The following is a 72,089-nucleotide window of genomic DNA, read 5'->3' on the forward strand; positions in this document are numbered from 1 at the left end:
TCATTAGAGTTTTTACAAACAGTACATCACTGAACTTATCAATATCAGAATTTTTTTTTACTTTCTGTGAAGTAAAATTATAATAGTCATAGTCACAGTAGTACATTTGAGTATATATCTTGCTTTTTATGTTTATACTTTACAGACATCAGTGGTGGAAAAAGTACCCAATCGTCGTACTTGAGTAAAAGTAAAGATACCCTAATAGAAAATGACTCAAGTAAAAGTGAAAGTCACCCAGTAAAATACTATTGAGTAAAAGTCTAAAATTATTTAGTTTTAAATATACTTATGTATCAAAAGTAAAAGTAAAAGGTTTACCAAACATTTAAGTGATCATCAATTGAGAGCAGTCGGATTAAGTCATTTTAAAATGCCTTTTAACAAAATGTTAAATAATCACATCAACAATAATCTGAGCATTGTCTTCTGAGAGGCAATTACTTTATATGAACATGTATTGCAATGTGAAACACTGATTAAGTTTGGTGAAAAGGTGACAAAGATTTTGTGTGTTGTACTTAGTCAATTGAAAATGTGCTTAGGGTTTTGAAACAACTGCCTATTGGATCATCTGTTTTGAGTTTTGCACTAAGAGTTTTTAAAATGTACCACATACTTGTGAAAATCTGGTCTACCCAGAGAACACCTGCGGAATTACAGAACATATTCCCTGCTGAGAACACAGGAAAAAATGTGCTGGAAAGTGTGTGTGTGTGCGTGCTTGTGTTTTCCAGCATTTATGTCAGGGCCGGCTCCAGGCATAAGCGACATAATCAGTAATTTAGGGCCCCCTCCGCCGCTAGGAGACCCTCGACCCAATTTTTTATTCTATTTTGATGTTGACTAACTCAGTCGGGATCTTACTGTTGATAGTTAGAATAGAGCACACAAGGTGACATTTTGAAATGTGGTTGTGCATCAGCAGTTTTTCTCTTGTTATGTCAGTCACTGACAGTCACTCAATTAGCCATGTCAGCTAACAATATTCAGATTGGTAAATTAGTCTAGCCAGCTTTCTAAACTTCATGGACAAATACCGACCGGGCACGTGCCCAGGATCCCTGACCTCCAAGTGACCCCCAGAGATTTTGTTAGTCACTCTCAATGAGATATCATTAACATGGCATAAGTCATGGCAAACTGTAGAATTGCAGGAAATTAGCTATAAAAAAAAAGACTAGAGTCGATGTCGGCGCCGCCACAGAAATCTAAGTAGTATAATAATAAAAACATAAATATCAGTCTGTTTAAGCTAGAGATATCTGGGGGTTTCTGTTGCCTCAATCCACAGCATCCCCTTCCGCATCTGCAGTGAAAGGTGACAGACCTAGAGCGGTCTTCTCACAAAATGATCTGTAGCGTCCGAACGGTTTGGCCTACAAACTATTATGACTCCTTTATGGAAAGACAAGACTCACAAACACGATTGTGTTATCTATTTTCTCCTGTGACCCGCAACGATGCCCTTAATTAATCTTCCCCAGAAACATCCACAGGGATATGGTTCCCACAGAGCGTGGAGTACACACAAGGACTATAGGAAGTGTCTCCAACAGGGCAGGTGTGTGTGTGTGTGTGTGTGTGTGTGTGTGTGTGTGTGTGTGTGTGTGTGTGTGTGTGTGTGTGTGTGTGTGTGTGTGTGTGTGTAAGAGGTGAGAGAGAACAGAACCTGAGTAGTAATCCTATAGAGACTACAGTGACCACAGAGACTCCCATATCTCCTCCACAGCACAGCAGCCATCAACGGCTCCTCTCTGCCTCTGCCCTACGGTTGGTATTGAGTGATGATGATTGGGTCCAGACAAGGTCAGACTGAGGTGTGCTCAGGTCATTGAGAGAGATAGAGACATTGTTCTGCCGCGCATTGGAAATGGTACCTGTGTTCTCCTATGAGAAGAGCTGAAAGCGGCTAAACTCTTTGAGAGGTAAGGATAGGAAGGATAGGCCATGTTTTGTATTGAACAGTAATTCCAGAAACAACACTGAGAATAGATGTCCTAAACACTGACTCCTGGTTACGTAATGCATTAATGAAATTATATATTATATATATATTCTGATGTTCTATTGATGGTCTTCATTGGCGCTCTCAATTACTAACTCAGAGTAAGCTCTTTTTACCTCTGTCCAACAGGCCGGCCTTCCCTATGGAAGAGGTCACATCGGCAGCACACATTACATATACAGACCCTTGCCATGCAGTTATCCAATGACATTCAGAGGTGAACATATCAAACCAGTTGCCATGATAAGTTTTTTGTTGTTTTGCACTATCCTAAAACAATAGCATGGTATGTTTTTTCTGTACTAGCTACTGTAAATTGGACACTGCAGTTAGCTTAACAATAGTCTAAGCTTTCTGCCCATATAAGACATGTCTATGAAGGTCAGTCAATCCAGAAAATGTCAAGAACTTTGAAACTTTCTTCAAGTGCAAAAACCATCAAGCACTATGATGAAACGGGCTCTCATGAGGACAGCCACAGGAAAGGAAAACCCTGAGTTAACTCTGCTTCAGAGGATAAGTTTATTAAAATTACCAGCCTCAGAAATTGCAGCACTAATAAATGCTTCAGAGTTCAAGTAACATACACATCTCAACATCAACTGTTCAGAAGAGACTGTGAATCAGGTCATGGTCAAATTGCTGCAAAGATACCACTACTAAAGGACACCAATAAGAAGAAGAGACTTGCTTGGGCCAAGAAACAAGAGCAATAGACATTAGACTGGTGGAAATCTGTCCTTTGGTCTGATGAGCTCAAATTTGAGATTTTTGGTTCAACCGCTGTCTCTTTATGAGGCGCAGAGTAGATGAACGGATGATCTCTGCATGTGTGGTTCCCACAGTGAAGCATGGATGAGGAGGTGTGATGGTGTTGGGGTGCTTTGCTGGTGACACGGTCTGTAATTTATTTAGAATTCAACTTAACACTTAACCAGCATGTCTACCACAGCATTCTGCAGCAACACGCCATCCCATCTGGTTTGCGCTTAGTGGGACTATCATTTGTTTTTCATCAGGACAATGACCCAAAACACACCTCCAGGCTGTGAAATGGCTATTTGAACAAGATGAGTGATGGAGTGCTGCATCAGATGACCAGGCCTCCACAATCAACCGACCTCAACCCAATTGAGATGGATTGGGATGAGTTGGACTTCCCACATCAGCAGATGTGGGAACTCCTTCAAGACTATTGGAAAATCATTCCACATGAAGCTGTTTGAGAGAATGCCAAGAGTGTGCAAAGCTGTCATCAAGGCAAATGGTGGCGACGTTGAAGAAGCTGTTTGACACTTTTTTGGTTACTACATGATACCATATGTGTTATTTCATAGTGTTGATGTCTACACTATTATTATACAATGTTGAAAATATTAAAATGAAAGAAAAACCCTTGAATGAGTATGTGTCCAAACTTTTGACTAGTAGTGTAGTATATCTATCTATCTATCTATCTATATATATATATATATATATATATATATATGTCCTTATAAAGGAGGAAATGTTGTGTACATGCTGAGCAAAATCAAAGCTGTAATGCATCCTGATGTCTTTGCTTGCTGGTTCAGGAGGGCCCCCCAAAGACAACTGCAGGTCTTGACAGATGATCTTGCAGTCAGCAACCATCTTCTGGTAGACAGACCACTCACTCTGAACAAGCACGTGATGCTGCTCTTGCTTCTTCAGCTTTGCTGATTTAACAGCTTCTGGCAGATTGGCAGATCTGATAGTTGTTCCTCTGGTACTGCCAGCACAGGTCTGTCTGGGGTTTAGTGCTTGAGATGTGGGGCAGCAATTTTCTCCACAGATTGCTGAAGGAAGACAGCCTGACTACACGTAACTCTGGAAAATACAGAAATAATGTGAGATCAATAAAAGTACTTCCAATCATGTTGAAGGTAAATTAAATCATAAAAAATGCTTTACACACCAAGTGTTGTCATTGATTCTTTGTAGAGACGCCACACCGCTGCTTTTGTCACATGAGATGGCAGAAGTTTTCCACCAAAGTGTTTGTGTCCTGGGTGGCATCCTGGTAATACTATTGCATTATCCTCTGCGTAGTTGTTGATGAAGTTCACAACTCACTGCAAGTCCTCATGCTTCAGGTGTAACCCTCTCAGTCACGGATGCCATGGTTGCCCTTAGTTTGAAGATGTAATCCGGAAACAGGTGTTTTACACAACAGCCTTATGTGTTCTCTTTTCAACTCCCTCTACATTTGAAATCAAACGCCAGAACTGTGTTCATCTCCTTATCATACTCTGCTTCTACCAGACATTCCATTGATTTCAAAACTCGGTCAACTTCTTCCGTGACAACAATACTGTTGGTTGCCATTTCTTCCCCATCAATGTCATCAGAACACTCGACAATGCCTTCTTCAATGAAAATGTTTTTACCTAAATCAGGGATTTCCTCACCGTCTGTCGATATTGAACCATAACCATTCAGGGCATTAATGTTATTGAGAGCATTAGCAACACATTTGCAGTTTGCAATGGCTAACGTTATATCTTTTTTTTAAATGCAGTAGAAAGGATTATCTACACATAATGAGCAGCTCATTTTATAGACCAAAGATGCTATACAGCAGATCAATCCGAAACTCATCTCTCAGCATGTCCAGCCCATTCATTGTCTCAGCCAATCATGACTAGTGGGAAGGTTCCTGACTTTTTCTGTGGTTAAACCAATTATGCTCGTAATTGAACAACTTTATTCTTATTTACAGATGGCATACAAGTTTGTTATTAAGGTAAACATTTTCCAGAAGGCATTTCTGGCAAAAAACACATTTTGATAAAAAATTCTAACAAACGTTCAAATGCTTCTCCTGTACTGAGTAAAGGGTCTGAATACTTATTTAAATGTAATATTTAACTTTTTTATTTTCAATAAATTTGCAAATATTTCTAAAACCCTGTTTTTGCTTTGTCAGTATTGGGTATTGTGTGTAGATTGATGGGGGATTAAAAAAAAAATCAATTTTAGAATAAGGCTGTAACGTAACAAAATGTGGAAAAAGTGAGAAGGGGTCTGAATACTTTCCGAATGCACTGTAGTTCTTGTTTTTAATTTACATGGTTTTACACCGGCAGGTGATTATAATTATATAATTAACATTATAATTAAGCAATAAGGCATGAGGGTTGTGATATATGGCCAATACACCACGGCTAAGGGCTGTTTTTATGCATGGCACAATGTGGAGTGCCTGGATACAGCCCTTAGCCGTGGTATATTGTCCATATACCACAAATCCTCAAGGTTCCTTATTGCTATCATAAACTGGTTACCAACGTAATTAGGACAGTAAAAATAAACGTTTTGTCATACATGTGGTATACAGTCTGAAATACCACAGCTTTCAGCCAATCAGCTTCAGGGCTCGAACCACCACTCGCGTGTATGCATGTGCAATAAAAAGCACATCTTTGTGATTGAGCCTCCCAAAGCACATCAAACAACCCCAAACAGGTAGCCCAAGTAGCCCAAAATACCCCCAAACAACCACAAACAGTAAGCCAAACCCAAACAACCCCAAAGAGTTACCCCAAAGTACCCCAAATAACCAACCTCAAACAATCCCATAAAGTACCCCAAACAAATCCAAACAACCCAAAAACAGGTACCCCAAAGTATCCCAAACAACCTAAAATACTCTAAACAACCCCAAACAGGTACCCCAAACAAAGTAACCCAAAGTACCTCAAACAACTCCAAACCAGTACCAAACACCAAACCTCAAACCTTTCCCCCCAAAGTTTTACAAACAATCCCAAACAACCCTAAAGTACCCCAAATGACCCCAAACGGGTACCCCAAAATACACCAAATAAGCTCAGTATGGCGGTGTTATTGCTTTACCACTTTTAAGCTATGCTTTTGAAAATAAATAAGGCATGCATTTTCTGGGTGTCACGGTTGTCGTCGGTAATGGAGGACCAAAACGCAGCAGGTATGTGTATGCTCATCTTGATGTTTATTTACTTTCAAAATGAATATCAAAATAACAAAACCACGAGAACGAACGAACGAACGAACAAAATGAACGAATAACAACAACAAACAGTCTGGCAAAGCATAAGGCTCAACACAGAACAATCTCCCACAAAATACAAGACAAACACACCCAACTAATATAGGACTTCCAATCAAAGGCAACACCAAACAGCTGCCTTCAATTGGAAGTCCAACCCCAATTAACTCAACATAGAAACACACACACTAGACTAACCATAGAATACATGAAAACCAAACAGTGCCCAAAAACCCCGGAATACTTAAATCAAATGCCCCTTCAACAAACACACCACCCCGAACCACATAAAACGAATACCCTCTGCCACATCCTGACCAAACTACAATACCAATTAACCTTATACTGGCCAGGACGTGACAGTACCCCCCCCCCTTAAAGGTGCTAACCCCGGAAGCACCTTACAAAAACAAAAAACAAAAAACAAACCACAACCCCAAACAACAAAACAAAATTTCCCCTCTACTAAAAGGGAGGGAAGGGAGGGTGGCTGCCGTCAACGACGGCACTGTGCTACACCCCCCCTCCCCAACCCACCTATATCAGGAGGTGGCTCCGGTTCTGGCCGTTCCAGGCAGTCGGGCCACTCTGGCAGCTCGGGGCAGTCTGGCCAGTCTGGCCGCTCGGGGCAGTCGGGGCAGTCTGGCCAGTCTGGCGGCTCGGGACAGTCTGGCCAGTCTGGCGGCTCGGGACAGTCTGGCCAGTCTGGCGGCTCGGGACAGTCTGGCCAGTCTGGCGGCTCGGGACAGTCTGGGCAGGCTGGCGGCTCGGGACAGTCTGGGCAGGCTGGCGGCTCGGGACAGTCTGGGCAGAATGGCGGCTCGGGACAGTCTGGTGGCTCGGGACAGTCTGGCCACTCCGGCAGTTCAGGGCAGTCTGGCCACTCCGGCAGTTCAGCGCAGTCTGGCCACTCCGGCAGTTCAGCGCAGTCTGGCCACTCTGGCAGTTCAGCGCAGTCTGGCCACTCCGGCAGTTCAGCGCAGTCTGGCCACTCCGGCGACTGTTGACTGGCGGGCAGCTCTGGTGACTGTTGACTGGCGGGCAGCTCCGACGACTGTTGACTGGCGGGCAGCTCCGACGACTGTTGACTGGCGGGCAGCTCTGACGACTGTTGACTGGCGGGCAGCTCTGACGACTGTTGACTGGCGGGCAGCTCTGGTGACTGTTGACTGGCGGGCAGCTCTGGTGACTGTTGACTGGCGGGCAGCTCTGGTGACTGTTGACTGGCGGGCAGCTCTGACTGTTGACTGGCGGGCAGCTCTGGTGACTGTTGACTGGCGGGCAGCTCTGGTGACTGTTGACTGGCGGGCAGCTCTGACGACTGACTGGCGGGCAGCTCTGACGACTGTTGACTGGCGGGCAGCTCCGGTGACTGTTGACTGGCGGGCAGCTCTGGTGACTGTTGACTGGCGGGCAGCTCTGGTGACTGTTGACTGGCGGGCAGCTCTGGTGACTGTTGACTGGCGAGGCTGGGTTTACGCACTTGAAGCCTGGTGCGTGGTGCTGGTACTGTGCTTACCAGATTGTGAACACACACCTCCAGGCTAGTGCGGGGAACGGGAACAGGACGAGTCGGACTGGGTTGACGCACTTCCGGATTCGCACGAGAGACAGGAGCTGGAAACCCAGGGCTATGGAGGCGCACAGGCGGTCTTGATCTTACCTCCTGCACAACCCGCCTTGGCTGGATGGAACTAGTAGCCCTGTACGAGCGGGGTGCTCGTACAGGGCAGACTGGGCTGTGCAGGGGCCTGATGGTAGCCGTGCGTAGAGCGGGAGTTGGGTAGCCTGGTCCTCGGAGGCGTACCGGCGACCAGATGCGCTGCGCAGGCATCCTCCTACCAGGCTGGATGCCCGCTCTAGCACGGCACCTGCGAGGGGCTGGAATAACGCGCACCGGACTGTGCGTGCGTATGGGTGAGAGTGCGCTCCTCAGCGAAACATGGCGCTCTCCACCCCATACGCTCCTCCATATAACCACGGGTAGCTGGCTTCCGACTCTTCCTAGGCCTAGCCAAACCAGCCGTGTGCCCCCCACAAAAAAATGTATTGGGGGTGCCTCTCGTGCTTCTCCCTCAGCGCGTCCATGGCCTCGTACCTCCGCCTCTCTGCCTTGGCTGCCTCAATTTCCCACTGCGGGCGGCGATAATCCCCAGCCTGGTGCCAAGGTCCGGCCCCATCCAGAACTTCCTCCGAGGTCCATTTCTCCCGCCAGTCCAACTCGAAGTCCCTCTGCTCCTTCCTCTGCTGCTTGGTCCATAGTTGGTGGGAGATTCTGTCACGGTTGTCGTCGGTAATGGAGGACCAAAACGCAGCAGGTATGTGTATGCTCATCTTGATGTTTATTTACTTTCAAAATGAATATCAAAATAACAAAACCACGAGAACGAATGAACGAACGAAATGAACGAAATGAACGAATAACAACAACAACAAACAGTCTGGCAAAGCATAAGGCTCAACACAGAACAATCTCCCACAAAATACAAGACAAACACACCCAACTAATATAGGACTTCCAATCAAAGGCAACACCAAACAGCTGCCTTCAATTGGAAGTCCAACCCCAATTAACTCAACATAGAAACACACACACTAGACTAACCATAGAATACATGAAAACCAAACAGTGCCCAAAAACCCCGGAATACTTAAATCAAATGCCCCTTCAACAAACACACCACCCCGAACCACATAAAACGAATACCCTCTGCCACGTCCTGACCAAACTACAATACCAATTAACCTTATACTGGCCAGGACGTGACACTGGGTCTGTGTTTTATCTTTTTGTGGATTTGCATCTGAGCTGTAAAAAAGCCTTATCAACATTTGAGTCAAAGGGAATCTGTCAAAGATATATATAAATTAACAAATTGCATTTAAGCACATATTCTGCAAATTAGGGAATTCACACCTACACTACCGTTCAGAAGTTTGGGGTCACTTATAAATGTACTTGTTTTTTGAAAGAAAAAAAAATTGTCCATTAAAATAACATCAAATCGAACAGAAATACAGTGTAGACATTGTTAATGTTAAAAATGACTATTGTAGCTGGAAAATGATTATTTTTAATGGAATATCTATATAGACGTACAGAGGCACATTATCAGCAACCATCACTCCTGTGTTCCAATGGCACGTTGTGTTAGCTATTCCAAGTTTATCATTTTAAAAGGCTAATTGATTATTAGAAAACCCTTTTGCAATTATGTTAGCACAGCTGAAAACTGTTGTTCTGATTAAAGAAGCAATAAAACTGGCCTTCTTTAGACTAGTTGAGTATCTGGAGCATCAGCATTTGTGGGTTCGTCTCGTGAGCGCTGAGCAGCAGCCAAAACGAGCAGTTGCTTGCACGCTTGCAGACTGTCTGTTGTTTTTTTTTCATCTCCGTCATTTCCGGTCACAACTTGCAGTCTTGTTTACATGCTGCTGTGCGTTTTGTTGCTAACCTTACTTTGCTACCTGACAACTTTAACATTTTTAACAATTACTGTTTATATTTTTTGTTTTTCTCTCACTCAACTTTTTTTTTCATTCAACTTTTTCACTCCGGACGCTTTATCTGGACGTGGTTCGTCAGGACCTCCACCAGCCGAAGCTAAGTAGTAACATTACAGGAGAACATACAGGAAAACGATCTCCTTACGGTGAGGATAGCTGTGCTGCAAGCCCAGCTTCAGACGCAATCGTTAGGCAAGGGTAATTTCAGTGTAGGAAAGGATGAAACAGTGTCTGTGCAACCAGTAAGTACAGATAGTAGTATAAATCCCTTCACACAGTCCCCGCAGCCGGACAACTTTCTCATGGCTTCTGGAGGGAAATGCTGTAGGAATGCTCAACCGGTGTTGCTTATTCAGCCGACCGAAACTTTCAACCGGTTCTCCCCATTAAGCAGCGAGTCGGAGTCAGAGGCCGAGCCTTCTCTGGTATCTACTCCTCCCATTACGGGGTCTGAGACGCCGAAGTCTCCCACCATTAGCTCTGACAAATTGAAAATCCTAGTCATTGGCAACTCCATTACCCGATTATTAAAAATAATCATCCAGCGATCATACACTGTTTACCAAGGGGCAGGGCTACCGACATTAAGGGTAATCTGAAGATGGTGCTGGCTAAAGCTAAAACTGCCGAGTGTAGAGAATATAGGGATATTGTTATCCACGCCGGCACCAACAATGTTAGAATGAAACAGTCAGAGGTCACCAAGTGCAACATAGCTTCAGCGTGTAAATAAGCTAGAAAGATGTGTCGCATCGAGTAATTGTCTCTGGCCCCCTGCCAGTTAGGGGGAGTGATGAGCTCTACAGCAGAGTCTCACAACTCAATCGCTGGTTGAAAACTGTTTTCTGCCCCTCCCAAAGGATAGAATTTGTAGATAATTGGCCCTCTTTCTGGGACTCACCCACAAACAGGACCAAGCCTGGCCTGTTGAGTGACAGACTCCATCCTAGCTGGAGGGGTGCTCTCATCTTATCTACGAACATAGACAGGGTTCTAACTCCCCTAGCTCCACAATGAAATAGGGTGCAGGCCAGGCAGCAGGCTGTTAGCCAGCCTGCCAGCTTAGTGGAGTCTGCCACTAGCACAGTCAGTGTAGTCAGCTCAGCTATCCCCATTGAGACCGTGTCTGTGCCTCGACCTAGGTTGGGAAAAACTTAACATGGCGGTGTTCGCCTTAGCAATCTCACTGGAATAAAGACTTTCTGCCATTATTGAAAGAGATTGTGATGCCTCACATCTCAAAATAGGGCTACTTATTGTTAGATCCCTCACTTCCAAGGCAGTTATAGTCAATGAACTAATCACTGATCATAATATTGATGTGATTGGCCTGACTGAAACATGGCTTAAGCCTGATGAATTTACTGTGTTAAATGAGGCCTCACCTCCTGGTTACACTAGTGACCATATCCCCCGCGCATCCCGCAAAGGCGGAGGTGTTGCTAACATTTACAATAGCAAATTTCAATTTACAAAAACAATAAACGTTTTCGTCTTTTGAGCTTCTAGTCATGAAATCTATGAAGCCTACTCAATCACTTTTTATAGCTAATGATTACAGGCCTCTTGGGCCATATACAGCGTTCCTCACTGAGTTCCCTGAATTCCTATCGGACCTTGTAGTCATAGCAGATAATATTCTAATTTTTGGTGACTTTAATATTCACATGGAAAAGTCCACAGACCCACTCCAAAAGACTTTCGAAGCCATCATCGACTCAGGAGGTTTTGTCCAACATGTCTCCAGGCCCTACTCACTGCCACAGTCATACTCTGGACCTAGTTTTGTCCCATGGAATAAATGTTGTGGATCTTAATGTTTTTTCTCATCCTCCTGGACTATCGGACCACCATTTTATTACGTTTGCAATCGCAACAAATAATCTGCTCAGACCCCAACCAAGGAGCATCAGAAGTAGTGCTATAAATTACCCAAAGATTCCTTGATGCCCTTCCAGACTCCCTCTGCCTACCCAAGGACATCAGGGAACAAAAATCAGTTAACCACCTAACTGAGGAACTCAATTTAACCTTGCGCAATACCCTAGATGCAGTCGCACCCCTAAAAACATTTGTCATAAGAAACTAGCTCCCTGGTATACAGAAAATACCCGAGCTCTGAAGCAAGCTTCCAGAAAATTGGAACGGAAATGGCGCCACACCAAACTAGAAGTCTTCCAACTAGCTTGGAAAGACAGAACCGTGCAGTATCGAAGAGCCCTCACTGCTGCTCGATCATCCTATTTTTCAAACTTAATCGAGGAAAATAAGAACAATCCTAAATTTATTTTTGATACTGTCGCAAAGCTAACTAAAAAGCAGTATTCCCCAAGAGAGGATGGCTTTCACTTCAGCAGAGATAAATTCATGAACTTCTTCAAGGAAAATATCATGATCATTAGAAAGCAAATTACAGACTCCTCTTTAAATCTGCGTATTCTTCCAAAGCTCAGTTGTCCTGGGTCTGCACAACTCTGCCAGGACCTAGGATCAAGGGAGACACTCAAGTGTTTTAGTACTATATCTCTTGACACAATGATGAAAATAATCATGGCCTCTAAACCTTCAAGCTGCATACTGGACCCTATTCCAACTAAACTACTGAAAGAACTGCTTCCTGTGCTTGGTCCTCCTATGTTGACCATAATAAACGGCTCTCTATCCACCGGATGTGTAGCAAACTCACTAAAAGTGGCAGTAATAAAGCCTCTCTTGAAAAAGCCAAACCTTGACCTAGAAAATATAAACCATCGGCCTATATTGAATCTCCAATTCCTCTAAAAAAAAAATGAAAAAGCTGTTGCGCAGCCTTCCTTAAGACTGCCTTCCTTAAGACAAATAATGTATACGAAATGCTTAAGTCTGGTTTAAGACCCCATCATAGCACTGAGACTGCATTTGTGGAAGTGGTAATTTACTTTTTAATGGCGTCAGACCGAGGCTTTGCATCTGTCCTCGTGCTCCTAGACCTTAGTGCTGCTTTTGATACCATCGATCACCACATTCTTTTGGGGAGATTGGAAACCCAAATTGGTCTACACGGACAAGTTCTGGCCTGGTTTAGATCTTATCTGTCGGAAAGATATCAGTTTGTCTCTGTGGATGGTTTGTCCTCTGACAAATCAACTGTAAATTTCGGTGTTCCTCAAGGTTCCGTTTTAGGACCACTATTGTTTTCACAATATATTTTACCTCTTGGGGATGTCATTCGAAAACATAATGTTAACTTTCACTGCTATGCAGATGACACACAGCTGTACATTTCGATGAAACATGGTGAAGCCCCAAAATTGCCCTCGCTGGAAGCCTGTGTTTCAGCCATAAGGAAGTGGATGGCTGCAAGTTTTCTAGTTTTAAACTCGGACAAAACAGAGATGCTTGTTCTAGGTCCCAAGAAACAAAGAGATCTTCTGTTGAATCTGACAATTAATCTTGATGGTTGTACAGTCGACTCAAATAAAACTGTGAAGGACCTCGGCGTTACTCTGGACCCTGATCTCTCTTTTGACAAACATATCAAGACTGTTTCAAGGTCAGCTTTTTTCCATCTACGTAACATTGCAAAAATCAGAAGTTTTCTGTTAAAAAATTATGCAGAAAAATAATCCATGCTTTTGTCACTTCTAGGTTAGATTACTGCAATGCTCTACTTTCCGGCTACCCGGATAAAGCACTAAATAAACTTCAGTTACTGCTAAATACGGCTGCTAGAATCCTGACTAGAACCAAACAATTTGATCATATTACTCCAGTGCTAGCCTCCCTACACTGGCTTCCCGTTAAGGCAAGGGCTCATTTCAAGGTTTTACTGCTAACCTACAAAGCATTACATGGGCTTGCTCCTACCTATCTTTCCGATTTGGTCCTGCCGTACATACCTACACGTACGCTACGGTCACAAGACGCAGGCCTCCTAATTGTCCCTAGAATTTCTGAGCAAACAGCTGGAGGCAGGGCTTCCTCCTATAGAGCTCCCTTTTATGGAATGGTCTGCCTATCCATGTGAGAGACGCAGACTCTGTCTTAATTTTTAAGTCTTTATTGAAGACTCATCTCTTCAGTGGGTCCTATGATTGAGTGTAGTCTGGCCCAGGAGTGTGAAAGTGAACAAAAAGGCACTGGAGCAACGAACCGCCCTTGCTGTCTCTGCCTGGCCGGTTCCCCTCTCTCCACTGGGATTCTATGCCTCTAACCCTATTTACAGGGGCTGAGTCACTGGCTTACTGGTGCTCTTCCATGCCGTCCCTAGGAGGGGTGCGTCAATTGAGTGGGTTGAGTCAATGACGTGGTCTTCCTGTCTGGGTTGGTGCCCCCCTTGTGTTGTGCCGTGGCGGAGATCTTTGTGGGCTATACTCGGCCTTGTCTCAGGATGGTAAGTTGGTGGTTGAAGATATCCCTCTAGTGGTGTGGGGGCTGTGCTTTGGCAAAGTGGGTGGGGTTATATCCTGCCTGTTTGGCCCTGTCCGGGGGTATCATCGGATGGGGCCACAGTGTCTCCTGACCCCACCTGTCTCAGCCTCCAGTATTTATGCTGCAGTAGTTTATGTGTCGGGGGGCTAGGGTCAGTCTGTTATATCTGGAGTATTTTTCCTGTCTTATCCGGTGTCCTGTGTGAATTTCAGTATACTCTCTCTAATTGTCTCTTTCTCTCTTTCTTTCTCTCTCTCTCTCAGAGGACCTGAGCCCTAGGAACATTCCTCAAGACTACCTGGCATGATGACTCCTTGCTGTCTCCAGTCCACCTGGCCGTGCTGCTGCTCCAGTTTCAACTGTTCTGCCTGCGGCTATGGAACCCTGACCTATTCACCGGACGTGCTACCTGTCCCAGACCTGCTGTTTTCAACTCTCTAGAGACAGCAGGAGCAGTAGAGATACTCTCAATGATCGGCTATGAAAAGCCAACTGACATTTACTCCTGAGGTGCTGACCTGTTGCACCCTCGACAACTACTGTGATTATTATTATTTGACCATGCTGGTCATTTGTGAACATTTGAACATCTTGGCCATGTTCTGTTATAATCTCCTCCCGGCACAGCCAGAAGAGGACTGGCCAACCCTCATAACCTGGTTCCTCTCTAGGTTTCTTCCTAGGTTTTGGCCTTTCTAGGGAGTTTTTCCGAGTCACCATGCTCCTACCCCTGCATTGCTTACTGTTTGGGGTTTTAGGCTGGGTTTCTGTACAGCACTTTGAGATATCAGCTGATGTAAGAAGGGCTATATAAATAAATGTGATTGATTACAGGCTCAAAATGGCCAGAAACAAAGACCTTTCTTCTAAAACTCATCAGTCTATTCTTGTTCTGAGAAATGAAGGCTAATCCATGCGAGAAACTGCCAAGAAACTGAAGATCTCGTACAACTCCCTTCACAGAACAGGGTAAATTGGCTCTAACCAGAATAGAAAGAGGAGTGGGAGGCCCCGATGCACAACTGAGCAAGAGGACAAGTACATTAGAGTGTCAAGTTTGAGAAACAGACGCCTCACAAGTCCTTAACTGGCAGCTTCATTAAATAACACCCGCAAAACACCAGTCTCAACGTCAACAGTGAAGAGGCGACACCGGGATGCTGGCCGTCTAGGCAGAGTTCCTCTGTCCAGTGTCTGTGTTCTTTTGCCAATCTTAATCTTTTATTTTTATTGGCAAGTCTGAGATATGGCTTTTTCTTTGCAACTCTGCCAAGAAGGCCAGTATCCCGGAGTCGCCTCTTCACTGTTGACGTTGAGACTGGTGTTTTGCGGGTACAATTTAAAGAACCTGCCAGTTGACGCCTTGTGAGGCGTATGTTTCTCAAACCAGACACTCTAATGTACTTGTCCTCTTGCTCAGTTGTGCACCTGGGTCTGATCTGTGCCTCGAGACACAATTCAATCACGGAGGTATAGGAACAATTCCTTCGACCTCATGGCTTGGCTTTTGCTCTGACGTGAACTGTCAACTGTGGGACCTTATATAGACAGGTGTGTTCATTTCCAAATCATGTCCAGTCAATTGAATTTACCACAGTTGGACTCCAATCAAGTTGTATCAACATCTCAAGGATGATCAATGGAAACAAGACGCACCTGAGCTCATCTTCGAGTCGCATAGAAAAGGGTTTTTATACTTATGCAAATAAGCTATTTCCATGATTTATTTTTAATGCATTTGCGAACATTTCTGAAAAACAGTTTTTGCTTTGTCATTATAGGGTATTGTGTGTAGATTCATGTGGGGGAAAAATAACTGAATCAATTTTAGAATAAGGCTGAACATAACAAAATGTTGAAATAGGGAAGGGGTCTGAAAACTTTCTGAATGCACTGTATGTACAGTTTGTGTCTCCGTATATACAGTTGAAGTCGGAAGTTTACATACACCTTAGACAAATACATTTCAACACAGTTTTTCACAATTCTTGACATTTGATCTGAGTAAAAATTCACTGTTTTAGGTCAGTTAGGATCACCAGTTTATTTTAAGAATGTGAAATGTCAGAATAATAGTAGAGAGAATTATTTATTTCAGCTTTTATTTCTTTCATCACATTCCCAGTGGGTCAGAAGTTTACATAGACTCAATTAGTATTTGGTAGCATTGCCTTTAAATTGTTTAACTTGGGTCAAACGTTTTGGGTAGCCTTCCACAAGCTTCCCACAAAGAGTTGAGTGAATTTTGGCCCATTCCTCCTGACAGAGCTCGTGTAATTGAGTCAGTTTTGTAGGCCTTGCTCGCACATACTTTTTCCCACAAGTTGCCCACACGTTTTCTATTGGATTGAGGTCAGGGCTTTGTGATGGCCACTCCAATACCTTGACTTTGTTGTCCTTATGCCATTTTGCCACAACTTTGGAAGTATGCTTGGGGTCGTTGTCCATTTAGAAGACCCATTTGCGACCAAGCTTTAACTTCCTGACTAATGTCTTGAGATGCTTCAATATATCCACATAATTTTCCATCCTCATGATGCCATCTATTTTGTGAAGTGCACCAGTCCCTCCTGCAGCAAAGCACCCCCACAACATGATGATGCCACCCCCGTGCTTCACGGTTGGGATGGTGTTCTTCAGCTTGCAAGCATGCCCCATTTTCCTCCAAACATAACGATTGTCATTATGGGCAAACAGTTTTATTTTTGTTTCATCAGACCAGAGGACATTTCTCCAAAAAGTACAATCTTTGTCCCCATGTGCAGTTGTAAACCGTAGTCTGGCTTTTTTATGGCGGTTTTGGAGCAGTGGCTTCTTCCCTGCTGAGTCGATATTGGACTCGTTTTACTGTGGATATAGATTATTTTGTACCTGTTTCCTCTAGCATCTTCACAAAGTCCTTTGCTGTTGTTCTGGGATTGATTTGCACTTTTCGCACCAAAGTATGTTCATCTCTAGGAGACAGAACGTGTCTCCTTCCTGAGCGGTATGACGGCTGTGTGGTCCCATAGTATTTATACTTGCGTACTATTGTTTGTACAGATGAACGTGGTACCTTCAGGCATTTGGAAATTGCTCCCAAGGATGAACCAGACTTGTGGAGGTCTACAATTTTGTTTCTGAGGTCTTGGCTAATTTCTTTAGATTTTCCCATGATGTCATGCAAACAGGCACTGAGTTTGAAGGTAGGCCTTGAAATACATCCACAGGTACACCTCCAATTCACTCAAATTATGTCAATTAGCCTATCAGAAGCTTCTAAAGCCATGACATCTTTTTCTGGGATTTTCCAAGCTGTTTAAAGGCACAGTCAACTTAGTGTATGTAAACTTCTGATCCACAGTAATTGTGATACAGTGAATTATAAGTGAAATAATCTGTCTATAAACAATTGTTTGAAAAATTACTTGTGTCATTCACAAAGTAGATGTTTTAACTGACTTGCCAAAACTATAGTTTGTTAACAAGAAATTTGTGGAGTGGTTGAAAAATGATGTTTTGATGACTCCAACCTTGTGTATGTAAACTTCCGACTTCAACTGTATATAGTTCCAGTCAAATGTTTGGACACACCTACTCATTCAAGGGTTTTTCTTTTTTTTACATTGTAGAATAATAGTGAAGACATCAAAACTATGAAATAACACATATGGAATCATGTAGTAACCAAAAAAGTGTTTTACAAATCAAAATATATTTTATATGAGATTCTTCTAAGTAGCCACCCTTTGCCTTGATTACAGCTTTGCACACTCCTGGAATTCTCACAAACAGCTCCATTAGGCAGTCATCTGGAATGCATTCCAATTAACAGGTGTTCCTTGTTAAAAATTAATTTGTGTAAACAATTGTTGGAAAAATGACTTGTGTCATGCACAAAGTAGATGTCCTAACCGACTTGCCAAAGCTATAGTTTGTTAACTAGAACTTTGTGGAGTGGTTGAAAAATGAGTTTTAATGACTCCGACCTAAGTGTAGGTGAACTTCCGACTTCAACTGTATGTGCACACACAGATGTCTGTGTATGTGCATGCTTTTATTGGCTTATGCGTGTGTGTGTGTGTGTGTGTGTGTGTGTGTGTGTGTGTGTGTGTGTGTGTGTGTGTGTGTGTGTGTGTGTGTGTGTGTGTGTGTGTGTGTGTGTGTGTGTGTCTACAGTGTGTGTATAGCATTGTACTCAGCTGTTCAGTGTAACACTCAGGTTTGCCATTTGCCCATCTCCATCTCCATTGAGATGGTGAGAGTTGCTCCCTGCAGCAGATGGCAGAGTTATGCTCTGCAGAGGTGAAAAATAACCCATTAGCCTCAGAAATTGATGGCTTTTTCTCTTTAGCTATCAGCCTTGAATATACCTGACCAGACTGGAGCTACTCTCTTACCATGACCAACCCAGTCTTTACAATCAGCCTGTCTGTGTCATATGCCTGACCTCCACCATGGTTCAATAGTATATGTCAACTCCGTAATTTAAAATGGCTGCTTGAGTGTGGGCAGGGGAATTATTGGATATCTTTTTGTTTAAATTACTGTCTTGGGCCTTCCGAGTGGCGCAGCGGTCTAAGGCACTGCATCGCCATGCTAGAGGCGTTACTACAGACCGGGTTCCTTCCCGGGCTGTGCCACAACCGGCCGTGGCCGGGAGTCCCATAGGACCGCACACAATCAGTCCAGCGCCGTCTGGGTTAAGGGAGGGTTGGGCCGGGCCGGGGGGCTTTACTTGGCTTATCGCGCTCTAGTGCCTGCAGGCTGACCCCTGTTTCCAGTTGAACAGTGCTTCCTCCGACACATTGGTGCAGCTGGCTTCCGGGATAAGCTGGTGGGTGTTAAGGAGCACTGTTAAGCGAGTCATGTTTCGGAGGACGCATGACTCCACCTTCGTCTCTCCCGAGCCCGTTGGGGAGTTACTGCAATGACACAAATTCGAAATTGGAAAAAATACATTATAATAGTAATAATAAATTACTGTCTTAAACAGTTTTGTTTTTTTGTTTTGTTTGTTTGTTTCTTTTTTGGATTTATCGACCAACAGCCTGTAAGGTCCGGAAAGATATATCCATGATTTGTTTTGTTATGTTTTGACATCTCCTTTTGTCTAAGTTTTCAGCCCAACTAAGAAGCTTCAATTGCTGGAGAACACTGAATCCAGCAAATAACTATTTGAGGATCAACCATCCATCAATTCTTGAGTAAGAAGTATCCGCACTGTATAATGCTGAATAGACTTGTTGATACATTTTAATGTTTAACAAATTACTTTAACTTCTTAGTGATCTCTTCACGCGCCAATCCCACAACACCCAGTGAAATAGCAGCGCGCCAAATTCATAAACAGAAATACTCATAATAATAATTCATAAATCATACAAGTGTTATACACCGGTTTAAAGATTAACTTCTTGTTAATCCAGCCACAGTGTCACATTTCAAAAAGGCTTTACTGCAAAAGCAAGCTATGCTATTATCTGAGGACAGCACCCCATCAAACATACACATGAAAATGTAATTCATAATTCATAATTCATCCCGCCAGGCACAACACAAAAGTCAGAAATAACATAAAATTCATGCCTTACCTTTGATGCCTTACCTCTTCTTCTGTTGGCACTCCAATATGTCCATTAACCTCTCTAGGGTAGGGGCCAGTATTTGCACGGCCGGATAAAAAACGTACCCGATTTAATCTGGTTATTACTACTGCCCAGAAACTAGAATATGCATATAATTATTAGCTTTGGATAGAAAACACTCCAAAGTTTCTAAAACTGTTTGAATGGTGTCTGTGAGTATAACAGAACTCATTTGGCAGGCCAAAACCTGAGAACATTCCTTACAGGAAGTGCCCTCTCTGACCATTTCTTGGCCTTCTACACTCTCTTTGTTGAAAACTGAGGATCTCTGCTGTAACGTGACACTTCCTACGGCTCCCATAGGCTCTCAGAAGGCGGCAGAACGGTGAATGATGCCTTTGGAGCCCCTGGCTGAAAAACAGTAGCGCATTTGGATAGTGGTCGATCAGAGAACAATGAGACTGGGGCGCGTGCACGAGCCGACACCATGTTTTTATTTTTTGGTCTTTGAACGAAAACAGTGTTTCCCGGTCGGAATATTATCGCTTTTTTACGAGAAAAATAGCATAAAAATTTATTTTAAACAGCGGTTGACATGCTTCGAAGTACGGTAATGGAATATTTAGAAATGTTTTGTCATGAAACGCGTGGGGCGCGTCACCCTTCGTCACTCTTCGGATAGTGTCTTGAACGCACGAACAAAACAGAGGATATTTGAACATAACTATGGATTATTTTGAACCAAACCAACATTTGTTATTGAAGTAGAAATCCTGGGAGTGCATTCTGATGAAGAACAGCAAAGGTAATCCAATTTTTCTTATAGTAAATCTGAATTTGGTGAGGGCCAAACTTGGTAGGTGTCAAAATAGCTAGCCCGTGATGGCGAGCTATCTACTCAGAATATTGCAAAATGTGCTTTTGCCGAAAAACTATTTTAAAATCGGACATAGCGATTGCATAAAGGAGTTCTGTATCTATAATTATTAAAATAATTGTTATGTTTTTTGTGAACGTTTATCGTGAGTAATTTAGTAAATTCACCGGATGTTTGCGGTGGGTATGCTAGTTCTGAACGTCACATGCTAATGTAAAAAGCTGGTTTTTGATATAAATATGAACTTGATTGAACAAAACATGCATGTATTGTATAACATAATGTCCTAGGAGTGTCATCTGATGAAGATCATAAAAGGTTAGTGCTGCATTTAGCTGTGGTTTGGGTTTATGTGACATTATATGCTAGCTTGAAAAATGGGTGTCTGATTATTTCTGGCTGGGTACTCTGCTGACATAATCTAATGTTTTGCTTTCGTTGTAAAGCCTTTTTGAAATCGGACAGTGTGGTTAGATTAACGAGAGTCTTGTCTTTAAAATGGTGTAAAATAGTCATATGTTTGAGAAATTGAAGTAATAGCATTTCTAAGGTATTTGAATATCGCGCCACGGGATTCCACTGGCTGTTGAGTAGGTGGGACGATTTCGTCCCACATACCCTAGAGAGGTTAAACATCACAAATGGTCCTTTTGTTCGATTAATTCTGTCGTTATATCCCCAAAATGTCCATTTATTTGACGCATTAGATTCTGAAAATACACCGGTTCCAACTTGCGCAACATGACTACAAAGTATCTAATAAGTTACCTGTAAACTTGATCCAGACATTTCAAACAACTTTCCTAATACAACTTTAGGTATTTTTTTATGTAAATAATCGCTCAAATTTAAGACGGGATAAACTGTGTTCAATAGCGGATAAAAACAAAGTGGAGCGAGCTTTCAGGTCACGCGCCTCCAACAAACAGTACACTTCACTCGACCCTCGTTCTGAACAGGGCTACTTCTTCATTTCTCAAAGGACAAACATCAACCAATTTCTAAAGACTGTTGACATCCAGTGGAAGAGACAGTAACTGCAAGCAAGTGCCTTAGAAACCTAGATCCCCATAGAAAACCCATTGAAAAGAGAGTGACCTCAAAAACGTTTTTTCCTGGATGGTTTGTCTTCGGGGTTCCGTCTGCCAGATAATTTCTGTTATACTCACAGACATCACTCAAACAGTTTCAGAAACTTCAGAGTGTTTTCTATACAAATCTACTAATAATATGCATATCCCAGCTTCTGGGCCTGAGTAGCAGGCAGTTTACTTTGGGAACACTTTTCATCCGGACGTGAAAATAGTGCCCCCTAGCCTTAAGAAGTTTTTAAACAATAATACTACAATTAAAATGGCTGCTGTAGTTGTGGCTATTTCCAGCGATGCAAAAACTGATGTCAATGAAAATGAGACCTGGAGCAAGATTGTCTGACGAAATGCCCCAAAGGAGACTGTTTTGCCTATTTTATCATGGAGAGAGAAATCTTGACAAAGGAGGAGGCCATAGCCAACCCCATTAAGGAGCTCTACCACAGTCTCATACATGAAATTCATCCAAACCACTTGAGGTCAGTACAGAGAGTACTTGCACTCTGGAGTACATATCTTCTGAGTAAGAAAGGGTAAATCTTCTGATCAGAGGAATAACAGTCAGAGGAAAACAAGTTGTGTTCAAAGGGAATAATCCTTTCAGTTTGAAGTCGTGCACGGCTGACCAGAACTCAATTCAAGTTACAATTAAAGAGATACCTGAATAAGCAGATGATAGTGTTGTCACTGAGTTTCTGGCTAAAGCTTGATGTAAGGTGGTGGGGAGAGTGATGGGGTGTATGATAAGATACAAGGGTCAACTTACAAACTGCTCCAATGGAGATCATTCTGTATATGTTTTAGCAGTACCCATTACACGGTCTGTAAAGATCGGCCCTCACTGGATCAAAGTATTTTATGATGGCCAAAGCCCTGCGCGTAGACATGACTGGCAGACACAATCCCATGCTAGAGGGGGTGCATAGATGGTAGAGAACATAAGGTGCATAGAGGAAACATTTTCACACTATGTGCAGGACAACAATCCCGGGGATGAGTAGGGATGAGTAGGGCAGACATATCACATATCTCAGCTGAAATTATATACTGTAAAGTGAGACTGAGGTTGAAGAGCATAATTTATTGGCCCCCAAGGACAAAGACGGAGTGAATTAAACATTGGAGTTGGCACCTGGTGATCCAGAGTCTACAACAATGATCTTTCATTCCAAGAAAAATAAGAAGAATAAGAAGAAAAATGTTAAAAATGAATCTGGGAAAGTCCCTGAGACCAGTGACAATCCTAACCTAAAAGAAAACTGAGGATAATAAGGGACCCCGAAGACGGTGCAACTTTCTGCGGAATACAAAAGACAGCCAAACATCAATGATTACCTTCAGTCAACAAACACCCAAGCGGCCCAGGATAACAAGCTCCCCATCAGAGCCTGGAGTTAGGTCATCTGCAGGGAAAAAGGCAGGTATGGACTGTGGTGGAAAAAGTACTCAATTGTCATTGTCACGACTTCCGCCGAAGTCGGTCCCTCTTCTTGTTCAGGCGGCGTTCGGCGGTCGACGTCACCGGCCTTCTAGCCACCGCCGATCCACTTTTCATTTTCCATTTGTTTTGTCTTTGTTTTACACACCTGGTTTCAATTCCCCTATTACATGTTCATTATTTAACCCTCTGTTTTCCCCATGGTTTTTGTGAGTGATTGTTTTATTGTAAGTTCGGTCTGTTGTTTGTGGGCTTGGTATTACTTCATGTATTTGGAAATGTTGAGTAAAGTTCATTGTGTTACTCATCTCTGCTGTCCTGCGCCTGACTCCTCTGCACCAGCTACACCCAAACCTTACAGTCATACTTGAGTAAAAGTAAAGATACCTTAAAAGAAAAGGACTCGAGTAAAAGTCTCCCTGTAAAATACTACTTGAGTAAAAGTCTAAAAGTATTTGGTTTTAAATATACTTAAAGATCAAAAGTAAAAGTATAAATAATTTCAAATTCCTTATATTAAGCAACCCAGATGGCACGATTTTCTAGTTTTTTTAATTTACGGATAGCCAGGGACACACTGTCAGACATAATTTACAAACGAAGCATTTGTGTTTAGTGAGTCTGCCAGATCAGAGGCAGTTGGGAGGACCAGGGATGTTCTCTTGATAAGTGTGTGAATTAGACATGTCCTGCTAAGCATTCAAAATGTAACGAGTACTTTTGGGTGTCAGGGAAAATGTAAGGAGTAAAAAGTACATTATTTGCTTTAGGAATGTAGTGGAGTAAAAGTTGTCAAAAATATAAACAGTAAAGTACAGATGCCCCAAAAAACTACTTAAGTAGTGCTTTAAATTATTTTTACTTAAATACTTTACACCACTGAATCAGGATGTAATTCTGGGAGAAGTGGAGAAATGTCCCCCTAATTAGCAATCCAGACCAAAATCATTGATGAATGGTGGAACATGAATGATTGAAATAATCTATATTTGAGTAGCCTGTATTATCTGGTTCAGAGAAGGACATGCTGTGTATGTGAACATAACCTCTGTCGCTAGCATGCTTTTTAAGAGAATGTGCAATCTGCAGATAATCTCACTTTAATGCAAACTCTTGTCCCAAACAAAACCCGTCTTTGAGACAAACTCAGTTCCCTTAACTCAGCTACTAGAAAACATTGCACCATGAAACTTTTTGAAACCTTTAATCATTTTAAAATGCTCTGGGACCCTTGCTCCAAGCCTAGAGGAATATTAGGAGGTCATCTGAATATTCATATTATTATTTCTAAAAGTGCACAGTTAGAACATTTTTTGAATGACTTTAATCTAGATTTTTTTTCTGTTTCTCTGAGACATGGCTTAAGAAATCTTCTCATATTTCTGCCTTTAATGTCCCTGGATAATCCATATTCAGGAGGGACAGGGGAGGGGGCAGAGGGGGTGGATTGCTTATAACTTTAAATGCAATCGTATCAGATGGAAACATGCCAATGACCTTAAATGTATGGGGCTGAATGTCTTCCTCTCCCCTCATATGACTCTCACCATTATTTGATTATATGGACCACCATCAACTGATATCTCATTTTATGACCATCTAATTGCCATGCTTAAAGAATGTGATCATAAGAAGGTGATCATCTTCTTGGGCGATTTCAATATAAACTTTGAAAACAAAACTTGCAGGAAAAAACTCAGATCACAAAGTATTTCAACCTGACTCAAATAATACAAGGACCAACCAGAGTAACACAGACATCCCAGACTTAAATTGATCTGGTGTTTACTAACAGACCTAATCGAATAACTAAGTCCATTAACTTACTAACTGGCATATCTGACCACAATGTTACATTGGTGGTTAGAAAGCTCACTAAAAAGAGATTTAAGAACTATATTAATGTGCAACAGTACGATAAAAAAATCTTGAAAAATGAGCAGAGTAACTACGATGCAGCTATAAATCAAATTGACTGGTCTAAGCTGTTAAGCAATGAAGACCCAGAGTCTGGATACAGAACATTTCTGTCAGCTATTGACAAAGTGGATACCTCTTTTACCAGGAAATTTCAACGTAAGCCAAGACAGAAAACATCTCTACCATAGCTCAACGATCTCTAAGCAGATGAGAGAACAGGATCTTTCCTTGAAAAAAAAGCACTGAAGTCTAGTCAGAATAATGACAGACTAATATTTGCATCACTGAGAAATATGGTGGTAAGGAATATAATAAAAGCAAAAGCAGAGTTATTCAGAGTTATCAATGAAACAAAAGGAAATGGCAAAGTGATTTGGGAAAATCTCAAACTAACAGGGAGAGGAGCTGAAAAGTCCCAAAAAAACATCCTGAATTAAAGGTTAATGGCATTCTAATTCAAGACTCCAATTTCATATCCACCACCTTTAACTATTTTTTTTGTTGGCTCTGCCAAGGAACTGGCTCAAAGATTTTCAACCAAGACCACAGTTCTCACTCCCATGGATAATAATAATACACCGATATTCAGAATTCCTGAAATCTCAGCATCAGCAGTGGACAGTATTATTAGCTTCTTCAGGAGCTCTACAACAAAAGACGTATTTGGTCAAGACACTTTATTCCTGAAGAGACAAATATTCTCTGATTACCCCTATTGTACATCTAGTTAATCTGTCAATCAAATATGGACTTCCAATGCTTGGAAGTCTGCTGCAGTGATACCTGTTTTAAAATCTGGTGACCCAACACTGGTGGAAAATGACCGACCTATAAGCATTCTTCCAGTGCTATAAAAAAGTAGCTGAAAGATGGGTGGCTGATCATCTGACTGATCACCTCAGTCAGGGCAACTCAATACATCACATGCAATTTGGATTCAGAACTAACCTGTCAAGGCTCAGGAGAAGACCCAGATGCAGACAGTTTCAAAGTAACAAAAGTTTATTACAAAAACAGGGGGGCCGGCAAACGACAGGTCAAGGGCAGGCAGAGGTCAGTAGTCGAGAGCAGAGTCTGAAAGGTACAGAACGGCAGGCAGGCTCAGGGCAGGCAGAGGTCAGTAATCCAGGGTGGTGTGACAAGGTACTGAATGACAGGCAGGCTCAGAGCAGGCAGAATGATCAAAAACAGGGAAAGCTAGAAAACAGGAACTAGAGACAGAAAGGCGCAAGGGAAAACCGCTGGTAGGCTTGACGAAACAAAACGAACTGGCAACAGACAAACAGAGAACAAATATAAATACACTGGGGATAATGAGGAAGATGGGCGACACCTGAAGGGGGGTGGAGACAAGCACGAAGACAGGTGAAACAGATCAGGGTGTGACATAACCATTCTACAAAAACAGCCAATTGCTATTTTGCATTAAATCTTAACTGGACATAGGTGGTGAAGTCTGCACAGTCTTTTTGGATCTTAAAAAGGCCTTTAATACTGTGGATCATGAGGTCCTCCTAACCAAACTATCCTACCTTAATGTGTCCACTGAAGCCATTAGTTGGATGTATTCTGACCGGTTGCATCACCGCCTGGTATGGCAACTGCTCGGCATCTTACTGTAAGGCGCTACAGAGGGTAGTGAGTACGGCCCAGTACATCACTGGGGCTAAGCTTTCTGCCATCCACGACCTATATACTAGGCGGTGTAAGAGGAAAGCACAAAAAAATGTCAACGTTTCCAGTCACCCAAGTCCTAGACCATTTGCTACTCGCTGTTTATTATCTATGCATTGTCACTTTACACCTACCTAGATGAACAAATTACTTCGATTAGCCAGTAACCCCGCACATTGACTTGGCACCGGTACCTCCTGTATATAGCCTCGTTATTGTTATTTTATTGTGTTAATTTTTATTATTTTTTACTTTAGTTTATTTGGTAAATATTTTCGTAACTCTTTCTTGAACTGCATTGTTGGTTAAGGGCTTGTAGGTAAGCATTTTGCGCTAATGTTGTATTCGGCCCATGTGACAAATAATGTTTGATTTTATTTTATTCCTATTTGACAAACAGAAGCCAAGGGGTTCGTCTGGGAAACAATCAGTCAAACTGTCTTTACTATAACATTGGGGCCCCCCAAGGGTAAATTTTAGGCCCCCTTCTGTTTACCATCTATAAATGATCTCCCACTTGCTTGCCCACAAGTTAACATAAAGATGTATGCAGATGATATAGTCCTGTATGTTCACAAAAAAATAGACATGTTCCTATGGTACACATTTCTAAATGGATGACTGATTCTTGCCTACATTTAAATATTGACAAGAGTGTTTGTATGTACTTCTCTAAGAAATCCATTGATTATGCCCAACAAGCTGTTCTTGTTAATGGGGAGAATCTGAAAGTTGTGTCTAACTTTAGGTATCTCAGTATCATTTTAGACTCCAACCTGACATTCAAAAAACATCTGAAGAAGGTGGTTAACGCGGTCAAGTTTGGATTATCCAACTTTCGGTTCATAAGACCTTTCATTCCTCTGGAGGCCGCCAAACTATATATGTATGCTATGATCTTCTCACATCTGAGATATTGCCTCACAAGCTGGTGACAAGCAGAGGCTACTATTCTGAAACCAATTGAATCACTCTTAAGATTTTTGATAACAAACCAAACAGTTACCACCATTGTTACATCATTCACAAACATAATTTATTCAGTCTGGATAGCTTTAAGCAGTATGCAAATGCAAGCCTTGTCTTAAAGATCCTGCATGGTCTTGCACCTCCACACCTTCATAGAGCATATATGCTCAAGGAAAGCACCTCTAGGATAACAAGGGCAGTAACTAGAGGGGATTGAGTTGTCCCTTTTCAACACAGTAAATTCAGTCAATCGGCCTTCTCTGTTAGAGCTACAATATACTGTAATGCAATGCCCATGGACTTGAGAAGCTGCACTGACTTTTGTACTTTTAAATTGGAAATATGGCTCAAATCTATTCAAACCTGTACACATGAGTTATCTGTGGTTCCTCATATGTAAGCCGACAGCTGATGATAGTGTTTTTATTACGAATAAGATGTTGTTGTTAGAATGATAGATTACTGGATGTAATGTATTTGTATTTTGTATTGTTTTAGTAAGTATATGTATTGTGGCTATGTAATTGCCCTTACTTGCCCTGGGACTACGGGTCCAAATTAACTTTCGGGCTAACCCCGGCACATTTACATGGATTTTGCATTATTGTAATTGTTACGAACCGGCTCAGAGTTCGCAACAAAAGGGAGACAACGTGGAGACAAGGAGTATCAAAATATATATTTATTAAGTAAAGTAAACTAAGTAATTAACAATGGTGTGTGTAATCAGTAATGTAAGTGAGTGTTTGCATGCATAAATGTAATAATGCAGGGTGTTGAAGGGTGCCAAAGCAAACAACCAAAAAGCCACAACTACCACAACCAAAAACAACAAGGTGTCTGCATGGAGAGCGTCTCCTTCATGAATGTGGAAGAGGTCTATTTATCATGGGACACCCCGGACCCAGGTGTTTCCCAGGTAGCTGACGACCCTCCCAGCTCCGCCCACCGGCATCCTAATAAGGAAACAAGAGCAAAAAGAGAGAATACGGCAGACAGAGTGGGAGGGTCGTCACATAATATTGATGTTAATTAATGTGCATTGTCCCTTAGAAATAAATAAATAAATAAAGTAACAATGTAAAATCTACTCTAGACCCTATCTGTCAACTTTGCAATCAATGTAACATCTACTCTATGTCGACTCTGCTATTTGGTCCGCCAGGCTGCTGATGTCATGCAGACTGTCGTTCTTGTGTTTATACTTTTTCATAACGTCAACGACCAGTTTTATGTCGGACGACAATATAATGTTCATGATGTCACTGCGACAATTGTATACAGAAATGTTGATAGACCCACCGTAAACTAGCCTGACCACATAGTTATGCTATGTAATTGCCTTTGCAGTCCATATCACTCATCATGAAAATTCCGAATCCACTCCATACTATTCATATTTTCATTTATTTATATGACTTTCCACACAAACATTTATCACATAGCCTAGTCTCTAGAGTTTACAGTAACATCACACTGAGCCCCCCACAGAACAAGGGAAATTAAATTATTTGTACTCGATGATATTCAATAAGTCCTTCATCACAATCCAATAAACACTCAATCATGCTCCTGGGGCCTTTATGACTCTTGGCTGTAATAACAAAATGTAAATGTATTCTTTGTACTGTCACTCCCTCTCATAAATGTACACACCGTTATCCTAAACCATCTAATCAGTCATGTGGAGGCAGTTGTGTCTACGCAAATGAATATGCAATCATGACTCACGGATTCCTCCAAAAGTACACTTGATATGGAGCTCTCCATTTTCACTGTGATTCTATGCGACGCACTTTTAAAATAACATTTCTAGTTGTGGGTTTTTCCATTAGAGAGCGGTAAAAAGAGGAATAGAGGGACTTTGGTGAATATGAATACCTTTCCTATCAATGGGTAAGTGAGAGTGAATTAATGTGGCTGCTTTCCAAGCAGACACGGCACTACAAAGTGGAGACTTACTGTAGAGTGTAGGGACTAGATGAAATTAAGCCAACACTGATACACTATGTATTCCAAGGCAGTGCGTGTGTGTGTGTGTGTGTGTGTGTGTGTGTGTGTGTGTGTGTGTGTGTGTGTGTGTGTGTGTGTGTGTGTGTGTGTGTGTGTGTGTGTGTGTGTGTGTGTGTGTACGTGTGTGTGTACGTGTGTGGTCATGAGAAACAAGCTCTCACATGGAAAGGAACCAAGGCTATGCAATATTTTTACTAAGGCCTGGATTCAATCAGATTTGGGTTCTGGCACACTTAACATTTAAAGCTAATTTCTGATTGAGCTAACATCGTCAGCTTTTACTGTTGTCATGTCCTGTGAGGATCCAATGGCTCAGATCAGCTTGGCAATTGTTGACAATAACCAGACCCTCTCCCACCCGCAAAGGGTGGTGGCGGGAACTGCCGGGTTGACAGCTCACACTTGGTTGTAAATTAAGTAGGAGCGGAATCTCTCTTTACCCTCCAGTATTGGCTAAAGGACTGTCCTTTGTCTCCAGAGCCTTTTGCCCGCCCAAAACTCTAAAGTCCAAAAGTGAATACCAGAACAATATTTCTAACATAACAATGTGGGGAATGGTCAGTGGGGAACTATGGAAAAATAATATAATATTGGTTTTCATTTTGTGATGTCATTAAAAACCGTATGGACAAAATACTGTAACTTTGAAAGTACAGTGGTTGCTCAACTAAAGATTTTGATATTATGCTGCGGGATGTAGAGGTAATTTTTGGTTTAGTACGTTACCCTGCGTCACTGCTTCATTGCTCCAGACCAGCGCAAGGGGGAGTTAGAGCACTAATTATGCTTTTGGGTCCCAAGGTGCTAAATGTGTCTCTACTTGACAATGAATGAGTGATATAAACCAAATAGAAACTGATAATTGTGCACAACTTCAAAATTGAATTTCAGTTAACTGAATGATGAAGATGAAGAAGGTGATCAATTATATTCCATGATATTCTTAAGATATATGTGTTGACTGAATATAAGCAAGTGATGTCTGCTAAATAATCAAGTTGTCATATAGACCTCGGCACCTACATAAAGCTGAGTGACTCACTCATTCATGGCTTTGGATCAAAATAAATAAGTACCAACATTCTTTCTGATAGTCTTTAATAAAGAAATGTTTTGGTTATCCTGACCTGGATGCCATGTATTATAATATCTAAAAGGAAAGATATTACCACCGTCTCTTGCGCATGTCATTTTCCAGATTTGACCTAATGAAAAATGCCCCTTAGATATTCATTTAGAATACTCCAATCCTCTAAATGTAATTATTGGCAGAGAGCCATACAGATTGCAAACTATTTGAGAAGAGATTTTCAATGGCACATGGTTTATGAATTGACACGCAATTTTCCGTTACTCCTGAAAGCGCTAACAATCAAATCCATTCTCTCCGTCAACCCACACACACCTTAAACATTTGGATAAAAAAGTATTTTATGCATTAATTAATTAAATTGCTTTAGCTGACATATTGTGGTTCATCTGATGAAGGATTGACTCGATCTATAAGCCCAGGACGATAGTAAAACGGGAAATAAGATACACTACAAGAAAGGGAACACATATATAACCGTAGAAAATGGTTGCAGGTTGGAGGGCCATCTAACAAGTGCAGATCGGAGGGGCATCAAGCGAAACAGACCAATGAAGCACGGGTAAACAGCGGGAGTATCTATGACTCTCTGATGACTGGGTAGGGTAGGGGGTCGACTCCCTCCGCTTCTCCCTTCTGCGCGGGGTTCTGGGCCGGGAGGGTTGGGAAGGTGGCTTCGGCTCTTGCCTGAGCTCGGATCCCCACATCTCCATGTCGCCTGGGTTGCGACTGACCAGCTCCACCCCCCCTTTCCCCGTTAGGCACGGCCGCGTGGTGCACCCCCTTTCCCCGTTAGGCATGGCCGCATGGCGCACCCCCAATATCAAGGTGCACATGGGTCTATTTATATAATGAATATGAATTCAGAGGGCAGAAATGATTAAATATTAAAGCATTAGACCTCTCACTAAAGGCGACAGTCATACAAAAGTTATACTTTTGGAATATAGCAATAATAATATCAGTTTAATATGCAGTGTAGATCACCTCCTATTACCCTTCTCAGAGTTTTAAGAATTGTGTGTGTTCAATCATTTGTGACATTGTGGCATTTAAAGCATATTGAAGATAGAAGCAATAGGATTGGAAGCAATAGCCTACCCGCGTGTGGTCAACTATTTCAGAACTGTTTCGCGCTGCTCTGACACAAGCATGGGGACTGGTCTTGATAAATCAATTAGATTTTATTTTCACTGAATCTCCATTTGGGTATTGGTTAGACTACAATTAGGTTGTGGAAATGTTAGGATTATAGCCTACTCCCAACCGGTCATGTTGTACAGCACCATATTTTCCTAATGGAAACCCAGAGGGTTTAGTTTTTTGAATTTCTTGGAAGAGAAACAACATAATTTTAAGCAAATTAATTAAGCAAAATTTCAAAAAATCCATCCCATATACTGTTTTTACAAAAAAGGTTTTAAATTCTCTAATGCAGCCAATATTAAAGACTGTCAAATGCTTCTCAAAGATGCTCTCTGGTGGTCAAACTAGCACTAACTTGCATTAATAGCAACAATGGCTGACACATAACGTGCTATAGAATTCTGTGGCAGCCCACAAGTTGTGCTGCAGTATGACGCAACTTTTACAGGAAGAACCACTATATATCTCCTACATCTGTCAAGTTTCCATCCAATACGTTGTGCATATGACACGAAAATTGTTTTTGGTAAGATATGAATGTGATTTTAGGAGGTATAACAGAATCTATCTCTTATAAATTGTGCATAACTGTGCATAAGTAAGTAGCCACGCCCTGATTGAGGTCGGAGAGCGTGTCAGACAGACGGAGCAGTCCACTTTGGCCAGATTGCATAAAAAGCATTGGTAATGAAATTAATATTAGATCAGAAAAGCGTGGAGTGGTCGCTACACATCTGAAATGGTTGGAACTTTGAACCTCAACACGAGGTGAAGAAAATTAACTCACCTACCAGACCAGGACATTGCCAGTCTGCAGCTTCATGTGTAAAGTGGTTCAAACTCTGATTATCCACACAAGGAGGAGAAAGGAGAAAACTCCCCTCTCAGACAATAACTGGTACGGCTAAGAAAACGTTTTGAGGAAACCCCCCAATGGAGACCGGACAACTAAGAAGAAGGAAATTGTGACTTCTTGTGGATAATCAGAGCCTTACACGTGAGGAGACCCAACCAAACCCCTTTCCAAGAAGGCTTGGTTTTGACAGAGATAGACGACGAACAAAGTCATTCACACATAAATACATTCACAATTTCTTACTCCAAACAGGCGTATGGTTTGTGTGCAAATGATTACTGTGAGAGTAGTTTCCAAATATATCAATGAAACATCTCTCTCTCCCTCTCTTTCTCTACCCCTCCCTCTTTTGGGAAAAGGCAGTCATGTTGTTGTTAGTCCGTCCAAATGTATTTTCCCATTCGGAGCTCATTTTTTTCAGAGTTCCCAGTTGTCTTGAACTCACTGGTCTGAGATTTCCCAGTCCCGAGTTTCCAGTTGTTTTGAACATGGCAGAAGTCATGCTGGAATGACAGCATGGCCAATGTATTCAACCTTTTCTGGTCCATCTTGTTTATCCTTTAAAGAGACCATTAAACCCAGACATGGACCACACAACCACTCCACTGAATAGCAGGCTAGTGATTGCTTTGCAACTCTTGCAGTTAGCCACTGATTCCTTTCAAACCATTCGTTGTTGAATTTGCAATTCCCAACTTGCTGTGTAATGTTTATGTCATTTACATTACATTTAAGTCATTTAGCAGACGCTCTTATTCAGAGCGACTTACAAATTGGTGCATTCACCTTATGATATCCAGTGGAACAACCACTTTACAATAGTGCATCCTAATCTTTTAAGGGGGGGGTTAGAAGGATTACTTTATCCTATCCCAGGTATTCCTTAAAGAGGTGGGGTTTCAGGTGTCTCCGGAAGGTGGTGATTGACTCCGCTGTCCTGGCGTCATGAGGGAGCTTGTTCCACCATTGGGGTGCCAGAGCAGCGAACAGTTTGGACTGGGCTGAGCGGGAACCGTGCTTCCTCAGAGGTAGGGGGGCCAGCAGGCCAGAGGTGGATGAACGCAGTGCCCTTGTTTGAGTGTAGGGCCTGATCAGAGCCTGAAGGTATGGAGGTGCCGTTCCCCTCACAGCTCCGTAGGCAAGCACCATGGTCTTGTAGCGGATGCGAGCTTCAACTGGAAGCCAGTGGAGAGAGCGGAGGAGCGGGGTGACGTGAGAGAACTTGGGAAGGTTGAACACCAGACGGGCTGCGACGTTCTGGATGAGTTGTAGTGGTTTAATGGCACAGGCAGGGAGCCCAGCCAACAGCGAGTTGCAGTAATCCAGACGGGAGATGACAAGTGCCTGGATTAGGACCTGCGTCGCTTCCTGTGTGAGGCAGGGTCGTACTCTGCGAATGTTGTAGAGCATGAACCTACAGGATCGGGTCACCGCCTTGATGTTAGTGGAGAACGACAGGGTGTGGTCCAGGATCACGCCAAGGTTCTTAGCACTCTGGGAGGAGGACACAAGGGAGTTGTCAACCGTGATGGCGAGATCATGGAACGGGCAGTCCTTCCCCGGGAGGAAGAGCAGCTCCGTCTTGCCGAGGTTCAGCTTGAGGTGGTGATCCGTCATCCACACTGATATGTCTGCCAGACATGCAGAGATGCGATTCGCCGCCTGGTTATCAGAAGGGGGAAAGGAGAAGATTAATTGTGTGTCGTCTGCATAGCAATGATAGGAGAGACCATGTGAGGATATGACAGAGCCAAGTGACTTGGTGTATAGCGAGAATAGGAGAGGGCCTAGAACAGAGCCCTGGGGGACACCAGTGGTGAGAGCGCGTGGTGCGGAGACAGATTCTCGCCACGCCACCTGGTAGGAGCGACCTGTCAGGTAGGACGCAATCCAAGCGTGGGCCGCGCCGGAGATGCCCAACTCAGAGAGGGTGGAGAGGAGGATCTGATGGTTCACAGTATCAAAGGCAGCAGATAGGTCTAGAAGGATGAGAGCAGAGGAGAGAGAGTTAGCTTTAGCAGTGCGGAGAGCCTCCGTGACACAGAGAAGAGCAGTCTCAGTTGAATGCCCAGTCTTGAAACCTGACTGATTAGGATCAAGAAGGTCATTCTGAGAGAGATAGCAGGAGAGCTGGCCAAGGACGGCACATTCAAGAGTTTTGGAGAGAAAAGAAAGAAGGGATACTGGTCTGTAGTTGTTGACATGGGAGGGATCGAGTGTAGGTTTTTTCAGAAGGGGTGCAACTCTCGCTCTCTTGAAGACGGAAGGGACGTAGCCAGCGGTCAAGGATGAGTTGATGAGCGAGGTGAGGTAGGGGAGAAGGTCTCCGGAAATGGTCTGGAGAAGAGAGGAGGGGATAGGGTCAAGTGGGCAGGTTGTTGGGCGGCCGGCCGTCACAAGACGCGAGATTTCATCTGGAGAGAGAGGGGAGAAAGAGGTCAAAGCACAGGGTAGGGCAGTGTGAGCAGGACCAGCGGTGTCGTTTGACTTAGCAAACGAGGATCGGATATCGTCAACCTACTTTTCAAAATGGTTGACGAAGTCATCCGCAGAGAGGGAGGAGGGGGGGAGGGGGAGGAGGATTCAGGAGGGAGGAGAAGGTAGCAAAGAGCTTCCTAGGGTTAGAGGCAGATGCTTGGAATTTAGAGTGGTAGAAAGTGGCTTTAGCAGCAGAGACAGAAGAGGAGAATGTAGAGAGGAGGGAGTGAAAGGATGCCAGGTCCGCAGGGAGGCGAGTTTTCCTCCATTTCCGCTCGGCTGCCCGGAGCCCTGTTCTGTGAGCTCGCAGTGAGTCGTCGAGCCACGGAGCAGGAGGGGAGGACCGAGCCGGCCTGGAGGATAGGGGACAGAGAAAATCAAAGGATGCAGAAAAGGGAGGAGAGGAGGGTTGAGGAGGCAGAATCAGGAGATAGGTTGGAGAAGGTTTGAGCAGAGGGAGGAGATGATAGGATGGAAGAGGAGAGAGTAGCGGGAGAGAGAGAGCGAAGGTTGGGACGGCGCAATACCATCCGAGTAGGGGCAGAGTGAGAAGTGTTGGATGAGAGCGAGAGGGGAAAGGATACAAGGTAGTGGTCGGAGATTTGGAGGGGAGTTGCAATGAGATTAGTGGAAGAACAGCATCTAGTAAAGATGAGGTCAAGCGTATTGCCTGCCTTGTTAGTAGGGGGGGAAGGTGAGAGGGTGAGGTCAAAAGAGGAGAGGAGTGGAAAGAAGGAGGCAGAGAGGAATGAGTCAAAGGTAGACGTGGGGAGGTTAAAGTCACCCAGAACTGTGAGAGGTGAGCCATCCTCAGGAAAGGAACTTATCAAGGCGTCAAGCTCATTGATGAACTCTCCAAAGGAACCTGGAGGGCGATAAATGATAAGGATGTTAAGCTTGAAAGGGCTGGTAACTGTGACAGCATGGAATTCAAATGAGGAGATAGACAGATGGGTCAGGGGACAAAGAGAGAATGTCCACTTGGGAGAGATGAGGATTCCAGTGCCACCACCCCGCTGGCTCGATGCTCTAGGGGTATGCGAGAATACGTGGGCAGACGAGGAGAGAGCAGTAGGAGTAGCAGTGTTATCTGTGGTAATCCATGTTTCCGTCAGCGCCAGGAAGTCGAGGGACTGGAGGATAGCATAGGCTGAGATGAACTCAGCCTTGTTGGCCGCAGACCGGCAGTTCCAGAGGCTGCCGGAGACCTGGAACTCCACGTGGGTCGTGCGCGCTGGGAACACCAGGTTAGAGTGGCAGCGGCCACGCGGTGTGAAGCGTTTGTATGGCCTGTGCAGAGGGGAGAGAACAGGGATAGACAGACACATAGTTGACAAGCTACAGAAGTGTTGTTTCTTGTATTATTGTCTCTTGTGTCTTTAGAGAACTGTTTCACTTTGATATCCTTTTTCTTCTGTCCTGATTTTCTCTTTCTTTTCTTCTGTTAACTAGATATTCTTTGTTATTCTTCGTTAGCTAGCTAGCTTCTTCCAAAAGAGTCCCTAGCAACTGCTTAGCAACTGGTAAACAATTCAGCCAGCTAAGATAACTACAATTTTATGAAAAATAGTAACTTTTTTCAAAAGCCTGTCTTCTTTGTTTGTTGCTTGTTTTTTCTCCTATTCAGTCTTGCAGTTTTCTTTTGCTTTTTTCCGAAGTACTTCACTCTAAAAACCATGTAAATTTCAATATTTGTAGGAGCTCAATTTTTCAGCAGCTGCTGCTCAATTTGGAACTCCGGAACATGTCAATGGCTGATGAGCACTGATACGCTTTATCTGTAATTTCTCTTCATAATTTATCTTCATATGACAAAGATTGAAAAGGATTTGACAGTAGATTGTCGACTTCTGCCCTGAATGACGCGTCGCCAGTGGAAAACTAATTGTACATTTCTCCAGCCCCATCCCTTAGCTTTTTATTGAAACAGGGGAGGGAAGAATGCTTTGTTATTGTTTTAATTAAGAATTCTAGCTTTAACCTCACTGGGCTAGGTGGGACGCGTCCCACCTACTCAACAGCCAGTTGAATCCCGTGGCACGTTATTCAAATACCTTAGAAATGCTATTACTTCAATTTCTCAAACATATGACTATTTTACACCATTTTACACCAAAGACAAGACTCTCGTTAATCTAACCACACTGTCCGATTTCAAAAAGGCTTTACAACGAAAGCAAAACATTAGATTATGTCAGCAGAGTACCCAGCCAGAAATAATCAGACACCCATTTTTCAAGCTAGCATATAATGTCACATAAACCCAAACCACAGCTAAATGCAGCACTAACCTTTGATGATCTTCATCAGATGACAATCTTAGGACATTATGTTACACAATACATGCATGTCTGTTCAATCAAGTTCATATTTATATCAAAAACCAGCTTTTTACATTAGCAGGTGACTAGCATGTGACTAGCATTCCCACCGAACACTTCCGGTGAATTTACTAAATTACTCACGATAAACGTTCACAAAAAACATAACAATTATTTTATCGGACAGTGTGGTTAGATTAACGAGAGTCTTGTCTTTAAAATGGTGTAAAATAGTCATATGTTTGAGAAATTGAAGTAATAGCATTTCTAAGGTATATGAATATCGCGCCACGAGATTCCACTGGCTGTTGACTAGGGTGGGACGCAAACGTCCCACCTAGCCCAGAGAGGTTAAGACATGAAGGTCAGTCAATCGGGAACATTTTAAGAACTTTGAAAGTTTCTTGGAGTGCAGTCACAAAAACCATCAAGCGCTATGATGAAACGGACTCTCATGAGGATCGCCACAGGAAAGGAAGACCCAGAGTTACCTCTGCTGCAGACGATAAGTTCATTAGAGTTACCAGCCTCAGAAATTGCAGCCCAAATAAATGCTTCACAGAGTTCAAGTAACAGACACATCTCAACATCACCTGTTCAGAGGAGACTGCGTGAATCAGGCCTTCATGGTCGAATTGCTGTAAAGAAACCACTACTAAAGGACACCAATAAGAAGAAGAGACTTGCTTGGGCCAAGAAACACGAGCAATGGACATTAGACTGGTGGAAATCGGTCCTTAGGTCTGATGAGCCCAAATTTGAGATTTTTGCTTCCAACCGCCGTGTCTTTATGAGGTGCAGAGTAGGTGAACTGATGATCTTCGCATGTATGGTTCCACCGTGAAGCATGGAAGAGGAGGTGTGATGGTGTGGGGGTGCTTTGCTGGTGACACTATCTGTGATTTATTTAGAATTCAAGGCCCATTTAACCACCATGGCTACCACAGCATTCTGCAGCGATATACAATCCGATCTGGTTTGCGCCTCGTGGGACAATCATTTGTTTTTCAACAGGATAATGACCCAAAACACACCTCCAGGCTGTGTATGGGCTATTTGACCAAGGAGGAGAGTGATGGAGTGCTGCATCAGGGGATCTGGCCTCCACAATCACCCAACCTCAACCCAATTGTGATTGTTTTGGATGAGTTGGACCGCAGAGTGAAGGAAAAGCAGCCAAGAAGTGCTTAGCATATGTGGCAACTCCTACAAGACTCTTGGAAAAGCATTCCTCATGAAGCTGGTTGAGAGAATGCCAAGAGTGTGCAAAGCTGTCATCAAGGCAAAGGGTGGCTACTTTGAAGAATCTCAAATATAAAATATATTTTGATTTGTTTAACAGTTTTTTGGTTACTATATGATTCCATATGTGTTATTTCATAGTTTTGATGTCTTCACTATTATTCTACAATGTAGAAAATAACAAAAATGAAGAAAAACCATTGAATGAGTATGTGTGTCCAAACTTTTGACTGATACTATATATATATATATATATATATATATATATATATATATATATATATTAGCTATATGCATTGAATTAGTATGTTATGATGCCTCTCAGACTAGACTTTGTGACTGTGTGGCCTTTCTATTGAATGTGCAGACGAGACTTGAGACGCAGAGTAGATTGGCGAGGACTGGTGAGTAACAGAGGCACAAAGCTATCCTGGCAGAAGCAGCTGTACAGGATAACCACAATCATGTCCTTTGGACTGAACCATAGACTCGCCTCACTGCTGCTCAACTCAGGCATGTATGCACACACACACACCAGCCACGTCACACTAGATCCCATGCAGTATTCGACGTTCATCCAGGTCCCCAGGACGTCTTATCATCAAGTAGGCTCACGGCTTGCTAGGACGTGCATGCACATGCACACATAGACACACACACACTAACACACCCACACACATACACACACACATGGACACACACACATGGACACACACAAACAAACATAGAAACCTTCTATCACACACACACATTTTTGCATGACACACTCACACTGAGTGGCAGGGATGACCTGTAACGACATTACCTTTGTTTCAGTGCCAGTGTTTTATGTGTTTACTCCTCGAATATAGATGCAGAGAGAGTGGACAGACATCACTGTGTTCGTGTGTGTGTGTGTGTGTGTGTGTGTGTGTGTGTGTGTGTGTGTGTGTGTGTGTGTGTGTGTGTGTTCATGTGTGGGTTTGTGCACTCTTGTTTGTGATTTAGTGCTGAAAGCATAATCATACAGTATTTATATCTGAACCAGATATGTTGTCTGGTTTCGTCTTTGTTTTTTTATGTTGAAATTATCATTTAATTTCAGTTGCTTTGTGTCTAAATGTTCTCAAATACAGACATAACATCCAGGCCCAAAGCTATACAGTACAACAAGGACAAAGTTAATAATATTCAGAAATTAATTAATGTATTCTACAAGTAAAACCATAAACGGCAAACAGTGACAGACAGGAAGTATACAAGCCACTGCTGTGTGTTTACAAGTCTGCATTTCTTGCTTCCTCCTGATCCTATTTTGTTGAGTGCAGCAATTCTTGGGAAACAGTTAGGGTCTCCTCATCTATAATATTCCAGGTCCTTTGTGGCTCACTTGGTAGAGCATGGTGCTTACACTGCCAGGGTTGTGGGTTCAATTCCAATGGGGGACCAGTACAAAAAAGTATGAAAAATGTATGCACTCACTACTACTGTAAGTCATTCTGGATTTGATGTAAAAATGTAAATCTGTTTCTGTTTGGATGGCCATAACATACCCAACTTGTATACAGCAAATCAGACAAGAGGAAAGGATTGATGTCCTTTCATGCCTTCATGAAGTACATAGAGGAAGAGATCCTTAGAGGGAGATAGGATAAAGTAATCCTTCTAACCCCCCCTAAAAGATTTAGATGCACTATTGTAAAGTGGTTGTTCCACTGGATATCATAAGGTGAATGCACCAATTTGTAAGTCGCTCTGGATAAGAGCGTCTGCTAAATGACTTAAATGTAAATGTAGACCAGGATAGGGCAAGATGAAACACAGGCCTGCTGTATTGGCTAGCCCCACTAATGAGGGAAGGGGTTATGTTATAGCCTGAAGACTGGGACTGTTGTATATCTCCCACAGGTTGATGTACTGAACATAAGCTAAATGTATTATGAGAATCGCTAGTGCCAAATGAATGATATCCATAGATCAGCATCCATGGCCCATGTTAGGTTCCTCTCCCTCTAAGGGTCTGACTTGATATGAATCAGTGCAGTTTGGGTCTCTGTAAATGTACTATAAAGAGGGGAAAATCCCAAACTCACCTCAGATCAGCCTCTGTGACCCACGTCAGCCCCCTCCCCTCCACAAGGTTCTTGATATGCATCAGTGAGGTTTGGATCTGTGAAAATGTGTTATAATGAATCAATGACACACTCAATTTGTGACCGGTGGCATTCCTGATGGGCCTATTTACCTCACTAAAATGAGGTTCTGCTTTCTGCATTTACTCTCCTATTCCACATATTGATTATGTGTCCATCTGTATAGCAGCATCTTTCTATTAAGAAACCAACCATACTCATGGTTACTAACCACCTACTGAGAGACCATCTAATGTGGGGATTACACACACACACACACACACACATAAACACACACACACACACACACACACCACTGATGTTTAAAAGACTCGTCGTAGGAACTGTGGGCAAATAACAAATTATTATTTTATTCTACAGCTAGGATTTAAAACACCCACCATCCACCCCTTTAGCTATGCTTTAGTCTCTGCTGTCTCCTTTTACAATAGAGAAACCTGGGAGAAGACAATTAACACAGAGATATGTGTTATATAAAGTTAGGCTTCTTCACCTACAGTGGCACTGCCGTAAATAGAAATGTTGTCATTGTCCTGTAGTGAATGCATACATTTCGTTTAAAAAAAATTCCGTAGTGTTCCCCCACCCACAGTGGCTTTGACAGTGTCCTGTAATACACCCACGGTGGCATTAACAGTGTCCTGTAAAACACCCACGGTGGCTTTGACCGTATCCTGTAATACACCCACGGTGGCTTTGACAGTGTCCTGTAATACACCCACGGTGGCATTGACAGTGTCCTGTAAAACACCCACGGTGGCTTTGACAGTGTCCTGTAATACACCCACGGTGGCTTTGACAGTGTCCTGTAAAACACCCACGGTGGCTTTGACAGTGTTCTGTAATACGCCCACGGTGGCTTTGACAGTGTCCTGTAAAACACCCACGGTGGCTTTGACAGTGTCCTGTAATACACCCATGATGGCTTTGACAGTGTCCTGTAAAACACCCACGGTGGCTTTGACAGTGTCCTGTAATACACCCACGGTGGCATTGACAGTGTCCTTCCATGAAAAGAAAGAAAGAGAGAGTTCTTTTATTTTCCATCCTTTCCTAATTTAGCTGTTTCCCTGACCCAGGATGATGACACACACACACACACACACACACACACACACACACACACACACACACACACACACACACACACACACACACACACACACACACACGTGCCAGGGAAGACATAGAGTATCTGTGGTGGTTTAATTTCATCTGAACCAGCCTCCTCTTTTGGTCTTCTCCTAGTGGTAGTTAGTCCATACACGCTTTCAACTCTCCACTTTGTAGTGCTGTGTCTTCTGCTTGGAAAGCAACCACATTCATTCACTCTCAGCTTACCCATTGAATAGGAAAGGTATCGGTGTGTCGCAGAGAATCACAGTGATAATGGAGAGCTCCTTATTATCAAGTCAACTTTAGGAGGAATCCACGAGTCATGATTGCATATCGATTTGCGTACACATAAGGTGTTGTCTCCTTTTAAGTCTCTGGTAATATTCTGTCTCTCTATGACTCCACACTGCCCTCCTCAGGTCTACAGCCCACTGTCTCAAACTCTGTCTCTTCCTGATGTTTCTGCACGTCCGGTATACTCTCTCCAATCCAAAATCATCCCCCAGCCATCCTCTACGCCCTTTGCACTTGTGTAGATTTGAACTACAAATAATGTGAAAATTACACCCAACATATCAGAGGGCACTACCATTTTGCTCATCATATCTATCCAGTTCTTTAAGATCCGCAAGCAATGCCTTGGATAAAAGGGGTTGTTTCTGGACAGGGACACAATGTCTGTCTGTCTGTCTGTCTGTCTGTCTGTCTGTCTGTCTGTCTGTCTGTCTGTCTGTCTGTCTGTCTGTCTGTCTGTCTGTCTGTCTGTCTGTCTGTCTGTCTGTCTGTCTGTCTGTCTGTCTGTCTGCCTGCCTGCCTGCCTGCCTGCCTGCCTGCCTGCCTGCCTGCCTGCCTGCCTGCCTGCCTGCCTGCCTGCCTGCCTGCCTGCCTGCCTGCCTGCCTGCCTGCCTGCCTGCCTGCCTGCCTGCCTGCCTGCCTGCCTGCCTGCCTGCCTTTGTTTTCATCCTAGCTCTAGCCTCAACTTGCTATGCCTCGTCTAACTGCTAGTCAACCCCAAGCCCAGAATCTGATGCAGAGACATAACTGTTTCTCTGCTCTGTTAACCACATAAGGTGGAGTAAGCTGGCTCATGTTAGGCACTGCTGTGTGGTGCATTAACCCTACACCACAATCACGCACAAAGCCACAGGAACACACAGACACAAGGAAACAAGAGTGCTCACAGAGTCCCACATGCACCCACACAAGCACAAACACATGCACACACACGGAGATAGAGAGAGCGAGAGAGAGAGCGAGAGAGAGAGCGAGAGAGAGCAAGAGAGATAGAGAGAGAGAGAGAGAGAGAGAAAGATCCACATGAACTCCTGTTTACCTGCTGAGCCTGGAACTGACCTCTTCTCACCTAAAGGAACTTAAATCAACTCTTGATGGCTACTCTGTTCCGAATGTTTAGAAAAATACTTTCTCTCCCCCCGACCTTCCTCCCTCTCTCTCTCTCACTGCTGTTCCCTAAACACAGTCCCAGTCTCTCCAAGTATCCCTCCTACAGAAAGGAGGATTACACGGTATTAGTGCAGCATCACAGACTGACTGACTGGCTGTCCTGCCAGACACTGATACCCTATGAGAATGGTAAACCACGCTTTGTTTCATATCTCTCCCCAACTAATCTGGCTCTCCCATGGCCTTGTGAGAGCCAACTGAGTGTGACATTGGGAATATGAGCTTGGAGGTGACCAATGACACAGGTGACGGCTGGTTTGTGCGTGCGTGCGTGCGTGCGTGCTCGTCTGAGTAGGTGTGTGCGATCGTGGGTGTGTCTGTCTTTCTGTGTGCAGGTTATAAATGTTTATTCTCCCTGAGATCATTCTGAAATTGAGTTGCGATAAGAAAGATTCTCGCTGGCTTGCGGGCTGAATATTGGATTTTCCAAAAAGTCAACAGAGGGCTTGATCATTAAAGTGAATAAATATTCCTTCCCCTCAAGTCTTGCATTTTTCTATCGGTTTGGCTGGGGATTTTTATTATTTTCATTATTGTGCTGACACATACTCTTCTGCCGTGCGGTCTCCATTATGAAACTGAAGGAGGGAAAGTGGGGGGAAAGATGCCAATAACAAACAGACAGCTGTATTAAAATAGATTACTTTTCCTGCTCTTTCTCTCCTCCTCCATGCTCCCCAAGAAAATATTTTGCATTATTTTGCATGGTGTCTGTCAAGGGTTTTTGCTTGAACTAGACTTTTGAATTGAGGTCTGTCATTTTACTTGTGGTTTACTTTAGTTAGCCTATAGCAAGTGTTTTTTATAAAGAAGTAATAGATATGCAAAAAAATGGGTTTTACAATTAAATTCTATCTACATCATACAAGTAGTACACAAAACAATTAGGGGTTCATCAAGGGTTCTTCTAAGATCCTCAAAGTTCTTGGAAGAACCTTAAGGTTCTTGGCACTGAACATTCCCCCCAAAAGGTTCTTCCTAGAACCCCATAGGAGGTGGGGTTCATCGGGGATCTCCTCAGTTGATGGGGGTTCTTGCAGGAACCTAACTGCCCGACTGAAACATTTTCATTTGAATATGAAAGGACAGCAGGTGCAGTCACTTAACTAAAGAGCTCCTCAATTTAAGGTAAGGGTTGTCCCTTATATTATCTAAATGTATATTGTTTTATGATGATACCATCTAGCTTTTCATATTTGTGCAAATCTTTCTAAAACAGAAAATGGACACAATTCAATGCATATCAATCAACAAAGAGGTAAGAATATGTAGGCTATAAGAATATGTTGAAGGCTAGCTGTATTGGGTGCAGATGACTGAACTGCTCACTTTTGTGTCTGTGTCTGCAGGTATACAGACAAGGAGGCATACAAAGGTATGTCAATTGGTATTGGTATGTTATGCAGATCACATGTACCATCCTCCTCCCATACCTCTTCAATGAATATCCCACAGGCCTCTACAGTATGGACATAGTATGTGTATGATAACCATTATCAAAACAGTTTTTTTCATTCACATTTACCACAAAAACCAAGGTAGGAATACTTTCATGTGCGTGTTTTGTTAAACATCTGTATAACTGCTATTTTTTGGATTCACAGACTTCACCCTCCCTATACCTCTGATACCTCTGATGAATATAACAGGAAACCTGTTTGATCAATATGTACTGTAAAATCATTCTGTCTATGGATACGGAGAACATCAACACACCAGAGGATCAACCCATTGGACTTGGGGCTCTGCTGTGAGTTTACCTCATGTTTAGAATTTTTTTATTCTGCTTTTCCACTAAAATCACAATAAACACTGAGAACTAAAATATTGTATTATTGTTATGCATATAATTAATAATAATAATAATAATAATAATAGGGGAGGAGCAGTAGTTCAAAAATTAACCCCAAAAGGTTCTTCAAAAGGTTCTTCAAAAGGTTCTTCAGGGATCCATTAAAAGGGGTTCTTTAAAGAACTTGTAGGGGTTCCCCCACAGTTTCAATTTGAAGAACCCCTAAAGGATATGCCAGGAACCTTTTTCTTTTTACAGTATATGTAGATTACTGTGTGATTTTCAGACATTTCTCTAAAGACCTCAAAGTTGTTTGATAAATTGTCCACATCATTCAAAAAGCATTTAGAAACTCATTAACATACACTAATTCAAACCCCATAGTACTTTTTTTTTAACCTAATTCCACTGTTGTGCCTCAGCCACACGTTCCAGTATCTCTTTTCATTCCCTCCAATGACCACTGAGGTGGTGACTGTGCTGCTGCTGGTGGCAGCGGTACATCTCCTATCTGTCAGTCCATTGTGAAGATATCTCCCTCTCCATTTGCAGCTCCTCATTGTCTCTACTTACCAAACAGAAAGCCTCTAAACACAGATAGACAGGCAGGAGAGACCTGATGATTTGTATTAGTCTGCTGAAGGGTGTGTGTGTGTGTGTCTGAGAGAAAGAGTGTGTGTGTGCACATTCATTTGTGCTTGTGTGTTTCTGCCCTCCTCCCTCCTAGTAAAAGCTTTGTGTGAGGAAGCAGTAAAGACAGTTTACTTCTTTTCTCCACACCAGCGCTGCCAAGACCAAATTAATTAGTTTATTTATGAGGGAGGGAGGTGAGACGAGCCAACGAGCGGCGAGAGAGAGGAGGCAAATGGAGGCTTAGCATTGTTGCTTAACCAGCCAGGGTGGCATCTCAGGGACATTAACACAGTGGATAGGGGTGGGTAGGGCTGGGTAGGGATAGGTTGGACCAGGTAGCGCTGTCCTGGATGGATTACCCTAAAGATAAGAGAGAAGCTAACTTTTTAACGTAAAATTATCATAATCAGGCTAATATTGGGTTGTTCACGGAATAAAATGGGGTGGTGTGACCTCGAGGAATAAAATGGGGTGGTGTTAGAAATACCTGGGCCAATTTTCGATCCCAGTCCGCCCCTGATCATCAGCATACTGCATCCCATCTCAAATGTCTTCTCTTACCTCTGATGACTATCCACACCATCTCTGTCCCACCATCCCAGTTTATTTTAAAGCATAGAGCTTTTTAAGGCAGTCAGCAGACAGAACAGCTGTTTTAAATGAGGACCCGTGCCTCAGGGGCCAGTAGGGGTTCCTGTATTGGTGCTGTAAGAACAGCAGGTACCCTGATTTAATGCTTCATAGTTATTCTTGAGATTAGGTACTGGCAGACACACAAACACAGACACACACACTCAGAGGCGATGACCCTGAGGCAACCTCTTTACAGAGAATACTACTGTGTGTGTACCTGCATGCATGCTTGTATGTGTGTGCCTGTGTGCTTGTGTGCATGTCTACACAAGTGTACGTGTATATGTATGTGGGACTGCCACTAGTACCTGAAGATTACCACTACATCAAAATAAGTGGCACTGCTGTCAGTGCCTTGCCTTCTCATAATTCGAGGCCAATGTGAGGGGGCTTGGCAGGGAAATCTGCTGTGGAATTACTTTATGGAAAAATGTACTGCCAAACCCTCGTTACCCTGCATGTCCACTTTGATGTAATGGGCTCTGATGGTAGATTCTTAGGGGCCAGGTAATCACATGCAAAATGCATAGGACCAATGTAAGGTAATGGAGAAAATATGCTCTTCTGTTCCTCTACTTGGAGATGTAAGAGATGGTGCTTGTAGCCTTGAACATCAAACTTACATCCACTCTGAGTCGAATGTAGTAAACGATCAACATGAAACTAAATTCTCAGCCCCTCCTTAATTTATCCTTCCTGTGCTGTTGGTGTCCTGGTTATGATGAATAGAAGCAACCACAGATGTTAGCTCGCTCGCTCACACACACACCCACACAACCGCAAACACACCCACACCCACAAACACACACACACATACACATACAAGCATCTAGACCAATTTACTACCTCCATACGGCTGTTGTGCCTGGGTCCTCGCAGCACTGCTGAGTCGCTCCTTTTAAAGGCCTGCATATGAATGAAGACATTAAAATGAAATAGGCTAGCTGTTTCCGTCTTTAGACATGAAGATGTAGTAGAAATGTGATTGGAACACACAATGTAGAACCTAACAAGTGCTGCGCTCGTTATGAAGATATGAGGTGCATTTAAAGTTCGTCTATGTTGATGGATGGATGCATGTTGCCAAACTGGTTCCTGTATTCTCTTTCTTAAAACATCACTCTTATAAAACCATTTCACAATCAGTAATATATATCCTTTTTACAATGGGATTTTATTTTCCTAGCTCTATGCTTGTTTGGGTGTTCTTGTGCTCCAAGAAAGCATATTTTTGTTTGGCTCAGACACTTAAAACTGTTTCATCGATCTTATGACTAAACACATTATTGCAGTCCAAAAATCATATATACTTTGTCTTCCCCAGGGAAGTCGGTATAGACAGTATTGATTGAATATGGCCCTTAGTCTCACCAACCCTGAAGGGCATTATAGACAGTCGGATGCTCATGTATCACGTTTACAACAGCAGTAGCCTGGACATACTGTGTTATACTGTACTACACCCTGGCTAGCTATGAAATCCATTGTATGACCACAGAGCAGTGTACTTACATGGCTGTATTGTCTCATCCCAGTAGTAGTTTATGGGCCAGGCTGTGTTATGGAAACTACAGGTCTATCATATCCCAAAGTGAAGCCCCCTCAGAGCTCCGTTTTGTTCGATTTCTCTCTGAGAGGCAGATGCAATCAGGCTCCATTGTAAGACGTTGAAGTGACATTTTACTTAAGCTCCTCGACAAAGCAGCTAGCTAATGCTAGCTCAGACACGCCACGACACTGTCATATCCGCCGCATTTGATGATGATGTCACTGTATTCAGCTCTGGATTGATAAGTGGGTCCAATTTAGACTGGCTTTTCAGTTAGCCAACTGGTAGTCTCTCATACTTAGCCATGCATCTTGAAGGCATGTTAGACTAGAGCTAGTCAGTGGATCCAAGGGCTCAGTTCATTGATTAGAGCATGGTATATGCAACATAATGTTAGTGGATTTGTATCCCATAAGGCCCACATATGCTGACCTTATGCTGAAGCTGTAAGTCAATACTCTAGATGGAGAACACCTAGCTAAATGAAAAACCATGACTATATCTTAGTCTACTTTTATCTTTTATGGAGGAGCATCATGTGATCAAGGGTCCCTTGTCATAAAGTTGACAAAGGAAGTATCATCTATCAATCCCAAGCCCAGTTTATAAATGTGAAACTTATCTTCTTCAAGTTGTCCCCAATATAGATAATAACACCAATTAGGTATTCAGGTCCAGTAGGTTATTCAGTGTTTTTTATCGCCACGCATAAACAAGGTTCCTTTCTCCTCAGCGGTGGACTTCATTAACAGGCTACACACACTGCAAAGTAGTGGGTTGGCACACACATAGCTACACACATATACACATACTGTAGCTACACACAAACACACACAAACAACACACAAACACACACACTCCAGCGCCCTTTCGCGCACAAAGGCATGCAAAGACACATCACGTGCAAAGACACATCTATAGCTCAGATAAGAAGAAGATACCAACGTCCTTGTACGTTTACAAAGACATGCATCTACTGCTTAGACACAAACCACACGTACAGCTCTACACACAGCCTTGTCCTGGCATGCAAAAGAGAACTTGTGCAACCAGAAAAACAGGAGCAACATCTTGGCACACAAGACACACATCTGTAGCTGAGACACTATAAAAAATAAAACATCATATGTTCAGCCTCCCTGCTGACAGGTCATGAACTTTATGAGTCAGGTGGTAGTGTTTGAGCATCTCTCCTACAGTGAGGGAAAAAAGTATTTGATCCCACTGACAAAGAAATGATCAGTCTATAATTTTAATGTAGGTTTATTTGAACATTGAGAGACAGAATGAATAACAACAAAAAAATCCAGAAAAACGCATGTCAAAAATGTAATAAATTGATTTGCATTTTAATGAGGGAAATAAGTATTTGACCCCCTCTCAATCAGAAAGATTTCTGGCTCCCAGGTGTCTTTTATACAGGTAACGAGCTGAGATTAGGAGCACACTCTTAAAGGGAGTGCTCCTAATCTCAGTTTGTTACCTGTATAAAAGACACCTGTCCACAGAAGCAATCAATCAGATTCCAAACTCTCCACCATGGCCAAGACCAAAGAGCTCTCCAAGGATGTCAGGGACAAGATTGTAGACCTACACAAGGCTGGAATGGGCTACAAGACCATTGCCAAGCAGTTTGGTGAGAAGGTGACAACAGTTGGTGCGATTATTCATAAATAGAAGAAACACAAAAGAACTGTCAATCTCCCTCGGCCTGGGGCTCCATGCAAGATCTCACCTCGTGGAGTTGCAATGATCATGAGAACGGTGAGGAATCAGCCCAGAACTACATGGGAGGATCTTGTCAATGATCTCAAGGCAGCTGGGACCATAGTCACCAAGAATACAATTGGTAACACACTACGCCGTGAAGGACTGAAATCCTGCAGTGCCCGCAAGGTCCCCCTGCTCAAGAAAGCACATATACATGCCTGTCTGAAGTTTGCCAGTGAACATCTAAATGATTCAGAGGACAACTGGGGGAAAGTGTTGTGGTCAAATGAGACCAAAATGGAGCTCTTTGGCATCAACTCAACTCACCGTGTTTGGAGGAGGAGGAATGCTTCCTATGACCCCAAGAACACCATCCCCACCGTCAAACATGGAGGTGGAAACATTATGCTTTGGGGGTGTTTTTCTGCAAAGGGGACAGGACAACATCACCGCATCAAAGGGACGATGGACGGGGCCATGTACCATCAAATCTTGGGTGAGAACCTCCTTCCCTCAGCCAGGGCATTGAAAATGGGTCGTGGATGGGTATTCCAGCATGACAATGACCCAAAACACATAGCCAAGGCAACAAAGGAGTGGCTCAAGAAGAAGCACATTAAGGTCCTGGAGTGGCCTAGCCAGTCTCCAGACCTTAATCCCATAGAAAATCTGTGGAGGGAGCTGAAGGTTCGAGTTGCCAAACGTCAGCCTCGAAACCTTAATGACTTGGAGAAGATCTGCAAAGAGGAGTGGGACAAAATCCCTCCTGAGATGTGTGCAAACCTGGTGGCCAACTACAAGAAACGTCAGACCTCTGTGATTGCCAACAAGGGTTTTGCCACCAAGTACTAAGTCATGTTTTGCAGAGGGGTCAAATACTTTTTTCCCTCATTAAAATGCAAATCAGTTTATAACATTTTTGACATGCGTTTTTCTGGATTTTTTTGTTGTTATTCTGTCTCTCACTGTTCAAATAAACCTACCATTAAAATTATAGACTGATCATTTCTTTGTCAGTGGGCAAACGTACAAAATCAGCAGGGGATCAAATACTTTTTTCCCTCGCTGTACATATTCTCCCTAAATCTCTACAATAGCTCAGACATGACACATATACACCGCTCTGCCGCAGAGAGCATACATCCAAGGCCAGATTATCCCTCATTCTGTCCAGGCTCATGCCATGTGCCAAGACTGTGAGACTATGAGGGAGACCAAAATCATGAGCTGGAAATAGCATCCATGGACATCAATGAGAGGCTGAAGCAGAGAGTATCCAGTAAGCAGAGTAGAATTAGATAAGTGGTATTATGAGAGTTTTAGGGGAAGGATGTGATTGTGAAAGACTGAACACCATTTCCCACGAAGTCCCAGGTGTAAGTGACCAGACTTAATTCTCTATAAGCCAATCAAAAACCAACCAACCAAAACATTATCCAATCATCCTCTTCTCTTGCGAACCTGACAAAACATATCCTTCTCAATAAGGACTCAACCTATCCATTGTCTCACCTACAACCAGCGCTGACCTTAAACTGACTGCTCATGACCAGATGTCAAATAAAACATTTAAATAGAAATTCTCTGATCTTTTGCACATAGATAATGTGGTGTTTCTCCCTCTCCCTCTCTTTCTTTGATTTTCTTTCTTTCTTCCTCTCTCTTTCCCTCTTTCCTTCCCTCTCCCTCTCACTCTCTTCGTCACTCTCTCTCCATCTCTCTACCCATCTCTCCCTCCCCCTCTCTTTCTAGAAACTGGGAACGGTTTTCCTTTCGTCACCCCCTTCGCTACATCCTCCTCTCTCCCTCCTCTCTGGGAATGGTTTTCCATGCTTTGTTATTCCGAGCGCAGTGGGTTCCCATTGAATTATATTACTTTACAAAGCTCAGTGATAGACAGAGATGATGATGTTCTCATAACCCCATTTAAGATATCATTGAAGTGAAAATGAGCACTCGTCAAATTCGTAAGTAATCATGACGCTTGGCCTACTGTAGCAACAGTTGTGGGCCCTCTGCTTCCATTTCCCTGGCCAAACAGGAGGACATATTCTAGAAACACATTATAGAGAAGGTCACGGTTCACCAGTGATTTATATTTTCATTGAATAACACAAACAGTGCTGTAACGATTAATCATTTTGTAATAGTAAAGTGCATCTGTTAAAATAAAGAGTACTGATAGACGTACTGTAAGTGTAGATGAACTGAAGTTGCCTGTCTTGCGTTGGTTATATGATCATGGCGCCTATAAAAACTAGGTCCTTGATTCCCTCAAGGGACACACATACTGGCTATGGAGAAAAAAAAGTGTCTGTAGCCAAAGTACTTTTTTGTATTATTATATCGTAAGATTTAAACTGTCGGCCGCTAAGGTTCCTACCTGAGCACACTAAGAGGTGATGGATTTAGCCTTGATTACAGTCTGATAAACCTCTCACCTCCACCTGTCTCACACACATACACACACGAACACGCACACACCCCCATCTGAATCCCATTCGGTCATAATTAGCTTTCTCCTCCATATTATCTCAGTGTAAATTATGCCCCATAGATGATCAATTACAGGACTTTAACCAGATTCTCTGCCTAGTTAGAATAAGGTTGGGAAGGAAGGGTGTATCAAGTGAATCTCAATAATTACGTCTTAGATTGTATAGAGAACGTTGTCTTTCTCCTGGATGTAGTTGATCTTGGATAATGAAGTTATTACCTCTCTGAAGATGAGGTTGAGGGTCCACTCCAACACACTTACACACAGGTTACATATCCAACCATAACCAGACTAGGACAGTCAGTGCATTACAACCTAAAGCTCATATATCATGAATAGCATGTTGTTGACGTGATGATCCTGATTATGAGTAACGTCTTTGGGTCTAATAGCAATCCATTATTAATGTTCTCATTAGTCGAGGTATGAATGAAATCAATCCTATGTTTCCCTACATGTATAATGTAAAACAATTACCCTCTATAAATCATTCACACGGGGCTTCGTTGTTAATATATGGGTGACATCTACTGTAGGCATCGAGACGTGGTTGAGATGATGTTGTTTATATTTTATAAAATTGTTGTTATTGGGGAAAAGACAACACTGACATAGACATGATGACGTGACAGTTAACTACAAACGTGACACGCAAGACGTATGTTAATAGATTGATTGAAGCAAGTGAAGGGGATATTGGACAAGGTAAACGACAAAACCTAACTTGTAGTGACAGTAGGCCGTCATTGTAAATAAGAATTTCTTCTTAATAACTGACTTGCCTAGTTAAATAAAGGTTTAATATGATTATCATTTTTTAAATGCAATTGTTAGTATGTGTGGGTTAGAGGTGGACAAGATGCTGTTGTTTCTGTCCACGGCTTCTCCATCCCTTCATGACAGAGTGAAAAGACCTAGTTGTCATGGGCAACAGCCAGAACTGGATTCTATTTAATTCAATTTACTACAACTTTGTTTATCCCCTTAGGGGTAATTAAAAAGGGCACTGGCAGCAAGGTCACAAATAATAACATTCTCCGTTTATAATGCAAGAACAACAACAAGTGCATATTTTCAGAATACAATTGACTAGAATGATGCGTTACTGTGAATTTTTCTACTATGCTTTAGCTTTCACAATACCTACAGTAAATGCCCAACCTCTCTCACACACACACACGATGTCTATGAAGACTTGTGCTGCCCCCTTTCTTCCTAGCAGCTTTGATGAAGTATGTAAAAAAAAAACATTGATAGAAGTGTGGAAAAGCAGGAGCAGAAGGAGAGGGGTGGGAAAAAAGAGGATGAACGAACCACGCTGATGGAGGAGAGGAGGAGGAGGGGAGGAAAAGAGGTGGAGAAAGACATGAGAAAGAGTGGCACAGCGGTTGGTGACTTCTGAATTGCTCCTGTGACCATGACTTTTAGATTCCGCAACCCAGTCGTTATTTTGCACCACGGTGATCCTCTCTGACGTTCATGAATTAATAAAAGACAGCAGAATGTCAGCGAATCTATTTGTAGGTTTGCTCGTAGAGCAAAGACACACTTATGTGCTCGTGCAACCTCATCTCTCATCTCACTGCCACCCTCCCTCTATCTTTCTTGGACACACACACAATGCATGCACGTACAAAAGCATGCATGTACACACACGTACACACACTCACAGTGTACACACGCGCGCACACACAACACACACATGCACCACATCAGGAATTCCAAATGAGCCTGCTAAGTGGCAAGTATCAAATGTATTATGAAAAGAGCACTAGTAGAAAAAGCCATTCTGTGTCCAATTAATATTTTCTTTGTTATGCTTATACTGTGTTCTGTAAGGTATGGATTTTCTATGTATGTTCGACGATGACCTCGCTAGAACGCACACAGAGGCATGTAAGCATGGTAAGATAGTCTGTGATTTTCCATGACAACCATATCCTGGTCTGTCAGTCTGCTGGAACCCCAAAGACTCTTTCGCCACTATTTACAATCTGTGCGTTAAAGACGAACAACCCTGAATAAAGAACTCCATTTATTCATTTTCAGACTGATGTATTTGGCGAGCGTCACTTTTAATTCATGAAATATGAAGGTCTGTTTTTGGCTAGTCTTCGGCGAAGATATTTTTCATATTGCTCCCTTTTCTGTGAAAATGAGTGTATTCGCAGAGCGATAAAATCACTGCAGCAGCACACAAGTTTGGTCTTTCTATTTGATTAGATCTGAATAAGTGAGAGCCGACAGACAATGTTGGTAATATTCTCCATAGAGATAGCAGGATTGAGCTCTGGCTCTTTGACACCTTGGATTTACCTTGTCTAAAGAAACAGGATGTTCGCTCTGACAGAGAGAGGTACCTTTCTTTTACTGCTTTCATTTTAGTACCTAGATGTGGCCTAATGTGTTTCTGGAACACTGTACTACTATCCCTGAGGCACCTGCACTCAGAGACACTCAGAGCCTGTTTCCCAGACCCAGATTATGCCTTATCCTTGACTAGAAATCACTCTCAGTGGAGAATTTCAATTGAAAGTACATTTAAATTCAGGACTAGGCTAAATCTGGGTCTAACACTGCCCCTCAGAGTTCACCAAATCCTCCATGATGGTATGAGACAAGCGATCTATCATTCTAATTCACACTCCATCGATTCTAGATAATAACTGTCTTGGAACTTTTGGTTAAAATATGGCATCCATTGAAATTCTAAATCTCAAACAGCATCACATGAGGCCTGTACTGTATCTGCAATCAATCAAATCAATCAAATGTATTTATAAAGCCCTTCTTATATCAGCTGATGTCACAAAGTGCTGTACAGAAACCCAACCTAAAACCCCAAACAGCAAGCAATGCAGGTGTAGAAGCACGGTGGCTAGGAAAAACTAGAGAGGAACCAGGCTATGAGGGGTGGCCAGTCCTCTTCTGGCTGCCGGGTGGAGATTAAAGCAGAACATGGCCAAGATGTTCAAATGTTCATAGATGACCAGCAGGGTCAAATAATAATAATCACAGTGGTTGTCGAGGGTGCATCAGGTCAGCACCTCAGGGGTAAATGTAAGTTGGCTTTTCATAGCCGATCATTCAGAGTATCTCTACCGCTCCTGCTGTCTCTAGAGAGTTGAAAACAGCAGGTCTGGGACAGGTAGCACGTCCGGTGAACAGGTCAGGGTTCCATAGCCGCAGGCAGAACAGTTGAAACTGGAGCAGCAGCACGGCCAGGTGGACTGGGGACAGCAAGGAGTCATCAGGCCAGGTAGTCATGAGGCATGGTCCTCCGAGAGAAAGAAAGAAAGAAAGAAAGAAAGAAAGAAAGAAAGAAAGAAAGAGCATACTTAAATTCACACAGGACACCAGATAAGACAGGAGAAATACTCCAGATATAACAGACTGATCCTAGCCCCCTGACACATAAACTACTGCAGCAGTATCTATCTAGGGCTCTGCCTGCATTGTTTAAATTTCTTTGAAGCGAGAGCCAGTCAGATGTGTCTCACACCTCAACCCCGGCACTGTGACTTTAATCTGATTGATTGATTGATTGAATACTTTATTGTCCCTTTAGGTGAAATTTGTCTGGCAACATACAGCAGCTCCTGGTATACACATAAACACAAATCAAAAACACAGTACATACAACACTTCACTTATGGACGTTATATATCACAGGACATACTTTGAACATATGAATACAGTAAGTGTGGAGTTCTGGTTCATAGTCCGTATGTGTTTACGAATCTGATGCTTGTGCTGGAGTCTGGTGTAGCAATCTAAGCTCCAGACTCTGGAACACACATATTCCCTGGCGACTGGGTTGGAGCCCCGGCTCAGTCGACTGTCTCTGCCCTTCCTTTCTGTGTCCATCTCCAGAACCTGTCTCTCATTCTGTCCTATCAATAAAATACGTAAGGAGATCGGATATGAAAGGGATATAATGCTTGTTGGACTTGCGTGCCCGGTTTGTTCTGCAGAGTGGGATTTTGAGGCTTCGCCCGGACTGTAACGTTTGGTACTGGTCGTACAGCGGATGTGTGATGTCTTTATTGACTGTTACCAGCCGTGATCTCTCTTCTTGTTGCTTGATCATCTGAACAAAATTCATCAGATTACCCATAACTGATTAGAGTAATGTGTTGATGTTTTTTTTAATTACCAACTTAAACTTCAAAAACAAACAAATTATGCCAGGTAGCCAGTCTATTGCATGGCGGCCCCCTGCAGCACTATGTAGATCATTTTAGAACATTTTATAATATAATCTGTCAGTTTCTATTTCATAGCAGGTTAATTGGGGGTCCTGGATTTCCAGGCATGCCCTCACTTTGGCTGCCTCTCTCCTTGCAGCTCTGCCATTAGAAGGGGTGTGGGTGACTCTATGTGCTATTGCTCTCTCTCTCTCTCTCTCTCTCACACACACACACACACACACACACACACACACACACACACACACACACACACACACACACACACACACACACACACACACACACACTGCCAACTCCCTAAAATAGAATAGCTTTCACAACAGGCTCTGTCTGAACCGACCACGTGATACGATTATTAAAACAGACAGTCAGAGGGGTTGCCTGGAAGTGGTTGCCTAGAGACCAGTGGCAGTACAACAGCACAACGGTAAAGAGCATAGCCTGTTCCTGAGAAAAGTCAGGGGTTGTGTAGGTGTCAGTGACCTCACTTGTCATCTCCTGTGGGAGCGGAAGAAACTGAATGTCTGTGACATGGCAGGGCCAGTCAGAGTGACTCTTCCAGACTCAGAGGTTGTAATTATGGTCTAAACCAACAGGTTCACCTCGATTTGACTAACTCCTTACCCCTCCTGACATTTCCACCTGCAACATTCTGACACTCTCGATCTCTCTTTCAAATGTTCTGTCTTTCTCTATTTCTTTCTTTCTCTCTCTCTCTGCCTCTCTCTCTCGCTCTATCAATTCGATTCGATTCAAGGGGCTTTATTGGTATGGGAATCATATGTTTACATTGCCAAGGCAAGTGAAATGGATAAACAAAAGTGAAATAAACAACAAAAAGTGAACAGTAAATATTAGACTCACACAAGTTCCAAAATAATAGAGGCATTTCAAATGTCATATTATGTCTATATACAGTGTTGTAACGATGTGTAAATAGTTAAAGTACAAAAGGGAAAATAAATAAACATAAATATAGGTTGTATTTACAGTGGTGTTTGTTCTTTACTGGTTACCCTTTTCTTGTGGCAACAGGTCACAAATCTTGCTGCTGTGATTGGACACTGTGGTATTTCACCCAATACATATGTGAGTTTATCAAAATTGGATTTGTTTTTGAATTCGTTGTAGGTCTGTGTAATCTGAGGGAAATAATTGTCGATAATATGGTCATACATTTGGCAGGATGTATGACCATAATAAAAAAAAATTAAATACTCTAGGCGGAATTAGGTATTTTTGGCTGGGGTCAAAATTACGCCAAAGGACTTAAATTTTTTTAAGTCTATACTGATACATAAACAGTAAACAAATATTTAGATTTATTAAGAATAAGTTGATTGACAAACTCGTAAAAGGATTGGAAGAATTGAAAAAAATATGCCTCTGGGGTCAGTCTCCACCTCATCGTCTTCTCTTGAGAGCCAGGTCTGCCTACGGCGACCTTTCTCAATAGCAAGGCTATGCTAACTGGGTCTGTACATAGTCAAAGCTTTCTTTAATTTTGGGTCAGTCACAGTGGTCAAGTATTCTGCCACTATGCATTCTCTGTTTAGGGTCAAATAGCATTCTAGTTTGCTCTGTTTTTTTGTTCATTCTTTCCAATGTGTCAAGTAATTATCTTTTTGTTTTCTCATGATTTGGTTGGCTCACATTGTGTTGCTGTCCTGGGGCTCTGTGGGGTCTGTTTGTGATTGTGAACAGAGCCAGGACCAGCTTGCTTAGGGGACTCTTCTCCAGGTTCATCCCTCTGCAGGTGAAGGCTTTGTTATGGGAGGTTTGGGAATCGCTTCCTTTTAGGTGGTTGTAGAATTTAGCGGCTCTTTTCTGGATTGTGATAATTAGCGGGTTGGTGAGCGGACCCCAGACCTCCCAACCATAAAGGGAAATGGGTTCTATAACTGATTCAAGTATCTATCTGTCTATCTATCTCGCTCTTTCTCTTCTCATTTGAGCTGCCCTCTCTTCCTGCTGTCTGTTCTTAGAATCAAACCACATACCTTTTTTTAAATTGTCAAGTGAAACAGAGAAGTGGATTGAGTCCTGTTATCAGTCAGCCATTTAGTTGTAGAGACACAAGCAAGGAAGAGAGTGGTTGAAGATGAGAAAGCCTTGCGGGCAAACAGACAGGCAGGCAGGCAGACAGACAGAAGACCTCAGGAGTCAATATGACAGAGGCTGATAGACCCTGACAGAGACAGATAAGCACTTTCCTAGAATACACTAGCTAGCTCCCTATCCAGTCCACAGTGGTGCAAAAACGTTATCGCTCACAACACCGCCGCCACGCCAGCCTGTTCCCTACAGTGTCCACCACATCCTCAGTCTTCCCACCCAGGCGACTTCTTGCCACCTCTCCTCACAGGGTTCCACAGCTCAAGGCTGGGTTGGTGCAGTAGATGAAGTGGTGAGGTAGAAATGTGGAGAAATTAGTCAGTCGGCTCAAACTTGACTCTTTTTATTAGAAGCATCCAGCTGCAAGTTATGCTCGCTGACGCCGCCTGGTCTGAGAATTGACAAGTGCATGGCTATGCAACCTGAACTCACAACATGTTCCAGGGCATCAGTGTGCTAAGCACCTACCAGTCGGCCCCTAACTCTGGTCCAGGAAGTTATATTAGTGTGTTAGTATCATAGTGGTCGAAGTTGGGATAGCAATGACTATATATGAGGTGGGAGAGCTAGCTAGCCTAGCTATGTGTTCAGGATGAATTTGTCATACAATGTTAATGCCAGAAATCACTACAACCAAGCAACCACTTTTTATTTAACCCTTATTTTACCAGGTAAGTTGACTGAGAACATATTCTCATTTACAGCAACTACCTGGGGAATAGTTACTGGGGAGAGGAGGGGGAATAAATGAGCCAATTGGAAGCTGGGGATGATTAGGTGGCCATGATAGTATGAGGGCCAGATTGTGAAGTTAGCCAGGACACTCTTATGATAAGTGCCAATGGATCTTTAGTGACCACAGAGAGTCAGGACACCAGTTTACCGTCCCATCCGAAAGACGGCACCCTACACAGGGCATACACAGGGCAATGTCCCCAGTCACTGCCCTGGGCATTGGGATATTGTTGCTTGTGCCTTAGCTGTCACCTTGATAAATTGGCTGCGCTGGCTCGGTAGTTAGTACTACTAGCAAGCTAATAGTTTAGCAGCTAGCTTGTGGATACTAATAACTAACCTCTTTTGTCTGTGCTATTAGCTAGCTAGTGCTACTAGCTAGCCGCTAGCAGAGAGGAAGTAGCAAAGTAAGAGGGATAACTTGGGATAACTCAAAATATTCTCCAGCAGGTGGCTTTTATGGGGGGGTTCGCTCACCAAGGGGGGAGTTTTTCAACGGAGGTCAATGCGAATGGCGAAAAACACTTCATATTTGAGTTCTTTCTGTTAGTGCTATCCGGAATTCTTGGGACGCCCCTACCCTAAACCCCAACCCCTACACTAACCCTAACCTTAAACATAACAATAACTCTTACCTAACTCTAACCTTACGCTAACCTTAACTGTTACCTTAAACATTTTACATTTCAACTTCAATGGGGTAGGGACGTCCCAAGGATATCAGGTAGCAAGGACCGTTGTGATTGTTCACATGCATATCTGTCCCACTTCATCTTGCCTCCTCCCGACTGCCTTCCATTTTTTAAGACATTTATTTTCATTGTTAGAGCGGCCAATGGAGTATCTGGTCAATATAATGGAACATCTGTGCCGCTAGCTAGTAGCTTCGAATTCTAAATGTAATTTCACCACCCGTGCTGTTGGTGGCAGTAACCCACCATCCCCTCTGACAACATTCGACATCCTTTCTCATCTCATATGTCTCACAGCGTCTGTGATGTGAGCAGGTATCTGCTGGAGCCAGAACCAAATGCTTTTTTATCGCTGTTTTGACCATGGCCTGGTTATTAATGCACAATTACAGATCTGGCCTAATGCATAAGTAGCTCTCCAATTCAGTAATATACATGTTTTACAAGTCTTACAAGTCCCTACTTTAAGCATGTAACTCTACTGTATTTTGAGTCATAACTAAACCTTAATTGTCTAATTATCTCACTGGTTCTCCTCCTGTGGGAATGATTACTGTCCATTCCCTCACAATCTTTAACCAGACACACAGTCCCATTCACTGTGATATAAATATTGGTCTCCCATTCATCATGACCAAAATAGAGGTGTTTATTCAAATCCATAACAGCTCTTATCCCTCATACTACCAACATGTTTTACATAAATGGATTACCAACTGGGGTCATTTTGAACCCAATAATAAACTATTGGAAATCCAACAATCATAGAAAAAATATCAACTTCATTCTCATCAAAACATCATTAGATATGTAAATAATGTTATCTGAAAGAAAAAAATTACCAAAAAATATTGTTGTTTTTGCTAAATTACAGTTAATTTGCATATTCTTTTAAATGAAAATAAAAAAAATCCCTTAAATAATGTGCAGCTTTTTTCCCAAAGTACTATCCACATAAGTTGTAGTATCATTTAGTTTTTAGAATATTGAAATAAATACAAATTTTGTCATATTTATTTGAAAAAACGACTGCCATTTAAAGTGGTGGTACACCAAAATTTGAAATATACTTAATTTTATTAACAAAAAGGGATTCACAGAGACAATAATCAAAATATTATTAATTCCTAATGTTTGGTATACTCAATGTACAGTTGAAGTCGGATGTTTACATACACCTAGGATGGAGTCATTAAAACTTGTTTTCAACCACTACACAACTTTCTTGTTAACAAACTATAATTTTGGCAAGTCGGTTAGGACATCTACTTTGTGCATGACATTTTTCATTTTTCCAACAATTGTTTGCAGAATTATTTCACAGATTATTTCACTTATTATTCACTGTATCACAATTCCAGTGGGTCAGAAGTTTACGTGCACTAAGTTGACTATGCCTTTAAACAGCTTGGAAAATTCCGCAAAATGATGTCACGGCTTTAGAAGCTTCTGATAGGCTAATTGACATAATTTGAGTCAATTGGAGGTGTACCTGTGGATGTATTTCAAGGCCTACCTTCAAACTCAGTGCCTCTTTCCTTGACATCATGGGAAAATCAAAAGAAATCAGCCAAGACCTCAGAAAAAACATGTAGACCTCCACAAGTCTGGTTCACCCAATTTCCAAACGCCTGAAGGTACCACGTTCATCTGTACAAACGCTCAGGAAGGAGACGCATTGTGTCTCCTAGAGATGAACGTACTTTGGTGCGAAAAGTGCAAATCAATCCCAGAACAACAGCAACGGATTTGTGAAGATGCTGGAGGAAACAGTTACAAAAGTATCTATATCCACAGTAAAACGAGTCCTATATTGACATAACCTGAAAGGCCGATCAGCAAGGAAGAAGCCACCGCTCCAAAACCGGGGCTGGCAGCATCATGTTGTGGGGGTGCTTTGCTGCAGGAGGGACTGGTGCACTTCACAAAATAGATGGCATCATGAGGGAGGAAAATTATGTGGATATATTGAAGCAACATCTCAAGACATTAGTCAGGAAGTTAAAGCTTGGTCGCAAATGGGTCTTCCAAATGGACAACGACCCCAAGAATACTTCCAAAGTTGTGGCAAAATGGCTTAAGGACAACAAAGTCAAGGTATTGAAGTGGCCATCACAAAGCCCTGACCTCAATCCTATAGACAATTTGTGGGCAGAACTGAAAAAGCATGTGCGAGCAAGGAGGCCTACAAACCTGACTCAGTTACACCAACTCTGTCAGGAGGAATGGGCCAAAATTCACCCAACTTATTGTGGGAAGCCTGTGGAAGGCTACCCGAAACGTTTGACCCAGGTTAAACAATTTAAAGGCAATGCTACCAAATACTAATTGACCGTATGTAAACTTCTGACCCACTGGGAATGCGATGAAAGAAATAAAAGCTGAAATAAATCACTCTCTACTATTATTCTGACATTTCACATTCTTAAAGTAAAGTGGGGATCCTAACTGACCTAAGACAGGGAATTTTTACTCTGATTAAATGTCAGGAATTGTGAAAAACTGAGTTTAAATGTATTTGGCTAAGGTGTATGTAAACTTCCACCTTCAACTGTATGTAAGGTAATTTTTATGTTGTACATCGTCATCAGTGGTGGAAATAGTAATGTATTTTCATACTTGAGTAAAAGTAAAGATACCTTAATAGAAAATGACTCAAGTGAAAGTGACAGTCATCCAGTAAAATAGTACTTGAGTAAAAGTAAAAAATGATTTGGTTTTAAATATACTTAAGTATCAAAAGTAAAAGTATAAATAATTTCTAATTCCTTATATTAAGCAAACCAGACGGCACTATTTTCCTTCTTTTTTTTACGGATAGCCAGGGGCTCTCTCCAACACTCAGACAAAATTAAAAAAATTAAGCATGTGTGTTTAGTGAGTCTGCCAGATCAGAGGCAGTAGGGATGACCAGGGATGTTCTCTTGATAATTGCATAAGTTGGACCATTTTCCTGTCCTGCTAAACATTCAAAATGTAATGAGTACTTTTGGTTGTCAGGGAAAATGTAAGGAGTAAAAAGTACATTATTTGCTTTAGGAATGTAGTGGAGTAAAAGTTGTCAAAAATATAAATAGTAAAGTAAAGTACAGATGCCCCAAAAAACTACTTTAAAGTATTTTTACTGAAGTGCTTTACACCACTGATGGTCATACCTAGTTATAACCAGTTAAAACCGTAGGCGAGTACATAATGTGCTTTATTTCTGCAGGGGATCTGTCTATCTGGTCAAAATCTAATAACTCCAGAAAGACCTAGATTCAAATAAAGGTCTAATCTATCAAATTGCTATAGCCGGAATTAGGTGTTTTTGGTTGGGGTCAAAATTACGCCAAAGGACTTAAAATGTTTTAAAGTCTATACAGATACATAAACAGTAAACAATTATTTAGATTTATTAAGAATACGTTGATTGACAAACTCGTTAAAAAAATTGAAGAATTGAAAAAATATACCTCTGGGGTCAAAATGACCCGTCTGTATTATTAGTGTTAACTCGCCTAGTGCGGTGATCATCCCATCAGCGTTCATTCTGCTCTTTAAAATGGTTATAATTTCCATTGACCTCTGTCTATTGATCTGTCTATCTGTTTATACCCTGCACTAATCAATGGGAACCTGCCTCTTAACAGATCCATATAATTCTCAATTACTCCCATCACCAACACTGTCCTCAAACACATCCTCCAGTCCTCCCCTCCTTTAAATATGTGGACACTGCATCATTTTAACTGGTATTGGATCCTCCAGCGGGTCAACACAACGAAATCAATAGCCCCAGAGAGAACAGAGGAGAGGAGAGAGGATTTTTCTCGCTCTATCCCAGGCAGAGTTGCAGAGATCTGATAGGGAGAGGTGGAGGTGGAAGTGAAGGTGGGTGGGTGGATGCCAGAGGCACAGCAAATTTACTGGAAGCCCCACATATCACTGCACAACCACAACAACAAGGTCTCTCTGCTCTGCTGCAACACGTCTTAATCTCACACCTGTCTGTCGTCGCTGCCGGCGTGAATATCTCTACTTAACCTACTCATTTAACCCCTCGCTGCACTTCCAGCTGCGGAAAATTACAGGGCCGGCTAGCGATGCAAAAGAGCTTCAAGTGATTCCAGACGGGTATCAAAATTCATAGGCTATCTAGCTACCGCAATGGCCGTCATTTTTACAAGAGGCCCGTGTCAGCTACCATTTAAATAACAGCTCTGGGAAGGAAGGGATCTCTTTAGTGAGGCAAAGCTATTTCAGAAAGCAGCTCAAGAAGCTCTTGATCCAGGCGTCCTTGAGTTTGGGCTCCCGCTTCACAAAACATCATCCACCACCAAGCAGCGACAGGTCGTCATGGCGGGTCATCATGAGTGTGCGTGAGAGGGATGGCATTTCCATTGCGAACGGCGGCCGTCTGATCTGTATTTCAAATACAAACTGTGAGTGATGGTGAGTAACCACGCAAGTCACCTAATTATTCAGCTGTGGGTCAAGGGTCAAGCGCCACTCTGATTGTCTCCCCACAATCACTGCTGTAGAGAGAAAGTACTACTCATATCCCTTGACTTTGAATGTCCTTCTATTTTCCATTCAGCATCTATGAGCCAGCCCTAAACTAATTTCCTCCTCTTAAAAATTGAAGGTTGAATTTTGGACCAGAGAAGAACGCCTCGTTATGTCTTTCACTCAGGAACGATCTCCGGACTCTCAATGGCAGAGAGGTTGTCACTGGAACCAGTCCGGCAGCCACTTTATTTATTAACCTTTATTTAACTAGGAAAGTCAGTTAAGAACAAATTCTTATTTACAATGACGGCCAAACCTGGACGATGCTGGGCCAATTGTGCGCTGCCCTATGGGACTCCCAATCACAGCCGGATGTGATGCAGCCTGGATTCAAACCAGGCACGGCAGTGACGCCTCTTGTACTGAGATGCAGTGTCTTAGACCACCGCGTCACTCGGGAGCCCTTTAGAACTCTAGAACCGTCAACATGTGTGACAGTTCATTCTCTGCCTTGAATTAGAAGTTAGAGCTGCAGTCTGTGATTCGTACATTCGACTTTGAAATTAATGAAAATTAATGGAATATAGCCATTGATTCTTGAAGAATATAACTTAGAAATAATCTCAAGTTTAGTTCAACTGTCTTACCCCATCAACGTGAATGGAGAATGGCACAGACATCACTATAAACCAGAGACGGAGAGATATTAAACACTGTAAATGTGTGGGCAGCAGAAACCTTAAATGTTCATGTCTAAACCCATTGGGCACACACTGGTTGAATCAACGTTGTTTCCACGTCCTTTCAATGAAATTTTGTTGAACCAATGTGGAATAGACGTTGAATTGACATCTGTGCCCAGTGGGACGTGTCTCATTGTAGCATATATTTCCAGTAGTAATTCAGCCATAGCAATTATCATGTGAATCGGTTGTGCACTCAAAGCTGGAAATACTCTGTGAGCATAACACCTTGCGGTCCATCATGAGTCATCAGGAGTCATGGCATTCCAATGAGTCAGGTCATCCCGTGTCTGGTAGATGTAAAGCCTCTGTAAAACATAAAAACCTAATGGTTATGAACCTCACACACGCCCCCACTCCCACCACTACAGTCCCTGGCAATGTTGCCTCAAATGTTTGTTTTTTTGGCACAGAGCAAATTTCAGGTCTGCTGAGCGCAAACCTCTGTGCAACTTCCAGCGAGTGTTTACTGTGAACGCTGAGGCTATACCCACTTTAAGTAACAGTTTTATCAGTGGTCAAGTAGGCTACTGTGGCTATTTGATCATAATGTAGGCCTACCAGAGTGGCCTACCATAAAAAAAAACTATGGAGAAAATGCATCCCATAACATTTTAACATGGAAATAGCTGTTCTATCATTCAGCCTACAGTAGCAGACAATGTGTGATGTTCAATGTAGGTCTTACATTCCATGAGACTTTTGGAAAAAAAACATGCAGGGCTTGACAGTCATTTTTATCCACTCAGACAGGGAGGTGATTGAAAATGTTGTGTTGTTTGATGCAAGAAAACACAAAATAAAGTGCATTATTATTCCCATACCATTATTACAGAGAATCAGACAAATTACGCTACCCTCTGCCTATTGGCTACTTAGCTTATTCAAGCCTGCCTCAAAATGCCCATTCACATGTAAACCATCTTTAAGACAAACAAAAAAGGTCTTTAACTGACTTGCTTTTCAAAGATGTCTAGAAATGTACACGTTTTGTGCTCTTTTAGGCAGCAATCACTCCCCCATTGCTGCCTGCAAATGATCTATAACTGGGCTAATAACTCACTAACTAGCAAAGGATATGAACAAAATGTGCACACGTGGCTACATGCAGCTCTCGCTTTGATCTCAAAACAAGCGCATCTACTCACAACCACTCATGCTGTAAACACAGTTCAGTTCAAAGTAAATTGGACAGATCCATATATGGTAATGGTCTATTTGCATATAGGCCTTCTGCAGCTCTGATTGGTTATGCCGCACCGGTCTGTGTAGAATATGGGCTGAGTCGTGGGTGTCAATGCAATAGAATCCTACTCCGATGCGTTCTGCCTACAACAAAATCTCTGATATTTCTTCTGAGCGGCAGTCTGGGGGAGATGCGTGGCAGTCTCGTGGCTGAGGGAACATTGGTCCCTGGGAAAGTATTGGTTTAATGTCAAAAGTTACATGTAAACCATCTTCAATCATTAATGTCACTCTCAGGCTGTCTTAATGTCAGCAGAAGTTACATTCAGGTCGAGACACAGAGATTCAAAAGGCTAACATCAAAAACAATGTCAAGAGGAATTCAGAATTCCCACTAATTGATTATTAGTAGGTAGAACCTTCTATTAGGCTATGTAAAAGACAGCTCTGGTAGTAGGCTAGATAGGGGATATTCCGGTTACAAAACAAATAATCAAAAAGTTAAAAATATCAAAGCCAATTGCCAAGAGGGATTCACTGACACTGAGGTATATAAATGGTTACAGGTTAGTCTAATGTGGAACTAAACATGACATTAAACACTGAGCATGTAGCATATTGATATGCTTCACGTTTCACACACATCATCTGGCCAGTAGCAGTAATAGCTCTAGCTGGTTTACAGCTGTGGCCGATCCATTAAGGTATATGGTATGGCTATCCATCCATGGCCAGTAACACAGAAATAAACTACAGAGAGAGCTTGCAGAGTACCACATGCTCCCGGGCAGCCTGGGGACGTTGATCGGACTCCAAGGGGAGCATGTGCTGTGACACCATTTCTGTGCATATTGTTAAATGTCCCTTCTTGATCTTTTCAACTTAGGAGTAATTCCGCTGCACGTGAGGGTTTAAGCGTAAGGTTATGTAGCACATTCAGAGAACAAGTCACCCTGTTACACCCGCACTCTCTCTCCCCATTCCTCTGACCTGCTCCCTCCTATCGAGACACTCTCAATACCAAGTGTCTCTCCCCTGACCCCTTTCCTCTCTCTGTGAATTGCATCTCAATCTGTCTGTCTCCAAATCAAACTGAAGAATGCATGGCCAGGCTTACAGTTTATATTTGGATAAACGGCAAAGAGAATGAATGTCATAATAATGGCCTACATCTCCACTGTCCTTGCCCTCTCTGTGTGTCTTCTTCTGTCTAGTCTAATCTATTTGTGACCGAAGCTCATACTGCTTTGATTCAACATTCTCTCACACACACCTTCACACATATATGAATGCACACACACACACATCAGATAAGACACGCACCATCAGTGATGGATTCATTTGATCATGAATGTCCACCCATTGACTCATCCCCTCCTCCTTGTTTGGTGTTGGCTGCCTCCCCCCCCCCCCCCCCCCCCTCCCCGCAGTCTCACCCCTCTGCGCCACACTTCAAATGGCACGCAGCATTCAATTAGCTATGTCCCAGCTGACAGCCTTATCAAGGCATCAAGGCTGACTCTTACCAGTCTGCATTTGCATCTCTTCTTAACAGTGGGTAGAGAGCCTCTTCCCAGGGAGCTGGGCAGGCCCCCCGTCGACTCGCTCTTTGAACGTTCCAAGCCTCTTGTATTGATTTGTTGGGTTTCAGCTGTGGTGCACCGCTGCCCCCTAAGGTGGAGCATTGTATTGCATGCAGCCTTTGAATGAGAACTCAGCTCATTATGGTTGCAGCAAGAGAGGGAGAAGCACACACTGTCCTGAAATGTGCATATTCTGTTAAGAATAAATACAGTGGTAGAGCAAAGCTATGGATGATCTACTGAGTAAGATCTTACATTGGGATGATCAACAAGAATAGCAATACTAGACCCACTCAACTGAGTGCCGTTGAGAGGTATCTTGAGATGGAATATGACTACACACAGTGAACATGAACACGCTGCATAACCCTATCGAAGACAGTGTTTGAATATGACATTGCTTGATTGAGTCTGTGGTGGAATGAAAAATGGGCTTAAGTTTGAGACATTTCCCTTAGGAACTGTCATTGGGGGACTAAAATGTCTGAAAAGGTTTGATGGAGCCCATCAAGCCACTGGCCTACTGTCCTCTATCGAGTCTAGACAACAGGCACTCAAAATAGAACTAAATAAAAGACTTCAGTTGACAGGCAGAAACAGTAATGCACAGATGGATATGTAATAAGAAGTATCATATGCAAGTGAAGTGGCCACTACTAATGTAATCTATTGACTATATTCTGCATTTTTACCCACGGGTCTGTATGCACTTTTAACTTCCATAAAATAAACATGTATTTTGGTTGGTTGATGGTTTTTAAAGTGAAATTTGATTTATTCTGATTACACCTTTTTGCTTTTACTAATGTACTCTCTTTTTCATCGGTTCTGGCATTGATTCTGATCTTCACCAAATATTGTGGATACAGACTGAGTCATGGAGCTTTGGAAAAGCTTGAAAGAGAACGGCAATCAGTCGTTCATTCCCTCACATCCCTACAGAGGCCCCTCTCAGTGTGTTAGCAGCCGAAAACAGGTAAATGCCGTGGAACATTTCCATGCAAACCGGGCCGAGAAACATTCTAAATGAATTTATTTTGCTGTACTCTCTGAGATGGGAGAGCTGCAGAGTGTGCCTGGCAGTCAAAATGCTGCAACAAGAGAGAGAGGGTCCCCAGCGCACCTCCACAACAACCACATCTGCAGGTTTTCACAAAATCAAATAGACCACTTTAGCTAGTGTGCAAGGAGTATAGGCCTACACACGCAAGCAGGCACTTACACGCACACCTACGCAAACCGCAGGGACACGCTCACACACATACCCACAGGCACACAAACTTCCCCTGACATATCTTTTTATGGTATAAACCAGTGTGTAGGCACTCATGCATGTTAATCTGGAACGTGCACATTCACCCTGCCATACCTTTATTCCCCTTCCATAAATGGAGAGAAGTTACTGCTCATTACACACACACTCTCTCCCTTTGTACCTCTTTCAGGCAGGATGGAAATCTCGTCATTGTTCTAGCGTCACAGAGAAGAAAGAGCAGCTCCTCATCAAACTGTAGCCTGAAACCTCACTGCTGCCTCTCCTATCGGGGCCTGACCCCAAGACAGGGGAAATGGAGAACTTCAATACAGCACTTTTTTAATGACTGGAGTTTTCTTTCAGTAAATGCAGGTGAAGGAAAGGGGTTAACATTTTGACGTGTGATGGGTCACGAAGAATGTGGATAGTAACTACAGTATAGATAGGCTAGTGTGTCGATTACCTTTCTGTACAGCACAATATTTTTTTTGTGGCACTTCTCTGCCATCTGGTGGGCAAAAAGTAACCTTCCTACAAATACAATGCTACGTCAAACAACAATGTAGTTGAACAGAAGCCTAGTCTCTCATATAATCAAATTGCTTCAGAAGTATTCATTTCGTAATGCAGCTGAGGCAGTGTAATAGCACACAAATGTATATCAGTGAATGTCCAGTTTACCACATCCTTTATGCAGGTTCTACGGTCTATGCTTCTATCCTGAGATTAGGCTAGTTATTTTTGCAAAAAGATAAATTCATGGTTATCACATTCACTATGAATGACATGATCAATCTGTATTGGTAATTCACTGTCTGTATCTATCCCTTTGAAATAACCAAGTTATGTCCCAATTCTCTTTCCTGCCAGTGTACCCTTAACCTTTCAGATTTGAAAATAAATGACTGGTATAAAATAAGCATGGAAACTCTCCACCCAATGCTTTTAGATTTGTGAGTAGTGAACACCAAAGATGGTGGCTAAATGAAAATTGTTCACTTAGGACGTTTAATGTTGAAAAAAAAGTATCGGTACCAGTCTACTTAACAGGGTGGGTCTCCAATAGACACCATTAGCAGCTGGGTCTGGTCTACTTAGTTCATTGACTTTTATTGAACCATAAACAGTAAGGTGTCTTGCATCCTCTTCCATCTTGTGTACAATTCAAGATATTGGGACACACCCATTCTTTGTGGCAAGGACGAGAGGGTGTGATTTTCTGAGTATCATGCAGTCATTTGCTACCTACCAGGATCAATTGCACTTTGAGCGCCAACCAGTAAACATGCATTTCAGTTTTCCAAACCAAAATGAGACGTACGCATTCGTTTTAAACCTGTCAGATGACAATTTAACAAGTGCTGGTACACAATCTAGAAGTAATTACTTGCAGCAGCCCCTTTTGAGTTTTCAGAAATGTTTCAAAGTTCTATGTCAATACTGGCAAGATGTTTAGTTAATTTTGATAGCAGTTGACAACCAGGGTATAGGCTTAAACATCTTCAGTATTTAGCACTCAAGAGTAATATCTCAGGAGAGTAAACACTACGTTGTGCAAGTCAACAGTGAAGGTAGCACTTACTAAAGTTTCAATAAAGCAAATCACCATCTAACAGATGGGAATCAGTTTGCATATCATGCAAAACATCAACATACGACACGACCAATATGTAGAACAAAAGAACACATTTATTTTCATTGCTGGATCATCCCGTTCCCAGTTGGTTTGACCTCCTGGGGAACCTTCAGCGTCCAATGCATTTAGTCCAGCTGTGAAAAAGCAATTTCAGGGTTAGATTCATGTAAAGATTTACAACTAATCAACTTCTGTCAATAGAATGGTATTGTAGAATATCATTAGGTACATACTTTTATTCATAATATAATCAATAGGTTGAGTATCTAGCTAGTGATATACAACGCATTCGGAAAGTTTTCAGACCCCTTAACTTTATCCCAAAAAAATTTACGTTACCGCCTTACATAAGTATTCAGATCCTACACTCAATAATTTGTTGAAGCACCTTTGGCAGCAATTACAGCCTCGAGTCTTAGGTATGACACTACAAGCTTGGCACACCTTTATTAGGGGAGTTTCTCCCATTCTTCCCGGCAGACCCTCTCATGCTCAGTCAGGTTGGATGGGGAGCGTCGCTGCACAGCAATTTTCGGGTCTCTCCAGAGATGTTGGATTGTGTTCAAGTCCAGGCCACTCAAGGACATTCAGAGACTTGTCCCGAAGCCACTCCTGCGTTGTCTTGGCTGTGTGCTTAGGGTTGTTTTCCTGTTGTCTCTCTCGATCCTGACTAGTCTCCAAGTCCATGACACTGAAAAACATCCCCACAGCATGATGCTGCCACCATGCTTCACCGTAGGAATGGTGCCTGATTTCTTCCAGATGTGACATTCAGGCCAGAGTTTAATCTTGGTTTCATCAGACCAGAGAATCTTGTTCCTCGTGGTCTGACAGTCCTTTGGGTGCATTTTGGTAAACTCCAAGCGGGCCGCCATGTGCCTTTTACTGAGGAGTGGCTTCCGTCTGGCCACAACCCTGAAGGCCTGATTTAGCAGAGTGCTGCAGAGACAGTTATCCTTCTGGAAAGTTCTCCCATCTCCACAGAGGAATGAACTCTGGAGCATTGGGTTCTTGGTCACCTCCCTGACCAAGGCCCTTCTCCCCCAATTGCTCAGTTTGGCCGGGCGGCCAGCCCCATGAAGAGTCTTGGTGGTTCCAACTTCTGCCATTTAAGAATGATGGTGTCCACTGTGTTCTTGAGAACCTTGAATGCTGCAGAAATGTTTTGGTACCCTTCCCTGATCTGTGCCTCGACAATCCTGTCTCGGAGCTCTACAGACAATTTTTCCCACCTTGCGGCTTGGTTTTTGCTCTGACATGCA

General features: G+C 42.6%; 1 protein-coding gene and 1 long non-coding RNA gene across 2 annotated transcripts in view; both read right to left on the reverse strand.

Moving 5' to 3' along the window:
* Window positions 1-28,326: 28,326 nt before the first annotated feature.
* LOC115174517 (uncharacterized) lies at window positions 28,327-42,282 on the reverse strand. The gene is made up of 3 exons (XR_003871790.1): window positions 42,129-42,282; window positions 40,728-40,804; window positions 28,327-28,465 (listed from the first exon to the last, which is right to left on the reverse strand). It is a non-coding gene; the product is annotated as an uncharacterized LOC115174517 (long non-coding RNA).
* Window positions 42,283-70,860: 28,578 nt separating this feature from the next.
* Window positions 70,861-72,089, reverse strand: part of LOC115174518 (40S ribosomal protein S29) — a 2,300-nt gene continuing 1,071 nt past the window's right edge. Inside the window, exon 3 of the mRNA XM_029733128.1 lies at window positions 70,861-70,961. Within this exon, the coding sequence (XP_029588988.1) occupies window positions 70,953-70,961 (9 nt within the window). The 3' untranslated portion in view covers window positions 70,861-70,952. The remainder of the gene's footprint in view (window positions 70,962-72,089) is intronic.

The sequence above is a fragment of the Salmo trutta genome, chromosome 35, assembly GCF_901001165.1.
Source record: "Salmo trutta chromosome 35, fSalTru1.1, whole genome shotgun sequence".
Taxonomy (NCBI): Eukaryota; Metazoa; Chordata; class Actinopteri; order Salmoniformes; family Salmonidae; genus Salmo; species Salmo trutta.